General features: G+C 48.4%; 8 protein-coding genes across 8 annotated transcripts; 2 read left to right on the top strand and 6 right to left on the bottom strand.

The window, feature by feature from the left end:
- Positions 1–7,451: 7,451 nt before the first annotated feature.
- On the top strand, positions 7,452–8,693 carry N0V96_006218 (uncharacterized protein; the record flags this gene model as incomplete). The annotated part of the gene is made up of 1 exon (XM_053190926.2): positions 7,452–8,693. The coding sequence occupies one exon, from the start codon at positions 7,452–7,454 to the stop codon at positions 8,691–8,693; it is 1,242 nt and encodes a 413-aa protein (XP_053051844.2).
- Positions 8,694–10,553: 1,860 nt separating this feature from the next.
- N0V96_006217 (uncharacterized protein) lies at positions 10,554–11,771 on the bottom strand (the record flags this gene model as incomplete). The annotated part of the gene is made up of 3 exons (XM_065757639.1): positions 10,554–10,587; positions 10,637–11,509; positions 11,596–11,771. 3 exons carry the CDS (start codon positions 11,769–11,771, stop codon positions 10,554–10,556), a joined length of 1,083 nt encoding a protein of 360 aa, XP_065613556.1.
- A 1,002-nt stretch (positions 11,772–12,773) lies between these two features.
- Positions 12,774–13,726, bottom strand: N0V96_006216 (uncharacterized protein; the record flags this gene model as incomplete). The annotated part of the gene is made up of 2 exons (XM_053190928.1): positions 12,774–13,206; positions 13,263–13,726. The coding sequence occupies 2 exons, from the start codon at positions 13,724–13,726 to the stop codon at positions 12,774–12,776; spliced, it is 897 nt and encodes a 298-aa protein (XP_053051846.1).
- A 2,891-nt stretch (positions 13,727–16,617) lies between these two features.
- On the bottom strand, positions 16,618–17,467 carry N0V96_006215 (uncharacterized protein; the record flags this gene model as incomplete). The annotated part of the gene is made up of 3 exons (XM_065757638.1): positions 16,618–16,890; positions 16,945–17,083; positions 17,211–17,467. The coding sequence occupies 3 exons, from the start codon at positions 17,465–17,467 to the stop codon at positions 16,618–16,620; spliced, it is 669 nt and encodes a 222-aa protein (XP_065613555.1).
- Positions 17,468–18,891: 1,424 nt separating this feature from the next.
- Positions 18,892–20,353, bottom strand: N0V96_006214 (uncharacterized protein; the record flags this gene model as incomplete). The annotated part of the gene is made up of 2 exons (XM_065757637.1): positions 18,892–20,186; positions 20,350–20,353. 2 exons carry the CDS (start codon positions 20,351–20,353, stop codon positions 18,892–18,894), a joined length of 1,299 nt encoding a protein of 432 aa, XP_065613554.1.
- A 1,163-nt stretch (positions 20,354–21,516) lies between these two features.
- N0V96_006213 (uncharacterized protein) lies at positions 21,517–22,476 on the top strand (the record flags this gene model as incomplete). Its single annotated transcript, XM_053190931.2, has 1 exon — positions 21,517–22,476. One exon carries the CDS (start codon positions 21,517–21,519, stop codon positions 22,474–22,476), a length of 960 nt encoding a protein of 319 aa, XP_053051849.2.
- Positions 22,477–24,102: 1,626 nt separating this feature from the next.
- On the bottom strand, positions 24,103–26,517 carry N0V96_006212 (uncharacterized protein; the record flags this gene model as incomplete). Its single annotated transcript, XM_053190932.1, has 3 exons — positions 24,103–24,821; positions 24,885–26,342; positions 26,394–26,517. The coding sequence occupies 3 exons, from the start codon at positions 26,515–26,517 to the stop codon at positions 24,103–24,105; spliced, it is 2,301 nt and encodes a 766-aa protein (XP_053051850.1).
- A 19,634-nt stretch (positions 26,518–46,151) lies between these two features.
- On the bottom strand, positions 46,152–46,718 carry N0V96_006211 (uncharacterized protein; the record flags this gene model as incomplete). The annotated part of the gene is made up of 1 exon (XM_065757636.1): positions 46,152–46,718. One exon carries the CDS (start codon positions 46,716–46,718, stop codon positions 46,152–46,154), a length of 567 nt encoding a protein of 188 aa, XP_065613553.1.
- Positions 46,719–54,868: the final 8,150 nt, after the last annotated feature.

Genomic DNA, 54,868 nt, shown 5'->3' with positions numbered 1-54,868 from the left:
GGTACGGTAGATTACGTGAACGTTCCATGTTTGCGAGCCGAAGCTGAACGTCATGTGCCCCTTGACTTTACATAAGCCCTCCGCAACAGGCAATTCGCAGCCGGAACCGGCCGTGAGCACCCGGAGCTGGGACTTGGCCTGCGGCTGCCAGGCAGAGAAGTCGTTGTTTGCTTTGTTTCACATGGCCTCCCCTGCTCCCTTCAAGCACAGGACTCACTACGGTAGTGTACGACAGCACAAAGCAGGATGACGAACCCCTCCAACCTTGTTCTCAGCTCCAACACGCTCAGGTGTTTTCGTCTGACCTCCAAGAGAGACAGAGAGAGAGAAGTGCTCAACTCTATTGCGGGCGGCCCTGAACGTTGCTGCTGACACCACCAAGAGACACAGCCAGTCCCCGACTTTTCCTTTAAGCTTCGCACCCAGGAGGACCCTTCGCCCTTGAGAGACTGTCACCAGACTGTCAATCCGCGTCCGTTCGGCACCACTGGCACATACCGGATTGGCCACTGCGTCTGGGCCCATTATCTTCACTCCCAGGTTGACTCCGTTCGTGCCCGTTCCAGACAACAACGCCTTACTTACCTTACTCACTCCAAAGTACTGTAACGCGGCTCTTATAGGGCGGACACTTACTGTCCTAGGGGCTACAGGCCACTGAAAGCCACATATTCCCCTCCACAGCTACATTTACGGACGCCCGCTGCTTGATCTAAGGTTGTTAGGTATCATAGCTTGGGTTTTGCACGGTGGCAGCCGTACAGCTCCGGATACCTTATCTGGAACCTTGGCTCTGTGACACCAATCCCTCTGCGACAGGGCGCTGATGCTGTCAAGTGACACCAGATCATGGGCCTGGGGATCATGGCGGTACTTTGTGCCTGGTGCTTACCCTACACTTACAGCCGCACTCGCTTGCGGAAGCTGACGATGACATGGAGCATCGTCCGCAACCTCGAGTGAGGTAAAAGCGAGGGATCCAATGGCTGGGCTGGGCTGACCAGCTTCAGTGATCAGCATGCTCATCATCGCCCGACCCATTGATGCCTAGGCCGACTTGCGGCTTCGCCGGCGACAATCTTGTAACTAGGTATCACACAGCTTATGGCGTCGATGCGGCGAGCTCCTACTGCTCCTTCGGTGCACGACACTTATTTGCCCAAACATACGGGACATTTGGGCACTCGACGGAGACAATACCTAAATACGTACGGATACCCTGGATCTCACCGCTGTTCCATATCTTGAAATGTCTTGGAATAGGCTGTTGCTATTCGACGATCGATATAGAGGCGTTGATGTTGCATTACGGCATCTCGTTTGACGACTGAACGAATCGACCGACACTGAAGCACCGCCGCCAATCTTGCAGACCCAAATCCGAGACTGCCATGCGCATTTGCCATATCGCAGGCTGCAGCAATACCCACCGGTATCTTGAGCCATCAAGGCCCTCTTGTCTATCTAGGCACTGAGTATCTGAACCTGTCCCGGCTGCTTTCCTTGGCGGAACATTGGCAAGACAACTCGCCGCAGTAGTTCCTCCTAGCCAACTTTTTCAATCCAGTCGAGAGCTGAGGTTCAAGAATCAGAGCCGGTCTTGCCCACCTTAACCAGCTTTACCGTTCGAGGGACACTAATCGCCACCCCAAGTGCAGGCACAGCGTGGCTAGACATTTTTTTGTTCAGACGGCCCTAACCAGCCGGGCTCGTTGGGCCCAGTAGACACAATAAGCGCAATTATTGGGCGTTCCGGGTAATTCTTGTTTCTGGGCCACCGCAACGGGAGGCTTTGGTTGCGATGGCGCGAAACAAGCGCTGGAAACGAAACAAGCAGGACCTCCACATGCCATCGACTCGACATTACTGCTTCTGAGCAGCAACAGTCGGCCTGCAACGTGTCACGGCTAGGGCAGCCTCGGCGTGCATTCAGAGTTCGTCAGGTGCAGTAGGTACAAAAAGGTGCGGACGCCTATCGTGGATTCGTGGGACGGTCTGATCTAGGACTTCCACCGGCTCGAGACGTCTCACGCCCTGACTGCGACCGCGCTGAAAGGCTAACCCTTCGTCTGTGACGGCGCCCGTCTTCCGCAACCCGTCCCTACTTCTGAGTGGTGTTGTCGACCCTACGGTTCCAGGTTGGTCGCCAGCCCAAATCAACGTCTGCTAATCCTGGGTACGAGCCGAGCTTTTGTTACGGTTGATACTTGTGAGGTGCTCCGATAGAGGTATGCTTCACCCGCCACAATGAACATCCAATCCTTGAGGCAGTTGCACGGTGAAGAACCAGAAGGAGGAGAAGGATACTGCCCAATCCCCCCCACCCCCTCTAGACGCACTATTCCTACGCACAAGTAACACATACGGCTTGCGCATCTTGGGATGCCCAGTCCTGTGGCATGTGGGCATGGCATCCCCTTTCGTGGAGGGAAGATGAACCCTCGTACCCTGCCAGGTCAACTTGCAAGGGATACCCGAGTTAGCCGTCTATCCAATCCGAGCACGAATCCACCATACCTCACCCACGCGAGACTGCAGCCGGCGTGTGTCTGCTCTTAACTGGCCTAGCGCCCGATCGCAGCGACAAACCGAGCTCCAGTGATCCAGATGGTCAGTCGCGTAGAGAACATCTGACGGACACCAACAATGTGCCCTGAAAGTCGGAGCTACGGCGACCTCTCAAAGTGGTCTGACTTACGGAGTATCTGCCGCCTCTTATTTCAACGGGATTGGGAGGAGTCCGGCCTTCTTACTGTGAGACGGACGGGTGTTGGATGAACGGAGTTGGGGTCGGGAGTGTTTCTTCGCCGCCCTTCTGACCGACGCCTTGCGAATCGAAAGCAGATCGACGGTTCCCGATATGCTGGTTCGCCTGGCTTCCCTAGTCGAGTGGTTCACAGCAGCCCGCAGTTCATTTGACTGGACTCGGGATAACCCTTCCCGCGGCGGGAGGGGTGAACGAGACGCGCAACTGGTACGTGAGCCAACTGAATATAGCTGCGCTACCATGGTGGTCCCCGGTTAGCTGGATGAGAAACTAGAAGACATGGTTGTGTGTAAACACCCTTCCGGGCACCTCCCCTTCGGCAGCCGTGTTTTATAGGGAAAGTTATGTGATGAGACTGATAGGTAGTTCTTGCGGCAAGCCTCAGATGAGGAGAAACTCGAAAGGCTGAAGATTTCGAGCAACCATCCATCTCTGGAGGTCCAGCCCTTACCGGCGACACCCATCAAACACTACGTAAACACAAACACAGTTTGCTGTCTGTCATCATCTGTGCAACACAGATGCAAGAGGACTGCTCTCTGGATACGATATTTCAGCAAAGAAGCAAGATAGGTCTCTAGACAAACGCACAGAAGGACCTGATACGCAGAGAGAGGCTTGTGGCCATCAGCACTGGTCTGGAGCTGGCCCCTCCTCCGTCAGGGAGCTCGTCATCACCGACGGTCAGCGAAGATGCTGTGCCAAGGGCAGACTGCAAATAGGTAGGTTGGGGCTGCGAAAGGCCAGTACTCTTTCTCGTTCAGAGACGGTCGGAGAGGGAACCCCGTCCCGTCCGATCTAGAATCTCGCAGGTCGCCGACGAGCCGATACAGGGACGATGTGGAGGCGGCATTCGGTACCTTGTCAGTGTCGTGGGGCCTTTTTTTTTTCTTTCTTTCCTTGCCAGTTTTTGTGTACTAGTTTGGGCAAGCCAGGCTGAAGTTACAGCACAGAATAGCACAGCACATTCCGCAGAAGACTGGACCAGGCGACGCCACATCGAAACGGCCGGGCTAGATGTGAAAGTAGAGCAAAGCCACCATGCCAGGCTGGGCTGGTGAATGTGTTGACTACCTACGCAAAGCAATACCTAATTACGCGTCGACGAGAGAGGCAGCTAAACAGGGTGCTTTAGTATGATGCAGAGGAGAGGGACCAGAGGGGGGGAGGGGCCTTTTCGGTTCGTACTAGGTACGGCACGGGTTTGGCTAAATGGCCGTCGTCACCACGTTGGCGGGCGCTCCATTATTCGCGGTCGTTCGATGGACGGGGCCTTGTAGTGTGATATGGAGATGGGCGGGCTATATGAGAGAGAGAGAGAGAGAGAGAGAGAGAGAGAGAGGGAGTCCGAAGAAGCGGACAAATTTCATGGCTTCATTCGATGCTTCTTGGCTTGATAGGGACTTTCGATTGTCAGCCGAACTCTCAAGTGCCAACTTGAAGTCGTCACACGAGGGGTCACGAGGCTGTGAGTCTGAACGGAGTAACACAGTAGGTAGTTTGGAAGAGTGTTTGCCGAAGTCAGCGAGGATTTACGAATTACATTCCTGGTCTTCCACGATGCTTCCCCTGAATTTCCGCTTTGAGGGGCTTTGCGAAAGTAGGTACGTATTTGCGAGTAGTGTACATTTCCAAGCGGACACGGCGGGACCACAGGACGTGCCCGACCCCCAAGAGTCAGAAGAGACTTCTGGAGCACTGGCAGCGCATATGTCAGACTTACCTCACTGACAGTGCCGGGTTGCAGTACTTAGGCTACTTAGGTACAGCATCCAATTTGCACAGGTTGAGGTGGCTGCACAAGTTCAATTCACAACAGAGACAGCCGGAATTCGCCTCCCCAGTGCCCCCTCTCGCCCAGGGCTGGTGGCTCAGTAAGGTAAGTACCTGTATCCAGAGGTATCCGTGTCGAGCAGTACGGTAATAGCACCGCTCTTGCCCATAATTCGATTTGGGTCCTTAAGGTTCCTTCCCCCCATTTCCCCCTGCTTGCGCTCCTTCTGGGCAGCCCAGGTTCATTTGGACATCGTCACTTCCTCCTTGGAATTGGATGCAAACCGAAGAAAAGGTACGTATTTGATACATATCTCCGCTGCGGCCTTTCTACCTAGCAATACGTACCCCATACCTTATCGTACCTTGCAACTCCCGTTCCCTTTCCCATTCCATTCCAAGTCCACCTCTTCAACTTCGTCTTCTTCTTCTGCTCTCGTCGGGTCTTGGTTTTTCTCTTCCTCTTCTCTTTCGCACATTTTCCATCCCCGTTTCTCTCTCGGCGCCCAACCTCTCAACTTTCTTTCCCCCCGTCTTTCCCGTCCTTCTTCTCTTCTCCGACGGCAGGCCGGTTCGCCCTGTTATTGCCCCAGAGGCAACACACATCCTTTCTCTCTTCTCATCTCTTCTCCTCTCCTCTTCTCTAACATCGACCCTCGCACCTGGTAGTGTGTACGTACCCCGACTCTACTGTGAACGGATACTTTACGTAGTCCGCCGAACTAGAAACCAAACCAAACGGCGACCATTCCACCTCCAATTCCAGGTTCCCGCTGCGTCTGCGATCGCTTCTTCTCAAAGAAAGACAGGGACTCCCCTCTCTTCTGCCTCGACCTTTCTCCCGTCTCTTCCCTTCGGCCACCACAAAAGACGGCACTCGCACGCCCACACCCACTCTTCCACACTAAACACCTACCAATCCATCAGCACTCACCCTCCTGAAGTACTCCCCCTCCACAGCGCTTCCGACACTCGCTGGGGACCTGAGAGAGAAAGCCAAAAGTGAAGAGCCCTGATATCATCCTTTCCGGCTCCGTCCCTCCATCTCCCCACCTCGCAAACCGGCTCCAACACAACACTTGACATCCTCGCCTCGCCTCGCCTTTGTCAAGTACCTACTGTACCCCCAGTAAAGGTACTTCGCATTCCGGCACACACGAACGGGGTTCACACCTTACCGTCTTTTCCATTCTGCTCTTCGGATACCTTAGCGTGCCTCCCCGAGCTACCCTTCAACCCTTGCCTCGGGCTACCCTGCTCTTGCATCCGCCTTTCCGTCAACTTACATCTATACATCTGGACCCTGGTGGCCATCTACTCCTCCTTGACCTCTCTTTCCAACCACTCTCCTGCATCTAGGACCCTCTTGCCAAACTCCTTCCGCATATCTCGCCAGCCTTTTCAGTCTCCTTCCTACTCAACTAGGTATATTCAACGTACCTACACTACGAATTCCACGAGAGACAAACGACATTACGCGGCAGCCTTCTTCTTCTTCAACGACCCGAAATTCCTCTTCCATCAACTTTGGAAAGTCAGACGTCACGCAGTAAACGAATTCCATCCTGTTTAGCCCAGGCTCTGCCAGCTTGACCAGTTGTCGATTTCCCCTCTCTTCTACAAGGCACGACGTACGGATTTCCATCACCGCTCCTTCATCTCGGGATACGCCGCTCGGGTCAACCAAGAACCTGTCCCGCCATCACACGATCTCATTGGACACCGAACCCTACTTTTCAAGCATCTTGTAAGTCTCTCGTCTTTCTCTTTGCTCTCGTCACCTCAGCTCAGCCCATCCCGCGCCCACGGACACACAAGGCCAACTGGGTCCTCGGGCCACTGACCGCTCACGAGTCAAGCCACTCAAGCCATTCAAAAGCCTTCTGTTCTGCAGCCCCGCCAAATACAGCATAGCTCCCTGAGCCTCATCAGAGAAGGTGTTTCTGGGCTGACGCTAGATGATGTACTTGTAGGCCGCGCATTCCCCCCCATAACCTGCTCTCCAGCATCGTCGTCCCCTATTTCTCTCTATTCTTTGTTCTGTTGCTGCCTCGCTCAACGCCTCTGCCGCAATCATTCACATTTGTCGCCGTGTCGACCAGACTTGCCAGTCACTGTAGCGATCGATCACACGTAGAGCACACTTCGAGACCAGTGTAACGCACCTTGCGGTATTAAACCACTCAGAACGGAATCCCCAGGACCCGACCTGCACTGCACCGCTACCAGCATCCGCGTCTGCATCAGCATCCACCCCCTCCTTGGCGAACTGCAAGTGGAGAGCTTGCCCGATTCATACCCCTCGCATAAGACGATCCAATCCTCATCCAGTCGGTTGATTTATCCACACCGGCTTTCCTGGCTGCATTTCCACTTGGAAATACTGTCCCTCGACACCGCACGTTGGCTGTAATCGGGATTATCGCCTTAATCGCGTCCATGATTCCAACAACACCGTGTCGCTGAATTCCAGACTACCATCATGTTTCTCCATTCTGGCGCAAGCCTGCATGGGCACGAATACTCCAACAAGACCGCTACCAGCGGCAACCAGCCTGCGCGCAGGCATATTCTCCTACGCTCATCATTAGGCGCATCGCCGCTTCAGCGATCATCATTTTCAACTGACGAGACCGAGACGCCAACACAACGTGTCAACCGACGCCTTTCATTACAAGAGCCCGCCTCCGCTGCCCGCCCCGTGCGGAGAATCCGACCGGTATCTGATTTCGTCCAAAGAAAGGACCTCGTCGTACGTTTCGAGGAAGAACCTACCGTTGTAGGTGACGAAACACATGGCCTGGATGGCGTGAGCGAAGACGAAGGCAGCCTAGTATCGGAGATTAGCGATACAAGTACTGTAAAAAGATCCAAAAGAACAAGGCGAGCTGCCAGGCAATGTACCAACTACATGCTGGCTTATCCTCCCCCAAAGCTTCGTACGAAACAGAGACGCTTCGTTTCCATCCGGCCGCGACTTCTCCTACAGCTGCAGCAACTATCGAACGACAAGCGGCCCATGCCCGCCATCGATGTCGTCCCCTCGAGCATGATTGCTGGGACAGTGATCCTTCCCCGCCTCGCACGACGTTTCCCCAAGATGTTCAGGGTCAAGGGACAGCTGGGCATGAATGGCCTCATCTTGGCCAAGAGTGAGGATTACGACAATAACGCTGACGACTCGGACTCGGACGAGAAAGATCTCGATAAGCGCGACTTGGTGGCCGTCATCTCGCCGGTCTCATCTCGGAAAGAGGGCGAGCGGAGGGATTCTGGTGAACAGACAGAGATTGTTTTGGCGGACGGTTCAGTCTGGACGGCCACTCAGACAAGCAATGGGTCGTACGATTTCGTCCACGTTGATGAAACTGGCCAAACGACAATTGCGAGATGGGCCAGACGAAGTGCCCGCCCTCTGTCCACGGCTACATGCAGCGCGGCATCGATCACCGCTCCCTCGGAGTACAAATTTACTTTCAGCATCCTCGATCCACAGCTTCGTCGACACCCCGTCATGGCAACTTTGACGCCGGCTAACCTCGAAATCTTGGATAACTACACCACCGTATCACAATCCTCCGGGCGTTATCCTCCTACACGACCTTTCAGCATGGACTTGAGCGGCGATAAGGGTATTCCATCGCCGCCATCAGCATCCCACGGCGCGACACAACGAGAGACTCACCCTGTGGACGAAGCAACTCGAATCCTTATCACCGTAACTTCAGTATGGGTATCCCTCCGTCATGGCCAAGGCTGGGCATCGTCGGCAGCGTCTCCTGTGCCGGGGACCATCCGACCCGCACAGTCTCGTACTGTTAGCGGCAGCAGCTGCCAGAGTCGCGCATCGACCTTTCCTGTGTCAACGATGGAAATGAATCGGATCTCCTCTCCGCCATTAGTGCAGCAACAAGTAGTGACTCAGCCCGCATCAGTTGTGCCCAAGAGGACATTCTCATCCGGCGCTGCCTTCATGCAGCGCCGTCAAACAAAGCTTGGTGGCGAGTCGGTGACCACCGACAATGCGGCCGAGTCTGATGATTTGGGCGGACTCGAAAAAGTGCCCGAGCCTGCGCCTATCAAGAGGAGTTTCTCCAAAAGGATACGGGATTGGGGCCATCGCTTCACTTCTAGGAAGACAGCAACTGCATAAAGACAGAAAGGAAAAAAGCAAAAAACACAGGAACATATCAGGAACAGGCGCAAAGACGCAAATAGGAGCCAGAGCTGCTTGACATTCAGCACACACTGTTGTAACTGTATTATTATCATTAAGCATAGGTATACCCGGAGATCGGAATCTGACAATATGCGTCGTGCGGAATGCACGTCGTGGAAAGTTGCGTACACTTGCTTGCTCTTTGATCATGGTGATTGACATTTTGCATATGAGGCGTTGTATACGAATTGAATGAGTCGGCTATAGACCTGGGGCGAGTGGTCTGTCTTGGCCTTGATGGATCCGATGGACGACAGCTGTATGATTACCTCAACCTGCAACTTTGATGCAGCCATCGACCCGAACGCTCAGGCACAGCCAGGCGCCTGAGTGTAAGGCTGAGTGGGGCATTGCCGGAGTTGGAAACGGAAACACAGCGAAAGGTCTCCGGATGCAGCGATCCGGAAACTGTGGACCCCGCACTCCGTGGACCCAGAACACAAAGCTGTGAACGGCAAGTGATCCTTGCGGGCGATCCCGATGCGCGATGCGCAGCGTTGCTCATGATCGGCGATAGGGATCCACCCCGGAGGTGGCCCGTGTGGGGTCCCTTCAGAATCGGAAGGCGAGCAGAATTCGGTTTCTCAAGTGTTGCCTTGGTGGTGTTGATGGACTGCGACAACCTTGTAAGTATCGAATCTGACCGAGGCTTACTCAAAATCATTTGTGATTTGAAGACGACCAGAGATTGAATGTGAGTTGCAGACTATGAGGCGTCTCCCATCAACTACAAGTTATTACCCACATCTAGACTTTGCAAGACTGGACTTGATACTTTTGAGGAAACGATAAATGTTAGAGACGAGAGCGACAGGAATTACTTGCGCAAGCAAAGATACGACTGAGGAATTACTACCTTATACATAACTCAATTATGACGATGGTGATTCAGAACAAGATAGCCTGCTGTTTTCAGTGGCGGAATAACTTGAGTAAAGGCCAACGGTCATGATTCAGCGATACAGATCAACAGCCTATCCACTTCAGCATAAAGCTAATGAAGGCCGCTGATAATTCTGCATTCACGGCATTGCGGTTCTAATTCCATTATACCATCCCATAAGACTCCAAGCCAGACAACAAAACTACATTGTCGTTGAACCAGAGGCCACCACAGTCATGGGCGAGTGGAAGCTGGGCTGCATTACACTAATCCTTCCGGAACGGAAAGACCGATATCAACCAGTAGAAAGCGTCGACCAATTTCCAAACAGGCCAGTCTTAGTTCCCATGCAACATCGGCGGTCCAGAAATGGCATGCCGAATCAGTTTGCGATGTATTTGGCCCCTGGGCAGACGGTACCCACGACCTTGGCTCCTGCGTCATTTGGAGAGACATGGACATCTTTCGGCTCAACAGGGCCGCCACTCGGGCACATCATCGAGGTACACCCAAATCCGGCCTCAAGAAACCTTGGGAAGCCTCTAGAGACTGTATTTTATGATCTGAAAAGGGCTTTCACGGTAGGATACTCCAGAAGGCGGCAGTACGGGGTGTAGTTGGTCCAGAGGTTAGAGAATCAGACTACAAGACAAAGGCCTGCTCTACGAAACACGAACAAATCGGTCAGTGGAATCTGAAAGCTCTTCAGTTCTTGTGTTATATCTCACTCTTCCCAAAATAGTTCAACAACGTGTTCGCCTGCCCTGGCTTCTGCCCCTTTTTCGGGGATTCTCTTTCAACTATTTTGCCAATTTCCAAGACAGCCATCAACTCCTCAAACTCATCTTTTGGAACAATCCCGCCGCTAGCTTCTTTATGACCCCTCGCAAACGAGTCGCCCAACCGCTCCCTCAAAGTCGTATCCTCGGCGCGAGCAGCGACATTCTGCAAAACCTCAATGATATTCACTGGCGGCTCCTTGGCTCGAGCACACCGAGGGACACGGCATGAAAAGTTGACCATGTCGGGCAAATAGCCTTCGTTGGCAACCAACACAACCTCAAGCTTGGATGATGATAGATGGCCCGCCCAGCGTGTGGCGATGACGGGGTGGACTTGGGCTTTTGAGTTGATGCGGAAGACGGCGATACGGCCGTCGGCAGAAAATTTGGGTGGCGTGTGGGTGCAGCGTTCGACCTCGGCGTTAACCTCTGCTCTGGCGGCCAGCAGGGACCTGTTGCTCAGCAGCTCTTTTGGAGAATTTGATGCACGGAGGGCTTTCCAAGCCGAAGGAACGTCATACGAGGCAGTTCGTCTCGGGGCATTGATGAGTGACACGGCGTCGTTGAGAGCCTTTTTGGTGTACGTTTTGAACGTGAACTTCATGTCGGGAAACGGAGGCTCCCATTTTAAGGTATTTCCCAAGTCTCCATGAGTTCCCATGACGCAAAGCCAGTCACATGCTTCTCGCACGCTCTTGTGGAGGCCTAGACAGATGAGGTACGTGAGTAGAGAGGTTGTCGCCACGGGAGGGGAGTCGCAGGCTGTTATATGCAACGCGTCTTTTGGATGGTCGTTTATCAGCGCGTGATGATGGTCAATGACTATACCGCGATGGGGGTCGTCGATGAGAGGTGGTGAAGAACGAGAGCCTTGGTCTAGGATGAAGATGTAGGTGGGCTTGAGAGAAGTCATCTCTGCCCGGCTCGCTTCGTCGTGGATGTTATGGCCCTTTGGGGGCAAGTACGCAGTGATGAGAGATGGATCTAGGCCAAGAAGAACAAGAGTTCGCTCCAAGATAACCCCAGATGTGAGGCCGTCGGCGTCCTTGTCCGGGACAATCAACGTAGGCTTTCCGGCAGAAACACTAGTAAAATGTCAGTGTGAGAGGAAACCACCCCTCGACAATATTTACGAGTCCAGCAGTCTAGCCCGTTGATTTCTCAAACTTACCATTCGCGAATGAAGGATCTCGCCGCCTCCATCTTTCTCTCTGGCGCGGGCCACACGATTTCGCCATCGTCATTCCTGACCGAGGGTGTCAAATGATATTCGAGTACTGCCGGTCGTGGTTTCTTGACATTCTTGCTCCCACCAGAAAGGTTTGCAGCTATCGCAGTGCGTTTCATACTAAAGAGATTAATGGGCACAAAGTGATTGCTGATTGGCCTCATGCGATTAATATAGAAAGAGAATATGGCTTTCGATCGTGGCCTACATTTACTTAAGTGCATTGCTATGACCAGGTAGTGGTGTCGAGGCAAGGACGGGTCGTCAGAAGAAAGCTGTTGCTACTAGTCAGTTCAATCCGTGGTCACAGTGCAAGCTGGAGCATGTCGTCATAGAACAGCCGCGGTCCCTGGATCGACACTTCTCACCACAGTGTATGTCTTATGCTCGTGGACACACCGCACACCGTCCTGCAACGGTCAGAGTCGCACGTCATTGCGGCAACGGTGCGTCCATGTGAGGAGGACGATAGATACAAGGGCTTAGATAAGCCAGTGTTCAAGTGAACATATGCCAAATTGGAAAGAAAAGGATGGGTAGTAATTGGATGTAGTAAGAGTTTTAGTAAGCTCAACAATCCACGCGTCATCGGAGTGACTTTTCATGACTGCGCGAGCAGAATTTACTGAGGGCCACAATGGAGGAGGGTATAACACATCCCGCAGCATGACTTTCTTATCTCGGCCTCCTTCCTACCAGCCAGCATCTGTCATAATAAAAGACACTTCTCTCCACGAACAGGAGCCTGCGCAAGCTGTGACCCACTGTCTAGAAATACGCCGGCTACAAGACCACCATAATTGCTTATGATAAATGGACAAAAGCGACTGAAGTAACTATGTTGTAGATCGACATTGTTTTTGGAGACAGAACTCCGTATTCCACTAGCGACGCGAGTTGCCCCATAAGTGCTCATTCGCTGGGTGGGATAGTCATCGACTATCAACTCATGTCGTGGCCTAGAGAAGAGCTCGAGAAGGACAAGGCTATGATCTGGTAATAGTCAAGTAAAACGCTAGAATGATATCTATTGTGGTATCCTGAACTCTACAATCAAACAAACCCCAAATCTATCTAGAATCCTGAAGTGAATTGTAAAGCAGTCTATGCTTGAACAATAATCAAGTGTGATAGACAGCAACATATTCAACCTCGTACGTCCCGCCAGACAAAGTGGTACTGATAGGTGTCTTCTTCCCGTAAATGGCATCGGGGAAAGATCCACCAATAGCCATGTTCAATAAAATGAAGTGAGGCTTCTGTACAGTCCCCTTCCAGGTGGCGGCCGGCATTTGTGACTGAAGAACCTGGTGAAACTGGACGCCATCGACATACCAGCGAAGCGCTTCTACAGACTTTGATCTGTCGACTTCTACGGTGAAGGTGTGGAAGTTACCAGCGCAGGACTTTCCAGGGCAAGAACGAAACCCGCTGAGGCCAGATGGCTCATTGCAAGCGCCACCAGGCTGGGTGCCGCAGTGCAAGACGGCATAAGCGCGGTCAAGATTGTTGATATTTTCCATGATATCGATCTCACCAACTGCCGGCCAGTTCCTAGACAAGATGGGTTAGACTAAAGGTTTAGGGCAGGCCGGGGTTAAGAAGCCTACCAGTAATTGCCACGATATTCAGCGCCCAGGGTCCAGAACGCTGGCCAGTAGCCAATACCGGCGTTGGCTCCTAGATTAGGGATCTTCAGACTAGCCTGGATCCGCATGGTTTTCCCCGGCTGCGCCATGAAATTGGCTCTGCGAGTCTCAATCCTCCCGGAAGTCCATGCTCCCGTGGAAGGGTTCTTGATGGCGGTAATCTGAAGATTCCCAGCGCCATTTACTCGGATATTGTTGGGGCTGTTGGTGTATGACTGTATTTCCGATGTGCCCCAGTTTGCTGGACCGCCGGGATAACTGGTCCCAGTGTCGATAATCCAGTTATTCTGGTCTGGAACTGTGTTGGCCTTGCCGCTGAAATCGTCATACCACACCAAATTGAAGCCGCTGACTTTTGGTATTTGTGCCTGAGATGTTGACAGCAGAGCCAGCAAAGTTACGGCGGTGCCAATGGGTCTCAACATGATTGGGGAAGTGGGCCGGGTCCTGGGTGGAATGTCGACCGAATTGCGGGTTAAAAGTTACTCTTGTGAGTGTAAGGATAGACAAAATATGCTGCTGCGGAAAGCAAACCGCTAATGCGACAGTATCACAACTGAAGGAGTGTCGTGAAGAGGGTTCCGGCGAGTGTTACACGATGCTTCGAAGAGGTGACCAACGTGGGTGTAATATACTCGATGGTGGTGGGGTCAAGGCCAGCTCACGAGATGGTCTAGATGTAGCTTCATCAGCTTCTCTTCGGGATGCAGCACCGGCTCGCTGCGTTCCTATGGGAGATTTGTTGACAGGGGGGTCCAGAAGCGAAGCCAGACGAGTCCAGCCTCCGATCCCAAGCCCATGGTTCCAAGCTAGGTACACTTCTCGGCCAACCCACCTTGCCGACGAAGAATACTGGTGTGGGCTCGCATGGTATGTGAAAGAAATGAGACTAGATCAGCTAGACGCAAAGCGGTAGCACTGAGACATATGGTCGAGATCAGATAAGACGCTGTTACCAATGCGGCTGTCAGCTACGGAAAGACTGGCTTGGCTGGCCAATAACTCTGCACATCCTGGCAGCCTAGCACTCGGGCTATGCAAGACGAAAGAATCTCATGTTCAGCCGCGCTTGCTCAATGTCGAGTTTGGAAATAATCATTGCGGTGGCAATTCCCTCCCTGTTTAGATGTGGTTCGCCATCAACCATTGGGACACCAATCATGCTCGAATATTCGTGCCCTTCATCTATTTAAACTATGATCGAGATGGGAATCTGAAAAAAGTTTTTTCAAATCGGCAAGATTCTCAAACATACTAGATTATGGGAGCAGCAAACATGGCTGAGGATAATGACGTCGCAAGATATATGCGGCGCCCTCGTACGTCAGTTAGATCGCGGACGTGTGTCGATGCAGTTGGCCTATGAAGGCCGCTTTGCGTAATTAAAGAAGGCATTGAATATAGCTTGGAGCTACTCTATCAAGCAAAGTCTACAGGGCCATGTTGGAAAGTCGCTAAAGTCTGCCAAACCTACCAAAGCCTCGGAATCGAAACGCTGATGGCTTGAACCACCGTCGCGCCTGCTCGTCTGAGATCACAGCGTCTTTGGTTAAACTCCAGCCGCTGTTCCATTCCCGACAAATCTAACAATGAAAGTGCATGTCCAAAGCCGAGCTTTTCCCTTCGTTTCCTTTCGGATCAAATTTTCCGACGACGTCCTGATCCTTGCTGGCATATTGAGGTACACGTATTACTACCACGTGGGCATCGGGGCCTGGCACAAAGATGGATGGGAAAACCAATCAAAACATCCACGACCTTAGCGGCAAGACCCCACATTAAAGAACACTCTTATTGGTCTTGAGCATCTCAGGCTGATTGTGAGGTTCGTCCGGAAGAGGGAAAGCCTTGTAAGCCCATTGCAGGAGCTCCACTTCCAGAGGATGAAGGAACTAGACAATCCCTTGACACATCCTTGGCAGTTGGCAGGATCCAACAGCAACTTCGTCTGAGATTCCATCAACGTGCTTCACTCAAACTCATCGTCTATCTGCACAGATCATTTTGATCAAGAGTTGTAACTTCCGTTTGGTTGAAGTACGCTTACTAGAGAATCTGACGCGTCAGCCGCTCCATACTTCTCAAGTTCCGCAATGCACGCTTTGGAAAGGGGGTCACAAATGATTGTCTCGGCACCCATGCTTCATTCCTCGGAAGCACTGCGCCGGGACGATGACTGGACTGGTCTTCGTGATCGAGCGGAAAGACGGAAGAGGCAGAATCGCCTCAATGTCAGAGCCTACAGTATGAGGCGCCCCAACCAGGCTCAGTACTACCGAGACAATGCTGACGCGGCTCACAGGAAAGCGAAAGGCCCTTGAATTGTATCAAAATGAGCAGACGAAAACATCAACGGCCGATGTGCCATATGGTACTTCTCACAAAGAGTCACGGCCTATTTTGAGCTCGGGAACAAGTCTAGATTTCGTACATTGGACTCCACCGACGCAGCCTGCAGCTGGATCGCACCGCTGTCTAAAGCCTCGTTCTGAAAGAGACGAGAGCCGAACTCACCTGCGTGTCGCTGCGAAGGGTTTTGTGATGTGTGCACAGAGACAGCGACCTACACATCACCATCATAATGGCAAATATAGTTCGGCAAAGTGTGTGCCGCCGTACTTCCGGAATCCCACTACATGGTTCCCTCTGTATAAGGATCACCTCATCCCGTTGGTCTTCTACAATGTCTTTAGGGCAACCATTACCAACATTCACATTCTATCTCTCACCTCTCTGCTCACAAGCCCATGCACACCAGACCTTCACACAACACCACTATTTCCGACACCTTGTCAAGTGCCAGAGACTTTGATGCCTACTCCCACTCAAAGCTCGACACCCCACGAATGTTGGATTGACATTTTCCCATCGGGTGGCATGCGCGATAACGCTATCAAGTTCCGTGATCAGTACAGCCAGCATGAACTTTGCGCTGATTTAGTGGGCTGTCAAGAAGGCGATGCCTGTCTTAATCAACCGGGTATCATTGCTTGGTCAGACCCTTGGCATCCTGATGGTTGGGAGGTCACAGAAAGGTTTGTCGAGAAATGGAGCTTTTTGCTCAAGGGTTGCGAGGATGTCATGAGAGCGACCAACAAATGGCGCGCAATGAGGGACGAGGAACCGCTTGTATGGGAGCTGGAGTAATCTGTCTTGTCGGTGAACTCTTCATTGCCGCAGATGTTGCACCGAGTCTGCACATGGTGCTTTTTCTATGAACTCGTTGACCATCAATTGATTTTGGTAATCAAACAATGATTTGCGGAACAACCAGCAGTTTCTGTACCACATCTACCTCTGGATATATGACGCATGCTCAGTAGACATATCTGAACTGGGGAATTTCCTTGTCCGTTTTATCCAGTAGGTTCAGAGACACGTCATTTTCAACGCCCGTGTCAAGCTCCTCCCCAATGCTGTCACGTCGCTTATTTTCCCATACCAAATAGTAACGAAGGACGAAGCACATCAAGACTCCAAGACTGTAGCATATCAACATAGCCAAGAAGCCGGAGCTGTAGGACGGTGCTTCCCACTCGAAGAATAGTTGCGGACCGATAATGTTACCAGCACAGTAGGCGATGAAAATCTATCAAACTCAAATCAGTCTCAGATCCACTGATAATGGCAATGTCATACGTACCATCGCATTCACTGTAGTCTTTTTGGTGAATCCGCCAAAGTTGCCAGAGGACATGGACAGGATCACAGGGGAAATTGGCACTGTAGGCGATTGTGAGGCAGTACCCCATAAACCGTGCCCACTTGAGTTCTGATCGTATCTGGCGAACCATGGCAGCACCAGCGATAGAGATCGCGAGGTTCAGTGCCATCCAATAGGTGCGACTATTGCGGAAGTAGGTGCTTCCTCCAGTGGCCATCAAGACAAATATGAGCTGAAAGACCGACCCCAACATCTGCACAAGGAGGGTGTTGAGAGTGCTGAAGCCCATGCCTTTGATAACGATGGAGCCGAACCCATGGACGCCACCATTGGCAATCTGGGCGCTGATCTGGATGCCGAAGAGCAGCCAAGCCTTGATGTCAGTCAAGGTCTCCACGCACTGATACCACTTGAACATGTCACTTTTGATCCCCGTCAGGTTTTCCGCAACGCGCTCAATGGCCTTGATCCGATCAGCTTCGCTGAGAAATCGAGCCTTCATTGGCGTGTCAGGTAAGAGAAAAGATAGCAAAGGACCAGGCTGTAGTGATTCCGCCAAAAATAAGAAAGACGGCCTGTACTCGCAGGAATCAGCAACTTATTCGCTGGCGGATTGTAGAAGAAGTAAGCACCTTCCATGGAGCTATGCTATCGACGTGGCCGATAGCGTAGGCAACAACCCCACCAAAGATGCCAGCAACAGTATTGCCAAGGAACCAGGCGCCATGTCGTAGAGGCTGTTCTGAGCGTTTGTACCACATGGAGATGACGATACTAAGGCCTGGCGCGATGGCGGCCTCGGAAACACCCAGCATGATTCGGTTTCCCAGTAAACCACCAGCATTGGAGCAAAGCGCAGTGAACATGAGAACGACTCCCCAAACAAGACTTTGCCGGTTAGTGGTGCGTCCTACCTTCGTTGGCCAGGGGAAAGTGCTTACACCGAGACCGCAATCATCTTACCGACAGGGAGTCGGACCATCATGACTCCTGCAGGGTACGAAGCAATGAGGTAACCAAAGTAGTAGATGCTACTTGCCCAAGAGTACTCGGAACCATTTAGATGCAAGTCATCCCGCAAGCCCATGATAGCCGTATAGCTAAGAGCAGATTTGTCAAGAAATTGGAAAAGGTACGACATGGCCATTACTGGTAAAAGACTGTGGCTCGACATTAGTATATGTCTCGCCATGGTAGAGGCTGATTCCGGACTCCGTATTTACCATAAATCGATCCTTCGTAGGATTCTCTTGTCTTCGCTGTGAGCCAGACCTCGGACCGAGATAGTGCCTTCAGCAACATCTTTCAATGTCTCATCGGCTGGACTCAGGCCTAGATGAGGCTTGCCATCTTTCTCTGACATGTTGAAAGGTAAGGATCACCAATCGCGGGCGCAGAAAGAAACAACACAATTTGGCAAGAAGATTTACGATGAGAGCCTCCGTGAACTTTAGCGAGACTGCAAGTTCGATTAGCGGACAAGTTCATGCTATTTATGCGCCGTCCTCTGAAAGCTCGTTGTTCCAAGCAGTTCAAGCTTGAACGGAATTGGTGCAACCTTGCTCGCTTCGATGGGAGTCCGGCCTCGGTCAAAACCTCACGAAAGTGTCGGAATTGGCCACTTGCGAAGATATTGTGGGGTTGATAGTAAAGCCATCGCGGAACCAACAGCTCTCTCACCGGAAGTCGTGTTCCAATACGATGCTTCTGACAAGTGGCTGGTCAACTTGTCACTGATAGCCGACACAGCTCTGCGGGCATAGAGATTAGCCGATCCACATGTCCGCCGTGCCGGCCCATGTCATCTTCTAACAATGCGGGGAAATATGCCGGACTTTAGTTCTGAAGGATCATGGTTATCGCAGCGGAGACGCTACTCCAGCCTGCTTCAGGGAACCGGACAAACACCGAACTAATACTGGTGGCTCAGATAACGAAGAGGCCCACTTCGCCGGATTGGAACCGTTCGCGGACGTCTACCCGTCTCGCAAGACTGTTCTGCATCTCTATGATGTCCTTGAGAAAGATATGGGCCCGGTCGAGGTTCTTACTGAATCGACTCATGGCCTGAAAGCGGCTGATAACCCACTCGCGGTGCAGTAAGTCGTCTGTCTCCAGAGCAACCATGAAGAGTGGCCACGCAATACGTGTCATGGCCTCATCGCCTTCATGCTTGAAGGCCTGGAAAGCCAGATTCATGATTTCTCGCAAAGCGTTCCGTTGACGAGCTGAGAGCATTGGTGTGGCGTCAAATCGCGTCAAACGAAGGAATTCGAGAACGACGGCATGATAATGAGGTACGATGCCGCGAATGTTGGCTACTAGCCGATGTGAGTTATCCGTGCTGATGGAAAGCTCTGCTGCGACCTCCAGTAGTTCAGTGAATTTCCAACCCACTTGTTGAATGGTCACATCGACAGCCATGACGCGCTGTTGTTGCGAGGTATCATCTTCATGTATGAGATTGGCGAGCTGGGCAATCATGAAGCGCAATTGACCGCATGCTCCCAAAAGAGCGTAAACATTCCTATTCTCCACGTCGTCGAGAAGCTCAGCCTGGGGGTACGAATCAGCCCACATACTCCGGTAAAGTGGATTGGAGAAACGATGCAACCTCTCGAAGGCGTCGAGCGGTTGAAACGGGCTGGATATTCCATTGCCAACTTGGCCATCGAGGGCACCCATAATTTTGTGTAGAGCGCAGTTGAGTTGTCCGCCAAGGCCGTATGAAGCGGCAGCGGCATCGTGTAGCGCGATCCAAACAAGCATTCTTGCCGAGTACAGAGATAGCCGGGAACCGCTCGCATCTTTTCCTCGCCTCGTGAGGGCTAAGCTTTTCCGATTCGCCTCCGGCGAGGGTGCTGGTAATTGGAGTAGTAAATTCTTAAAGCGGTGTTGTAATATCAAACTCGCGCCGACGAGATGATTGGACAAGCCCTGGCACTTCCCATCTCCATACTTTTGTTCGTAGAGAAGCATGAGATACAATCCTGTACAGACTGCATCAAGATCCAGCTGACCGTTGTCCTCGCCTCCAATGGTGTCGGCCATCATTCTGAGAGCGGAAGAGTAATGCTGAATGGGCGTTTTTGGGCCTCGTGCCTCTTCTGCATTTTTGTTGCGCCGGAATTCTAGCTCTCGGCCGCCGAGGGCAAGTACCACATGCATGACCATAGGATCGGTCTGGGCGATGTCGAACATGATGGAATATAGCGAGTAGTCTGGGTTCTTGGTGTGGTTCTGTTTGGCGAAGGATGTGCGAAAGTACCGGATTGCCTCGTGATCAGCCGACGAGAGATCAAGTGAGCAAGCCCCCATCCCCGGAGCCGACGGATTGAACAAAGATAGAGCCTTGGACTGATCGAGCTGAGACATTGTCTGCACCCATGTCGGCAAGCTGTGTGACGTGCCAATTCCTCCAGCCGACGAGGAAGACGACGACGCGACGGGTTGAGACGAGAAGGGCCGATCTTTGCGTGTCTTGCCCCTCTTTGTAAGCTTGACGCGAGGTGCATAGTCGCAAAGAAGTCGCAGTCGTGTGCAACGATGGCAATTTGGCCGCTGCTCATCACATTTGACCTTCTTTGTGCGGCAAGTCCAACACCCATTTCTTGAACGTGGTCCACTCCGACCCTCGCCCGTGCGCGCCGCCGTCGCCGCCGCTGCGGACGCGGTGCTACCGACAAATCTGGCGGCGTCTAGGGAGGGCCGTTCATCGGCAATAATGGGGAGACTGTCGGCTGAAACTGAGCTTGTGCTGCCGGGTGAGCTCCCATCGGCTTCAGAGGGAGAAGCGCTCATTGGTAGTCGTCTGGCCAACTGATTCGAGGTCGGCTGTATCGGCGAGTAGAGGATTTCAACTGAAGCACTTGAGTGGAGGTTGAGGGCTGGGGTGTTTCACCAAATTTCCAACTGAACAACGTACTGCGTGCGCGGGCGCGTCTGGGGAACAAAGGACAATTTGAGTGGAAACTGTGGATGATATGACTGCGATGCCTTGGGCGCGCCGCCGCTGGGTCTCATGAATGATCGAATTAGCCGACGATGAAATATGGAAGTGGAACGAGAATTCCGTAATATCAGCAGAAGAAAGGATTGATAAGAAGCTGACTGACAGATTGGAAGCAAGGTAACGAACTTTAGCCATTAGCAAAAACGTGTGGTGAGTAGCGGCCAAGTCTCATCGAATGGAAATAATCCAAAATTGCCGACCATCGGCTATCTTCCGTGCCTATCTGGAAAATGTCGCGCGACTGGAGGGTCTCCAGGTCGGCTGGCTGGAAGCACCGATTGCCGATGGGTGACACCCCGGTCTCAGGTGAGGAGCGCAAGCTCTCCACATCAGTGCGTGGGAGATGTCATGACGGGAACAAATAAATTTATTGGAGTCAGACCTTTAATTATAACATAAAAGTTAATGATTTTGAGCATCAGTATACTTTTCATTCATCAAAGAAGCTACTCCAGCTCGGACTATAACTCACCAGTCTTTGACATTTCTTGGAATCGTTTCGCTGCGAGTAAGGGATTCATCTTCCGGATCCTATCACCATGTCTATTATTCAAATCCCGGTCGCCGCTAATGGTGCTGGGGAACAACAGAGCGCTAACCCGGCCCCCGAACCAGTGCAAGGGGCTTTTGACTTTGAACAGGCCCGCAAGATCATCAACACACATCTCGACGACCTGGACTATTCTCTTCACAACGACATCAACAAACAGCTACATGCAAACCCAGAAACTGCGTATAAGGAGTTCTTTGCCCACGACATCATTACGGCTTACTTAGAAAAGCAAGGGTTCTCCGTCAAAAAGCATACTTATGGCCTCGAAACGAGCTTTGAGGCCGAAGTAGGCAGTGGCGGCCGTCAAGTCGTCGTTTGCGCTGAATACGATGCCCTACCAGACATAGGCCATGCCTGCGGGCATAACCTGATTGCAACGTCCTCAATTGCTGCTTTCTTGGGGGCTGCTCGCACACTCATTGACTTGAAGATCCCTGGCCGCCTACGCATTCTCGGAACCCCAGCCGAAGAAGGGGGAGGCGGTAAAGCGAAGCTCATTGATGCCGGTGCCTTCAACCCGCCCGAGGATATCGCAGCGGCCATCATGGCGCACCCAACCGCAGCTCATCAGGGCGGCAGTGGAGATGGCTCCTCGGGACTGGCAGGCTTTAAACTCATTGCGAGCCATAAGTTCCGCGTTGAATTCCGTGGGAAGCCCGCTCATGCAGCAGGCGAGCCATGGAAAGGGTTGAATGCGTTAGATGCGGCTGTAGCAGCCTACAGCAACGTGGCTCTCCTGAGGCAGCAAATCCAGTCAGACGAAAGAGTCCATGGCGTAATCGAAGTCGGTGGCACCGTTCCCAACGTCATCACGGATTATACCCGCATGAACTGGAATGTCCGCAGCCCAACAATCGAGCGTGCCGATGCACTGTCGACCAGGGTCAAGGCATGCTTAGAAGCAGGCGCAGCCGCGACGGGCTGTGAGATCAACTACATTGTGTAAATGCCATGACCACTGCAACTTCTATAACTCTACTGATGCGGTGTCTACAGGGCGCCGACGTACATGAATCTACGAGCTAATGATACCCTATGCAAGGCATATGTGGAAGATATGGCCGCGATCGGTCAAACGATTCAGCTTCATCAGGCAAAGCCATTCAACGCCTCAACGGATATGGGAAATGTGTCTTATCACGTGCCTAGCTTCCATGGGGCCTTCGTCATCCCAACCTCGCCAGATGTGGCTGGCCATAATCCTAAATTCGCTGCTGCTGCTGCAACTGACGAAGCTCATAAGGCGGCTCTTACATGCGCTAAGGGTATGGCAATGCTTGCCGTAAGGGTGCTCGTTGATGATACCATTGCATCTCAAGCAAGGGCGGATTTCGGAAGCCCGGATGAAGAGTGAACATAGGATTGGTAGAAGCAATGTTGAGCACTGGGAACCAGGGATGCTATAACTTTAGGTATCGTATGAAGAAGCTCGCATTCAGAATCACAATTGAAAGAAATGGCTTGCAGGATTCTTTTCATAAAACGAGTCATTAATCAAGGTAAATGCCCATCGTAGCCAGCTTCTATGAGCCTTTGGTTTGCCTCCCAAACCTCGGAAGGGATATCTTGCTCAACTTGAAAGCCCTTTGCTGGATACTCTTGGATTCTCACCAAGTCCCCGACCATGATTTCAATAACTAAGTCGCGAGGGTTCTCCTCATTCGGATACTGGGCAAACCCCAGTTCAGGGCTTGTCACAGTGAACACTGTTTTGGGGTCCGGCCATTGTTTGCTGAAGGTTGCATATGTTCTCCTTTCCATATATGGCTTTTGGACTAGCACGAAGCTCGTGGCCTCCAGCTCTAGCTCTTTCAAAAGGGCATGAGTAAACCGAACATTCTCGCCTGTGTTGCCAGAGTTCGGCTCCACGATAATCTTGTCGGCCGGAACCCCTAAATCCCTTGCAATACCTGCAAATATCTCGGCTTCTGGTTCTGAAAATCGATTTTCCGTAAGCTTGCCTGATCCGCCAGAGTAGATAAGATACTCTCCGTAGCCGGCGAGGAAAAGCTGTGCTGCGCGTGTAGCTACCCGTGTGTCGAGACTGCAAAGGCAGAAGATGGCACTAGCAGGGCTGACGGCCATGTGCATTCGATGATATTCATAGATGATCTCCGCATCTAGATTGATTTGAGATGATTTCGAAGTCATGTTGAATGGGGAGGTATTTATGTTGGTACCGGAGGGCTTTTACGGTGACTTGTCGCGATGAAAAGAAGAAAATAAGGAATGGGAGGCAGAAAAGTAAAGCAATGAATTGGCCTTAGTCAGCGCATGATGTTACCTACCTACGCTAGGTAGGACGTGGCTAAGGGCATCATTGTGTCTGCAACCCATTATGTGGCGTTGCATCGAAGATATGCAGGGGACGAGGCTTTCATGTGGCTTTCTGATCATGTCAACAACACCCTGTCTACATCTAAAAGATGAAGTCGACACATCACTAATTTCCCAACGACGCAATCACCAGACAAAAAGTGAGTAGACGATGCATGAATGAGACAAAGTACCTATATCATTGAATTATTGACAGCCTCCCTCGAGGGCTAATTACTGGATAAATTATAGTAGGCTACTGAATCTCAATAATATCCTCCAGAACCAAATTTCTGCTCGATGATCCAGACCATAGCTTGTAAGTTCCCCGGCGTAAACGCCACTGCTGAGCTTCGACATCCCAGATGCTAAGATCACGTCTGGTGAGTTCAAACGCGACAGACTGTGTCTGCCCACTAGAAAGAAAGACACGGGAGAAGCCACGAAGCTGTCGAATAGGCGTGTCGTCACCCGGAACTCCGATGTACAGCTGTGCAACCTCCGCCCCATCTATGTCACCTGTATTGGTGAGAGAGACCTTTGCAACTGCGACATTTTCCCACAGTGATGGATGGCCACCCTGCACAATCGGCACATTGGGGTCGGGATATTCTGATGTATCCGCGTCTGCCGTGAGCACAACGGACAAATCAGCAAAGCTGAAAGTGGTATATGAGAGGCCATAGCCGAACTCATAGCGAGGAGTGATGTTGTGTGCATCGAAGTAACGGTAATCGATGTACAGGCCTTCAGTGAAGTCACTGTCAGGGAAAAAGTCGTCCGTCGCACTGGAGTTGAGATGGCTTCCATAGTCCGACTCCTGCCGAGCAATAGTAAAAGGCAGCTTTCCAGAGGGATTAATGTCGCCCCATAATACGTCCACAAGACTGTGGCCGCTCTCCTGGCCAGGAAGGCCGGCAAAAAGAACGGCAGTGACATTAGGGTGTTCGATCCACGCATCAACAGTGCGAATGCCTGGGATTCATTAGCATCTAAAAAGCCCCTGCAGTAAATATGTCTCGCTGTATTTTCACTTACCTGCCGAGTGGATCACGACCACAGTATTGGAACAGTTTGCGGCTACGTTCTGTACAAGATTGTCGCTGAATTCGTCTGTGAGGCTCAGGCGATCAAAGCTCTCAGAGGCATACGCGTTGATGAAAACAAGGCAGGCTTCGGAGTTGACGTAGGGTGGAGAGGGGTTTTCAGAGTAGAAGTCCCATCGTAGAATGCCTCGGTTCTTGGAAATCCGCTCTTGGATTGCTTGGAATGGTGAAACCACGTATGGGGGAGTACTGCCGCCAGAGCCACCGCCGGTGACCAGGGTCCCGTTGAATGTTTCCCACCCGAAGTTGATTTCGTAACCGCCACCATAGCGACTCGGGTTCTGCCAAGGGATCGCCTTCACCGTTGCGTCGTAGCCATAGATGGACAAGAACTTGGGATTCTTGAGCGGGAGCGTATGATTGGTGTTCTTCACCAAGACTGTGCCGGCTGCTCCGATTTGGCGGATCAAAGAAGCGTGATCATCCTGGACATCGACGGGGTAAGCCTTTTGCATATTGGAGTGCACTGCTGGAGCAGGGAAGGCATGCTCCTGATGAAGGAAGTGATAGCCAGCGAGGATCCTCGTGGCCATGTCGGAGAGTCGATCTTCGGTTACAGAACCATTGTTGACAGCCTCGACCAGCTTATCTCCCCAGAACCCGTCATCCGGCATCACCAGGTCCAACCCGGCGTTGGCTGAGGCAACGCCGCCCATTTGGCCTTCCCAATCGCTAACAACAAAACCTTCGAAACCAAGCTCGGTCTTTAGGATACCGTTCAAAAGTTTAGAGTTTTGGCAGCCGTAAGAGTGATTGGATCTCTGGTACGAGCACATAACCGAGGCGGCACCCTCCTTGAGAGAATTCATGAAGGGCCAAACGTAAAGCTCGTGTAGTGCTCGGTCGTCTACGTTTGAACTGATCGCCTCGCCCAAGTCGGATACCCGACGGCGATACTCTTGCTCATTCAAGAGCCAATGTTTGGCTGTAGCAATGACACCGGCATTCTGGATGCCGCGAGTAATTGCGCCCATGCCAACGCCTGCAAGGTAAGGGTCACTCGACAGTCCCTCCCAGTTGCGCCCACCACGAGCAACCCGTCCAAGAGGGCCAGCGGCCGGGCCTAGAGCGACGTTGATGCCTTTTCCGTAGTACTCGTCGCCCAGCGCCTTGCCATATTTGTACAACAGGGCTTTGTCGAAGGTCGCGGCTACATGAATTCCAGCCGGGAATGCGGAAACGAATTCTTGACCGCGGATTCCGTCAGGTGCATCAGCAAAGCACAGTGCTGGAATTCCGAGTCGAGGAACCTCGCCGGAATTCCCTACGCATGTCCCAGTCCACCCTCGAGTGATGTTCGCCTTCTCTTCGACCGTCAATTGGGAGACCAGGGCTCTGGCATGGCGGTAGGCGGCGGCCCAACCAGCATTGCTCGAGCCATTGCCAATGGCTGCTTTATGTTAGACAAATCCAGGCTTAGCCGATGGGTACAAAAACCTACGAGATGGGTACACTGGCGGACTTCTTCCGTAGTATGGCACCTCAGATGGCGCAGTGCTATTTGACTGTGCCGCGGCTGAAGAGCTGGCAAGCGCAACGGCAAGAGAGAAACCTGCAATCTTCATTTTCGCGATGAACACGAAGCGAACCTGCCACGCTGAGATCTCGAAGGGCAATCATACAAAGTACTGATGAAGTGTCATGAGAAATTGGCGACGCAGTCGCTGGAAAGAACTTTAATATGTCGACTGAAAAGCAAGCAGAGATTTAGATGAGATGTTGGTCGGTGATCGCTGATTACCGACCAGCAATATTGCACTTGAAAACGTCATCGCCGGTGAAGCAGAGCCCGAGATGGGCAACGGTCAATCGGTCCTATTCTGAAGATGCGATGGGCACCTGCAGAGAGTGGATTCATGACTCGACTTTACCCGGTATGTAATAGCGGTCATTGTCAGCCAACTTTTTGTGATCGTGCTGGTGTAGGTAATAAGAAATGAACCAGTACGGCGGCGAGCCAATGGTCAAGCCGGTAGACCCTCGGCGGGGTGACCGGGGCTGCTCCGGTCTACCCCGCGCTCTCCGCATCGGTGACTGTCCGGTAATACTACACAAACCAAGCTTAAAGCCAGGGTTTGGGGGGGTTTCAGTGGATAAGTGGGCATGTTTCTCCGGGGATTTACCGGCTTTTAGTCTGGTGACATTGAACCCAGCCATACGATAATCCAAGCCGAAATGGCGCAACTTTTCCGACCTTCACATTCTGTGGAGTCCTGGATGGAGGCACATGCCCTCCACCGTGGCACTTATTGACTATGGATCAAGTTGAGTAAGATTATGATCCTACCAGATAACCACTGGACAAGGGCGAAGTTACAAGCAGCAGCAGCAGCAGCTCGAGCCTGACATTACCGCGTTCCGTATCCGTAGACAGCATTCGTGACGCGCCTTCGGGATTTGGCCCTAGCTAGCGCTTGAGGGTCACCGTTCGGCTCACTCCGCAGCATCGAACCCCGACCGCGGGTTACGCCCGCCTTTGCCGCCTCTGATCCAACTTATTGTCTGCGATATCGGCATGTGGCGACCTACTGTTGGCACTTTTTTGTTTGAGATAATCGGCAATTTTGCATCGCCGAGTCTTCAGACTCACCCCTTAGGCTTGTGGGTTTCTCAAAGCGAAAAGAGGGCTGGCTGGACGTTTTTGGCGATGCCACTTAGATCAACCTTAGGTAAAGCAGAGATCGATAAGACGGCTAAACCGACGTAAGGAAAGGCAAATCTTACAAACCGACCCAGCCATCCAGCTCATAGCTGATACGAATGCCAAGCCTGCCATCCAATATTCGTCTCAACGTTTCCTATCATTAGGCAGCCGAAATATCCCAGACGAGCTCGGATCGTTGTAAGCAATCGTGTCCTTAGCCGGAGCTAAAAGCTTGTTTGAGACTTGCTTCACATTGGAATGGCTTCATCCCTGCTGCAACGTTCATTCTTCTCACCATTCCAAAGCCCATAACTCTGGACACGAAGAAGTCTTCATTGCCAATATAAAATTCTTGCAAGTGTTGCCACCCTCTATTTTGCGACTACTGATTTCAATTCTTTCTGTTATCTCATCACCGAGGCATCGCGCTGGTCATACAGAAACTTCGAAGACCGCAGGACCGGAACCCACTCCTGAATGCTATTATCGTATCTCAATGACGAGGTGAAATTTGTTGGAGCGATGTGATATGTAATGGTAGACATGACGAGTGGTGAGAGATGTAGGCATGCAGACGAAAAGTCTGTGTTGCAAGCCCGCCGGGAGTGAAACGGTTTCCGGTTCCGTGCGAGTATCAGACATCAGCTCGAAAGATACCCTGGAGCGCAAGAACGTCCGAACCCCAATGTTCCACCTAAACAACTTTTAGGTATAAGAAATGCTTCCCCGACATCTAAACTCAAATTTTGTAGCTTATCATTCCTAATCTCATTTGCTTGCGTGCGGCGTTCACAATTCCACAGTTTATTTCAACCTGCTAAACCAACTCACGATGCACTCCCCTGTCCTTATTACATTGTGCGTTGTGGGCGCGATGGCGGCTCCAAATACTCCGCGACAAGAGCCAGGGCCGACAGTACCACTACGTATAATGGCGCTGGGCGCCTCCGTGACGTTCGGTACCGGGTCTTCAACTGGAAACAGTTATCGGAAAGACCTGCAGGACTTGCTCGTCTCTAAAGGCATGAATGCCACGTACGTAGGCACAAGAGCTAATGGCAACTTCCCCGACAATGCCGTTGAGGCAACAGGTGGCTTCAAAATCGACCAGATAGCCGCTTCTGCCGACAAGGCTGTACCTACGCTCAAACCAAACCTCGTGTTAGTTGACGCTGGCACCAACAACTGCAACAAAGGTGGAGAGGTACCAGATGCAGGAGCCAATGTCACAGCTATGATCAACAAGATATACCAACAGAGTCCTGGAGCCACTGTGATTCTTACATCAATTCTTGCCAACAAAGTCCCCGAACAAGATGCATGTCGAGTCAAAATCAACGAACAGTACACAGCCTTAGCAACACAACTTCAGCAATCCGGCGCCAAGTTCGCGATGGTTGATATGCGCAGCGCAGATGCTCCGACCCTCGACGATCTTGCTGACACGAGGCATCCTAATGACGGAGGATATGTGAAGATGGCAAATGTCTGGCTGAAAGGAATCCAGGAAGTGATCTCTAAAGGGTTTGTTACTTTGCCATCTTGAATGTGGGAACGGGGGTGGAGGACAATCGGACTGGAAGCTCAATCTCATACATTCGTCACTCCATATTACTGTGAAAGGAATCTTCTACTCATTTTGCATAAAGTTGATAAAAATAGTTCTAGAGACCATTCATACATCCACGAATGAGGATAAGTACTTGGACGATAGTAGTCATGATCTCTCGCCTTTTCCGAAAGTGGAAATGGCCTACTACTCTATAAGGTGGCTGGCACTAATTACCTACTCAAAGAAACTTTCCGTCTTGGGCGGTGTGATGTTCAAGAGCTTATAGAGGTGAAAGTCGCTGTCGAACGAGCTGGGGAACCGTAGAGTTTAGTCTTTACAACTCGGTCCATATATCCGAAATCTTGTACTAACCAAGGCCTACCTCTTCTCTCAAACGATTTAGTTGTGCAGGCACACGTAATTCGCTAGATATTTCTCTACCGTGCCTCCCATTTGTCAAATGTCATGATTAGCAGTATTGTGTTTTCCTTAGGCACTGTAGGAAGACTTGGTGTCCCAGAAACTATGACACCATGAAGCTGCCTCGGGAGAAATTTATTCTCCAGCGTGAGTAACTACCTCAGAGGTAGAATTAAATGAGAATAATCAAATAACGAAAAAGTGCATTATGATCGAAAGACAAGGCTATCGGCATGATTATTATCCTGCAAACCTCAGAAGTCGCGTCGTAGACTAGGTAAGCTAGCAGGAAAACGATTGATGCTAGATTCTCATTGTCCAAATTATCATCGCCAAGCTGAACGGAGAAACGGCCATGCGCCAGATTGATCTAGACTCTCGTTGTGATCCCGACGATCTTTCTGAGCCAAGATTGCTTCTATCTGCTTGAGGTAGGCGTGGCCATAACGGCCTATGTTGACTGTCACCTCTGCCTGGATAGGGACTGCGAAAGAGCGCGCAAGCGAAGCGTTTGGCATAATTGCCGTGGATTGCGTCGGCAGCAACGTGTTTGGCGCGACGACGTCTACGGGCAGACGGCATGATTAACCCCTTTTCGTCTCCTGATGTGGTTGATCACACGGAATTGGCTGTGGCCTCAAGAGCTGGTGTCCTACGGCGCAAGTTTAGTGCTCAATAGTGCAGAGATGCTTGGACACTAGCAACCGGCACGGCGTTTCAGAGGGACGCCATACGCCATAATCCGTTATTAGTGCATCCTTCAAAATTTCATCCACTGTTTATGTACAGAAAAATGCCCTCTTCACTTGAATAGGCACGCTGTGCCTCTCCTCCATCTGCGTTTACTTTTCAGATCCACGTTTCGCAACGTTCGCCATTCCACGTGGAATAATTCGGCGAACATGAAGCGAATGAAGCATCATCTTTTTGTGCTCTTGCTATCGCCATACTTTTCGTCCGTATGGGCCGCGGAAACTACTCTTACCAGCCTTGTATCACAAATTCCATCATGCGCAGTAAGTACAGCCAATTTGATTTCTTTTTGCATTTGAAGCTCAAATTTCGAGGCATGATACAGTTTCGAGATTTCAAAACTGACATGCTATTCATTCTCGCAGCTTCCTTGCCTTCTTACTGGTCTCCAATATGGGGGCTGTAAGCTGGATTCTGTCTCTACTATCGCCAACTGTCTGTGTATAGACATTCAACTCCAGGCAGACCTGTCGTCATGTGTTCGTCTGAAATGTTCTTTCGAGGACCAAAAGCGTAAGACTATGCGTGACGCCATTCTTGTATGGGCACAATGATGATTTGTGTTTCAATAGGTGCTGCTCAAGCTGAAACAGACCTCTGTATCACTTTCCCGAAACCGTCAAGAAGAGAAGAAGCAAGGGCAGTGGCAATATCGTTGTCTATCATTGCCTTCACCGTTGTCGGACTTCGATGCATTTCACGATACCTGGTTGACCACCGACTTTGGTGGGATGATTGGATGATCATTGCAGCAACAGTATATAACCCTAAGAGTGAAGATTGAACGACGTATGAGGATTGGATACTAACAAACCAATACCAGATCCTTCTCGCTACAATAACAGGCATTCAAATTGCGGGAACCGGTCTAGGGTTTGGCTTGCACTACTGGCATGTCGAACCTTGGGCAAGCACAAGACTCATCCAGATGTTCTATATCGGCGAGCAACTTTATATCTTGGCCCAGATTATGGCTAAGATCTCACTTCTGCTTTTCTTCTCCCGCATCTTCTTCTCTTCTCGATGGTTCTATCTTACGACCCAACTCTTCATTCTATTCTTGATTCTGCACGCGGCAATATTTCTCTTCCTTGTCATTTTCGAATGCACGCCAGTCACATCTACCTGGAATCTCGACGATCCATCTCGAAAATGCATGAATATCGTGGCAATTGGCTACTCCGGTGCAGTGTTCAGCGTCATTGAGGATATTGCTATTCTTGTCCTTCCAATTCCAGAGCTCCTTCGACTTCAGCTCAGTACCAGGAAGAAACTCTGGCTCAGTCTGATATTTGGGCTAGGGTCATTGTAGGTAGCCATTCCCTTCGTGGTAGTAGCTCGCTGACCATTCCGTCGATACGTTAGTGGATGTATCACTAGTATGGTCAGGTTGAAATTTCTGGTCCATCTTTCGTTCACATCTGATGTTACCTGGGATAACGTGGACGTCATCAATTGGTCTTTAGTAGAAGTCTCGTGTGCAATTTTGTGTGCAAGCCTTCCTGCACTTCGGCCACTACTACGATTTTTGGCTAGCAGAAAGCCAAAGAAAACGACGGATGCAACACCCTTCGAAGATTATCAACCGACTTATAGGAGAGATAAGTTCAGCAAGATCTCGGACGACCCATCAACAGAACTGTCACTGTCGCCAGTTGATACCGGGCTGGACGATATAGCGAGGGAATTTGAAATGTGGAATAGAGGAAGCTCCTCCAAAGGCAGTGTACACTCTGTGACGACCGATAGGCCTGGGAGTCCTACTTCGAAAACCGGGGCATAGGCAAGGGGGTTGATATTTATTCGTCTAATCTAAAAAGACTTTCTTTTCTCTCAAAGTGAAAAAAAAAGTTGACCATTTGATACCAGGATGACGTGCCAGGTAGATTGCAAAAGGTCTAGAAGCAGGTGGCTTGACGCACTTCCTGTCATCGAAACTTTGCGCAAGGTACGTATGCATGAACCTATCACCTAGCTTCTGGCTTTCTTCCATATAGTGCATGACTATACGGTAACCCAAGTCAGTAATGTGATTCTTTCCAGGGATATCAATGCCATGCGGGTAAGGCAATGTGGGTAATAACTTACCAAGGCTAGTATGCATGGATCCTTCGGTCCTTAAATTCTTTTCGTAGCTCGATCAAGAAGACCTCAACTTCTTGTTCCCTCCAGCCAAGGCCGCGTGTCAAAGGTGCCATGGTCCAACCCTCGATTCCAGACTTGCAGTTCTCATGGGCCCATTCCCCTAGTAGTTTATAGCGTTGCTCCTTGGGCCACGTATTGGTTGGCCAGTTCACCTTATTAATTAAGACGTTGACGAAACTTATCTCTTCCATTATATTGACGAGATCCGGGATGTCTTGCAACGATCGGTTAAGTACCGTAGCCGCTTTTTCAAGGAGATCAAAACACCGCACAATCGCAGCGTCGGATTTCAGACTACCGTCATCGGATTGGGGCATGAGATCCATCTCCGGGAGCTTAAGGTAGCCACCGGGCGTGAGATCACTTTGGTTTTGGTCAGAATTTGTGAAGGGGGTACTGGGGCGAACAGGTTAATTAAGATACGCACTCAAAAGCACTCTGAATGAGCCGTCTTCAATCGGATATGCTAGAGGTCATCATTAGACTGTGAATTTAGTCAAATGGCAAAGAGTATGTCCACGGATCTTCGACATCGTCCACCTCGAACGTGACATTGGGCGGCACTCTTTACTAAGTCAGGTATTCAAAGGTCACAGTGTTTGAATGGGGAGTCTTACTCGGCCAAAGGAGGAGAAAAGTCAATGTCAATGACCTGGCAGCATCATCAGCGGATGGATGCATTGACTTGAACTGATGTACACTACCTCTGCTTCGGGCTTGAGCTCACCGAACTCGATTGCCCAAATCCCAGTTCCAGTACCAATATCGAGAACACGCCTGACGGAGCAATCATCTTTGTCCGGCGGTGAAAGACCAAGTTTTCCATCAAAGGAAAGGAGGAATGGATGATGTTGAAGGTCTACAGGATTCATGAGCGACATTGGGCTCCAGGAAGCTGGAGCTCGAAAAGCTGACCTATCCAGTCTGTCACTTTCCCTCTCATCATTGGAATAGGGGTGTTCTTTGTGGGTCAGAGATGCTTCACATCAGTAGACAAGGTAATTGACGGCGTGAGAAGAATATCAGAAGGAACTTACTTCCATCCTTTTATCGATAATATGTGCGCCCATTCTCCATACCAAAATTGTAAATCGAGTCTGCAAGGCTAGTCGTTGAGGATGCTATGGTCTACAAACATCAATGTATTATTAGTAAGACATCTCCGAGACATAACAAGCTTAGACTAACGCTGGAGATATCTGATGTTGCGTCTTCGTCGTGCTGGGGAGATTATAGCTTATTAACTCCATAGTGCGCGTGATCGGTTCCGTTAATGCATACCTGTTCATCAATAGCGATTGGCGGCTCATTGAATGAATTCAAGCTCATTGTGATGGGTACTACAGGTGCTGCTGACATGCTGGGCCGTTTGACGGTGCTGAGATACTGGCTGAGATCAATATCCTTGGAGAAGACACAGGCTTCAAGGGAAAAGGATGTTGTGTAGGTGTAGGCGCTCAGCGTGGTAAGGCGTCTTTTATTGCTCTTGACTGCCTGAAGAACTAACCCTCTTTCACAACACTGTTCATACATATTGGTCGGCATGGTCACATTTGCCAATTAGGTTTTGCTGTGCCGCCGCCAACAACTTGGGGATGGACCAATCATAAAATTAAAGAAAAAATGAAAAAGAGGAACTTGAAAAAGACCTAATGCTGCATAGAAAGATTCAACATGACACTGGGGTAGGCTAGGTGTACGACAGCCATTCTAAAGACTGATCCTGTTTGTGCAATGAACTTTTCGCGAACTCCCTTCGGTACGTAACGTAAGGGCTCTTCGGCACTAGACGAGTACATCGACTCCGGATGTAGCACGCTAGAAAATTCGTATCGTCGTACTGGGCCGTACCTTAGTAAGTTGCAAGTCAGCCGTCTCATGGCCAAGGAGACATAGAACAGCTCAAAGCTACCCCCCATTCTGACCCTGCACGCGTACTCCGCTACAGGTTTTGGACAGCTAAAAGGGAAAAATTGGGCAAATGAAACAATAAGGAAATTGCTAGCAGGTGTTAGGCTGGTCTTGTCCGACAGCGAGGATAGATCCTAACTGAAACGCCACTTACTTTGGATACTGTAGCCAATTTGGGGAGGTCATGTTCTATTTTCAACATGCCCATTGCTGCATTCTACTTATGTGAAGAAGTAATTCCAGAGCACGCGGAGTCCCAGTTGTGCACCGTGGCCGGCTCATAGACAAAGTGTCGTAACGATAGCATGCACATAAAGCTGTATGCTTGAAGTAACATTCAAGAATGATAGATTTTTTAAGAATGAATGCGAAAGACAGCCTTATTGATAAGGACTTGACATAATCTATCAACGTGTCTTTATCAATATGGCCATCCTCGCTGGGCTGAGTACACTCAGGCGCCGTACACTCGCGAAGCGGGTTGGTTAAGAACTCTTGTTGAGAATCTCTTGAAAGAAGGTCCGGAGACTTTTGCCCTTCTGAGATGTCGGGAATAACTTCCAGAAGTCAATTCCTCCGAGATACTCGACATACCCAGGCGTGTTATCCCCCCTTAGACACCAGGAGATGCGGTACTGTCCCATGTTGTAATTGGCAGTGTGCATAATGTTGCTCGGGTGGTGTGCTGTCTCGGAGGTCGCGTTTAGCTTCTGCTTGCAAGTCGTGACGATCTCATTGAGTTTCGTCTCAGAGACCTGTGAAGAACGCGTTTGTAAGAACGAGAAGTCATTATATGTTTTGAAGAGTTTTCATAAGGCAATACGGTTGACTTACGTTCCCTCTCTCTGGGGTCTCCCCACTAGCCTGAGCCATAGTATCCCAGATCTCATTCATGCTTAAGATCTCGGAGTAGGCAAGCACATGCTTATTCAGCGTCCTAGGATCTGAAATTATCCGAGCAACATATATTCCGATATCGTTTAAATCGCTGATGGCAAACCGCTTGTCGCCGTCTCCGACAATTCGGTGATCAATGTATTTGGAGTGCGCATGATCGGATCGACCAGAAGGAACCTAAGGAACAAAGACTTGGAAATAGCAGCCTACATCGATAATGGTGTAAGGCAAATGGGCTCGTTGGATCGCGCCAAGGATTTCGAGTTTCTGTATGGCGAGTGAGTTTAGTTACATACGCGTTCGACGGCCTCGACACCATTCATCTGATTATACCTTATCTTTGATGTCGACAACTCCACGAGGCGCGGGACCGACCCATTCAGAGGGCACAAAACGTTTCACTCCAGCTTCTTTTGCGGCTAAGATCCATGGAATCTGATCTTCTAGGTGTTCCCAGGTGATACAGGAGATAAGAACGTCGATGCCGCGCAGCAGGCTCGTCAGATGCCCCTTGGGACCCTGTAGGTCATAACTCAAAATTTTGACGCCTTTCTCTCGGAGCACTTTGTTGGCCGGGCTGTCGATCGATACTACCCTAGTCAAGAATGTGACGTCCTGACTACTGCATAAATGCATGCCAGGGTAGGAGGGTATGAAGAAAAAGCACTAGGGGAAAATTGGACCTTCGACGTACAAAGGGAGTTTCGGAGAGAATCAATCCGGTGACCACGGATCGGCCAGTCTGGCCAGTGGCGCCAATAATGCCAACAGCGATACGTTCTTGCATATTGAGGGATTGCATGTTGTGTCGGTGTACTTAAAGATAACAAGATTAGAAAATACTGTCAAGACAATTAAATATTGATTTCTGCAAACCCGCTCGGACATAAACAGATTTTGACAATGACGAGTCCAGCACCCAGCTCGATGAATATCAAATGACTCATAGTGAATCACTGGTATGGTCCATTTTATTACCCGATTAATAACTTGGCGTCTAATTCGGACAAAACAGGAACAGAAACTTTCAAGCCTCATGGCGTATATTTAGCAAATAGTCATTATCACTGAAACGATTAACATCGTGCAAAATGCCAACCCAGAGAGTGCAAGCTCCCTTCCGGTGCCGTATTGGGTGGGCCTCTTGATCAACTCGGTTTTCCCTCTGCCCCCAATAATGTTGTTTGGTGCATAGGGATACCAACCGACACCCATCCGACTTCATGCCAATCTTGCGCTTGCATCATGCTCTTGCCTGTCTCCTCAACTCTTGTCACGACTTACGGCACGCAGAAATGGCCATATACAGTGTGGTGAAAGTGGCTTGTATCACGCAACTGGAAATAGGCAAAAGAAGGTCTACGGAAGAAGTATGTAACAACGTGATCACGCCCGTGATAGATAGTTCGCAGATTGCCGACTACCTTATATCCTTGGTTCGTGACTGAAACCAACCATCTGATAAATGTAACTTAGACGGACTGGGGTTCAAATAGGAGTTGAGAAGTAGAGCATAGTAATTACGAGGAAGCGCCCACCACTTCGCCCTGCCAATCAACAGAGAGTCTACTTCCGCAGTGGAAGCTATCTCTGCCACTGGACATTTCGCACCAGCTTTCCCTATCCTTGTCAACTCTATTCCTATAACCAGATGGTATGGTATTGTGAAGGGCACCCCGATAGCGTTTCTCTCTATGGTGGAGAACGTCGGTGTGGGTTCAAATCCTCTCTCTCGTAGAAGTCCGTACAGTAGGTAGGGGTGAACCTCGATGCTATATCATGTACCATCTAGTTCATTATAGCAATGCAATCTTAATAGGCATCTACTGAGAGGTGTACAGCAGGGGATAGATCACATACACGCTCATCTCTTAAGGCGCATATTCGCTCTGACTACACAGCCTTGCCCATGGAGTGTCCAAAATGGGCTATGAGCGGGTTGGAGGACGTAATTCACAAGCATCCCAGGCGATCTTGTCTGTTCCTGACTGCCGCCAACCAGAACAATGCTGATCTTCGTGGTTTAGCTCTGGTGATCCCTGATTGTACCTGATGGTTCCTGATGCAGGTTCCTGCGCAACCTCGATGACGCCGTGGAGTAGTGAGGGTCTAACCGGATTATTTAGCTGGAAGTAGCTTCTCAGCCCTGGCCAAGAGATCACAGACGATGACAGACTCCACTGATGCATCAGGCTTCGAGGCCACCAGCCCATGGCTCGTTGTGATGTCCCAACTACCTTACCATCCGTCTCTGCTACTGCCACTACTATAAGACGGACGAGTCCCTCCTGAACCGCACTACTCGGCAATTTCGAGCCAGTGCTCGTAATAACCCTTTATGAACATAAAGGCTGGCTGCGCGCGGCGACTAACAACCAGGCACATATTATCAATACTACGGACCGTGCTTAGAGACCGCTAGACAGTCTACCGTACTAGATAGCTACTACCTAAGTATACTACCTAAGTATAGGTTTCTTAACAAGAAATACGACCCAGCGGTTTACTATATAAAGACTTGATATAGGTATTTTTATACTAAATACGACCCGGGGCCGTAGTAAGGTCTATCTATCTCTAGCCCTGGCCGGTACGTCCGGGCATAGGGCTATGTTAGTTACTAATGCTAATATCCCTTGTTATACGCGACTAGGTAGGCTTAGGAAATCTACGCTATACTATAAACTCACAGCAAGACTGCTCTCGATCTCTTACAGTAAAACTATGCCATCCACAGCGGTGGAACTTAGCGACCACGTTTATAATCGCATGCTTCTCTCCTTTACCAATGCTATCTACTTTTTCGCTCGCGATGTCGGCGGCGTAGAGGTCGTTATCTAGCGGCTAGCGTCGTAACTAGACCTTAGCACACCATCTACGTCGTCGGTGCGGCACTAGTTGGTGGTGGTAACGAATGGCGGCGACGAGAACTCTACACGGAAGTGCGAGTTGAGCGGACTTGTTCATCTCAAACCTGACTGGCTCATACTGACAGACCTGAGAATGGTTTTAGAATATGTCACAAGCGTTTTCCCAGACAGAACGGATGATTGTCATTTCAGAGTAAGGTAGGGGACTATTGCACATCGCCGACCATCTTGATGAGTCGCTAGCCGAGGCCTGCGGCATTAGACGTACATCTGGTTTTTCAAATCTGACCAAGGAACAGTAGAGGAACCCCTGGCAGCTAGCCAAACATAATCTCTTCTTGCAGAGTTGCACATATACATGATCACTCCATTTCGGGAGAGGTATGAGATGTTCCTCCAGGTGCAAATATTTGGCGGACGAGCAAAGGAGTCGAGTCTCCTCCATCAGCCCTGTGCGGTCTGTCTTCGCATAGTCGAAGGCACACAAGTTGTACAGAGCGCATTTAATTTCGATTAAGTGCGACTTACTTAATACTGCCACATGGCGGCACAATGGAGACACGCCGCCATCGAACATTCGACGGTAATGCAAACCAGGAGACCCACCCGGGTCGGTTGTCATGCTCCCCCGGCAGGCTTGGCCCAGATGACTAGCGCACTTTCCAGCATGCGTAGTGTGCGAAGGTCAATAGTTAACGGTCTTGTCGTCACCTTAATGGGTTCTAGACTTCTTAAGAGATTTTCGTAAATCGCTGCATGCATTTCAAAGCCGGCCTGTAAGTCCGAATACAAGCTCAGCAATTTCTTCGAGTCGCCCTATAGCTACCAAGGTCCAGGGGGCAAACGTGGCGTCTTTGATCCACTACTCGTGCCGCTCCTATCTAGTGGATGATGAGAGTCGAATGCCCATTAAAGTGGGGGCGGGCACGAGTAGTAGGATCTAATTGTAAATTTTCATGCGTCGTCAGACGTACGTCGCTCATTGAATGATAATCCGCCCGGGGCAGAACCTTCGTAGCTTCTTCTGTGGAAACCCGGTGCATCGGAAGACATTGGTGCTGTAGAAGGCCTATCACGGCGGTGGGAACCATCCTATCCTTTCCATCGGCCATCGAATCCAGAGTCGTGATGCTGGGACCAAAGCGTAGTAGATCCCAGTGATTAAATGGTCAGGCCAGCCTTTGACCATCCAGACGCCATCAACCTGCTTGATTAACTCCGCAAAATGTGCAAAGAAAACCAACGTCATCCCTCGCCTGGAGTCTCCCGACGAAGTTCTCCGAGACGTGGTAAAGCCAGGCAAAAACCTCCTGTGAGTTTGCTCCTCCGATCGTATCGCCGTCCCCAAACACGGCTGTGAAGCCAGCGCTTAGGCGGTGCAGAGCGACTTGATACACTGCCCTCTCTTCGTCGCCGGAAACCTCATCAATCATGATCTGACGGAGATTTCTCAATGCCGCCCCCCAGGCTGTCATAGGCTCTTCAGGCGGAGGCTGGGTGTTGAGGTCTAGCTTGGCTATTTTGTACATGAAAGCCAGCGGCCTGGCAGGCTCCGTCATGCCAAACAGCACAGATGCCTCGGCGACCGTTTGTAACCCACGAAAGAAGATGGGCCATTCCATCTCAGCGTCGTCGGTGAATAGTAGAAAGTTACCCGGCTGGGGGCCTAACGCGAATGTCTGGAGACATGAGAGCATGGTAAAGATGAACAGCAGATCGCAGGATTCTGCGTCTATAGCAGCAAGCCTTGGGGTTGCAAGTCGGACGGCAGCTTGCCAATGAACTGTGGCTTTTGTCTTGTACCACCCCATGCACTCGTCGCCGTTTGGCCTGAGGTGATTCATGTGCAAGCCACCGATCGCAAGGATCGCTCGCAGTAGGAAGGGTTGGGAGAAAGACATCTGGGCCACCGTGATACTCCAAAACTGCTGGACGAATGGAGTCGGGCCGAAGGTCGTAGACGTGATAGAGCAGAAGTGGTGGAACAGCTGAAGGTCCTGAACGTCGAGAGCGAAAGCAAGTTCATTGCGGTCCTGCATAGTTTGACTGGCGGGAAGAGGCTGAGCCAGAATAACTTGAGCTGTGTTCTCTGATATTGACGTCCGCGAAGGACTAGTGTTCAGGCTGCACCATAGTGACCTCTTGACGCAGTTGGTGCAGCTCGGTTTTCTTTCATCGCACTACGATTCAGTCAGCTATCATCAGATCTCATCATGAAGAGGTATTCCATGCAAATATGCCGGCTTACCTTGATTCTACGTCGCTTACAAAAGCTGCAGCCGCCTCGCAATTTCTGATGAGACCTTCGGATGCCTTTGCTCCCCATGACCGCGGCATCGTCGTTATTTTGCGCACGGGTCACGTTGGAAATCTAGCTATACGTCGCTTGGGTCGTCCCTGAAGGTTTCGAGCGCGCAACGGTCGGACGAAGATTCAGGTATTGGTGCGGGTCCATGAATCTTCATGGTGCATTTGTTGATGAAGTCCTTCAGGGGTACGTCGAGTTCTCGTAGGCTCTCAACGCAAATTTCACACTGACAAATTTGCCTTGCCAAGGCACTAATTGCTGGCAAGTCGGGCAAAGAATCTGCGTTAGTGGGAATTGAACAAGGATTTGATAGTGGCTGAGCAGCCCCCTTAGAATTACATTCAACCTCGCCAAGTAAGAAAGGACCTGTTTACGAGTATTAAATCTTGTTGCCCCTTTTTCTTCTTGTTTTTGGGAGGGGGGGGACAGATTCCATAAAAAAAGTTAAAGACTATAGGTATCAACATCGTGCCATGATATTCCGCCGCGAGTAATCCCTTGGTATTCACAGCTGTCTCCACATCAGGCTCGATGACTGTTTGTGAAACTCGTTCAGCTGGCAGTAACTGTCAACGGCTAGCCGAATTGGATGGTTTTCTTCATCTTGTAAGGATGACACCAATTGAACCATAGCAACACCAGCAAAATTGGGATAGCATCGAAGAGATACAGCAAGTGTTCATGCTCCAACAAAAAAGAGTCCTTGCCGCCGGAGTGCTCAATCATCCGGAATATGTTGCGAACAGTGATCAGGGTCATGACACTATAGAGCTTCGCCAGCCACCCTATCTCCTGCCAGACACCCGCAGCTAGAAGAGCCCTACAGATGCGGCGGTGGAACACTCCCGCGACAATGGTAAAGAGCACGCCAGAGGCAACTTGCACTACCAGCCCGGCAAGGACAACGTGCTGGCCCGCTTTCTTGGACGGCTCCGTTGCGGTTGGATTTGACATCATGCTTCCTCCTTCACGACTTAAAATTAGTACATTCATCATGTATTGAATTCGCGCCAGGAATTCCACTGACCGTAAGATTGTACCAGAATGGACGCCACATCGCCAGCCACGAAGATCCGGGTTATCCAGCGCGGGGACATGGTGGAGTACGAGTCGCCGTCGGAAAGTTGAATGACTTTCTCAAGCAGCATGAAAACCGAAGCGGCAATGACGGCTGGCGCAACGAGAACAAGGGCCGAGTGAATGATAAACGGTGGCAGACTCTAACAGCCGAAATCCTCGCTCGCGGAGAGACATCGTATGATGTGGCCTACTGTCTCGACTACAAAGCTCCAGTCAGTATGATCCAATTCATGCTTACACATATAAACGAGCAACTTACAAAGAGCCCCGACGACCAGTGGCATCATATACCACGTTCTGAAGTACATAGCTTGACTAAGGTGAAGAAGGGCAGACAAACTAAATGCGGAAGTGAAGAAAGCAGCTGCAGCCACTGACGGCGCGTACGAAAAAAGAGAGTGGTATTGATAGTCTGACATGGTAATTGTTAACCTGGACCGTATCTTTCTGCAGTAGGTGAGATAAAATATATTTGAATGAGATGGTGAACCAAGTCTTCTAGAGTATTTATCATCATGCCTAGAGCCTTTTGCCGCGTCCAATACGCCATTTCTACTCGAATACGCCCTCTGGTGTCTCAGTACTTGTTTCTGCCTCTCGCCAAGAAACGAATTTCTATTTGAAGGCTCCGCCAAGTCGGCCCCGCTGGCAGAGTAATCGACCTTCTGTAAGTTTTGCGTTCTTGTAATAGGCATTAGTTCAGAGAAAACCCTTGAATACCATGGAATGACAAGATCAATCACTCTGACATTAGAAGCTGAAAGCACTAACCAACGGTTGTTTTAGATGGCACCGGTTTACTGCCTAGAATAGGGTTATGTCCGTTCTCCGCCCTTGAAATTGGGCTGAGTTGACATCTTTCACATGGAATAAAGTAGGGGCAAGGTATTTTTATTTGCTTGAATACGCTGTTGAATACGCTCCCTACAATCGCCATAAGGAGGTAGGTCGTCAAATACGCGCTGGATACGCCCTGTGGGCCGGGTTACGCGTCAAGGAATCCATGCCCATGGAGCTGCAGGTTCGTGAGATCTGATTAGCAACCTCATGAAGTAGCAGCTAAAGATTTTCGCACACAAGGAGGGCAAACGGCTAAGCAAGTTCCGCCTGAGTGGCAATTGGTTTTAATCGAACATGCCTGGCTCTGAACTGAAAGTATATAAGACTCCAAATTATCGCAACTTGTTTTCGACCTGCTCTGAATAACCTACGATCAGATAGATCATTATCTTTCGCAACCAACCTATCTTTTTTGCGATAATGCTCTTTTCATCACTCATTTGTGGCTTTCTCGCCGCTCTGCCTACGCCATCCCATGCGTCTGGTAGCCTTCTGACTGTTGACCTCTGGTATGAAGTTCACCAGGCTATCTCTCTCAACGTACGGCTTGTTAAATACCTCACTGAATCAATTCTTTACTGGCGTAACTCTACTGAAACTAATTTAGGAAACAACTGGCATCCTCAACTTCCCCAATATCCGCTACGCTCAGGCTCCTGTAGGGTCTCTCCGCCGGGTTCGCCCCCCACAGCCTCCGAGCGAACGAAACCCCGAAGTCCAAATCGGCGACACAGGACGTATTTGCACCCAGGCGATGCCTGAGTGGGTTGATATCACCCTGCAATTTGTGGCGGCATATGCCGCAGGCAACCAGTCAACTTTCAACTACAGTAATGCCGAAGAAATCGCCCGTACTGTCCGGGAGCAGAGGGGAATGGCCCGCTCCTTGGGCTAACCCAAACAGCCACACGACCGAGGATTGCTCTTCCTCGATGTTGTTGTTCCGAAGAGGGTTTTTGAGAACGCCGCAAACAATACGTCCGAAAACGGATGCAAAGGGGTGCCTGTTTTGGTGTGGTGAGTATACTCAGGTGATTGGAACTAACTGAGCAACACAACTGATAAACGCTTGCAGGATCCACGGGCGCATACGTTGTCGGAAACAAGATCTACAACAACAGTGCTGACCCCAGCGGTCTATTCGAGCTAGTCAGGCAGATGGAAGTGCCGGCGTCGTCTACGTGAGCATCAACTACCGACTAGGAGCGCTTGGGTGGCTTGCCGGGCCATCGCTACAAGTGTCTGGTGGGGTATCAAATGCTGGTCTCCTGGACCAGCGGCTGGCATTGGAATGGGTTCAAGAACACATACACTCGTTCGGAGGAGATCCCGAGCAGGTAACAATTATGGGAGGTTCGTGACTTTATCAACAGCAACTGCTAAGAGAATCCATTTATATCCTAACCGTGAACTACAGGATCTGCTGGAGGCGGAAGCATTGTGCATTACATCACGGCTTACGGTGGCTTGAAACCTGCCCCTTTTGCTAGGGCACTTCCTATGTCGGCTGGTTGGATTCCTGTCACGTCCCAATATGAACAAGAGAACTCGGCAAACACTTTTCTACAATTTCTCAACGTCAGCAACATTCAACAAGCACAGAATGCATCAACGGAGGAAATTTTTTTAGCCAACGCAAAGGCAGTGGGCTCATCGAAGTGGATCACAACAACCTACGGTCCCGTCGTGGACGGAGGTCTCGTGCCGGCGCAACCTGGAATCTCCTTGCTCAAGGGTGAGTTTAACCACAACGTCTCAATTATGACAGGTCACGCGGCCAACGAGGAGGCGAATTTCTCTCCGCCTTTTGTCAAAACCAATGACCAAATGGCCGCGATGCTTCGCGATGCATGGTCCACTATACAAGAGCCTGTCATCAGCTACATTCTCGACGAACGCTACCCAGAGCCCGGCATTGATCGCACCATGGTCTACGTTGCTGAGCTTGGCTTCACGTGCAACGTAGACTACCTGGCTCGAGCATTCGGAAACAGCACTTACAACTACGAGTTCCAAGTACACCCAGGTGTCCATGGTTCTGACTTTCCATACGCATTTTACAATGGTCCAGATAAGACTGTGTCGTATAGTCACAATAGGGGCATCGACGTTAGATGTAGAGAACGGTTGTCTATTAGAAGTATGAAATGTACACGAGGCTCGCCCTGAAATGGAGGGTGTAAGCGAGTGTGGACCTCGGTGATTATGTAACCGAGGTCACGTGACGTACGGTGAGGCCACGGATGGTTGAAGCCATCACGACAGACTGAAAGAGGTGTTTACGTTGGCAGCCTTGGGCCTGTCAATGTTGATGTCGCTCGTACGTTGCAAGGATACATTGTTAACTTCGTTAAGTCCGGCAATCCCAACGGACTTGGTTTCCCGGACTTCCCAGTTTCGGGCGCTAACGCCAATATCTTGGCGTTTAATAGTAGCGGCATAAGTGTGATTAATGACACCATACCAAATAAGAGGTGTCGGTGGCTTCAGAAAGCACTCTACTCTTGAAGATAGATACACCTTAACATTTATTAAGACGGCTTAAGGCTGTGTGCGTTTTAGTATCAGCAAGTCCCTATGCTATATTTTAGAATGTTTATTTTATTCTGGTTGTATTTTCACCAGGTAGTTTACATAGACTTAGCTGTTGGCGTTCTCAAAGAACGAGCACGTCAACTAGAACGAGGACAAGGCTTTCGAAGATGGCAACAAGGGCAATGAATTCCTCCTGCGGAGCTTCAAGGCCATTGGTTGTTCGCGTCCAGAAAGAGGGGCGGGAGGCGACAACAGCAGGTCGAATTCTTTACTAGCACATCTAAATCAAAACGAATGCGATCGTTGAGCGGAATAGTAACGTTCGAATTAGTTAAATAGAGGGCATGAGCCGCGAGATTACCTCGACAGGAATAGACGCAACCGACTGGCCGCCACTTTGTCGTTCAGGTGCAATCAGAATACCCGGGGCCCTTAGGTCGCGAGACTAAGGTGACTGGGTGGGCCGGGTGTACAAGGCATCTTTGCGAGTTGTGGAAATTCGAAATCCGGATTCCGTTAACAACAGCATGTGTCCCGCTCTCTGGTTTGGCTAGATGTACGCATGTGTCAGGTTCTCGTATTCTCAGCAAATGAGAACTTGCGCCAAGAGAGGCTATTCTGCCCAAGGCGGTTTGTAAGCGCCGATACTCTGCTGATGAACCAATAGGAAACCAGCGGTTGATCAGCTAGAAACTCCATATCCCTCTAATTATTCTCAATCTACTGCATATAAGCGACAGACACCATTCCTTTATCATTTTGCTCTTCCTAGTAAACCCTTACTATGAGATGACCTGGATATGACGGCGAGTAAGGATGGCTTTTACTATAGTTTAGTAGCACTCAATGGGATAAGCATATGGCACATCCTATAGCTACAGCAGTCACACTTGGCTTGACAAAGAGACCTGAGAAATCGATTATAGGGCGCAGTGGCCGGTGAGTGGATAGCTCGCAGTAACGAACGTCTTGTCTTCAACTAAGGTACTCAGGCACCTAAGGTTAATCTACCCGAATTTCCAAAAGTAGTGTTTCTTTATGCTTGGACGAGCCGAGCATGTGAGGAAGGAGAAAAGTGCTACCCCGTAACAAATATGATCGGATTACAGGACAAAAGAGGTATGAAACGGCTCAATCCTAAGCACTGGGCCGCATCGTAAACTGGAAAACAGCTCGAGCACTCGCCATAAGGCGTGGAGAGGGCATGATAGCGGGCGACCGCGTCACTAGGTCGCGTCTGACGTTTACAGAACGAGCTTCTCGTCAAGCTTGAATGCTTCAAAGCTAGGGATATCGTCGGCCGATGCGCCAGCCTCGACAAGCGAGACAAGCTCCTCGGTGGCCTGGCCAGTCTCGGCAATGGCGGTGTAGTTGTACTGGGTGCCATCGGCGAGGTATAGGACGTTGGGCTGGGCGCACCCTTCAGTCTCCTCGCCATTGCGGGCATCCAGGGACGCACCGCGGATCATCTTTCTGTTGTTGAAACCGTAGCCCAGCCCGCCAAAGGGCCCGTTTCCCAGGCAGACATAGTCGCGGCCGGCGCTGTCCTGCTGCTCGCGGATGGAGCCGCAGTTGGGCCCGGCGTGGCCACGCGCCTGGATGTTCCAATTGCGCGGGATGGCCCGGAAAGAGCCGCTGGCGAAATAGGTACCCGCATTCACGCTGCAGCAAGTATTGGGGTTCCAGCCCTGGCAGATGTACCCGCCGCCGCTGGTGCTGCAACCGCCCGCAAACTCGAGGTGCAGGTCAATGGCCGAGGCGGCGGTGGCGAAGAGGCCCGAGATAAGGCTAACGGCGACGATGAACTTCATTTTGCTTGGTAAAGACGGAGAAATAATCTCGAGAGTGAAACTGTGCAGGCTGCTTGATGTAGGAGTGATTTCTTTGCTGAGAGGCCAAAGATGTTGAGGTGAATGGGGATGGGTTCAATAGCTTCCAGACAGAGACATGTGCGGGCCTTTTATACATTTCTGGAAGACTTTCATCACAGAGTTTTTGATATCTCGTCGCCGCGTCTCGTGTTCCCACCTAGTCTCGTCTGCTACTACTCTCCTCTGTTGACTTCTCGTGTCATTCATTATTTCCGAGGCTTCAGGGATTGAAAGCAAGAGTGAATGTGTGTACCAGCCTTCTTTGAATGTGCAGGATGAGGCATGATGTTGCAATATCATAAGCGCAATGTTGCAATACCGTAAACGATGTTACGATACCGTAAGCATGATGTTGCAATGGGTTCCTTTGCTTGGGTTACTAAGGTGGATTGCATTCATCGACTCTTGGCAAAAGAAGACAAATGTTAAGCTATCGTGGGCGCGGCCCTTGGCGCAGGATCGTATTACGGCGTACGTCTCGGACTCATGCACTCAAAAAACCCTCTCCATGGAGAGGAGTCGACGCTTTCCTCAAATCGTTTAGGCTAATTGGATTCAAACTCATTATAGTCCTCTCTCTTTCCCTATGTAGCACTAGGCTCTAATATACATTATGCAGAGTCCTCTTTAACTTGGGTTGCCGAGGCTGACTGCATTTATCGGCTCTCCGCGAAGGAAGAAATAGTAAAATCGTTGTCGGCGCGGTCCTTCGTGCATAGCTGTTAGGAGCGATGTAACACTATTAAGAGGCTCTGCGCCGTATGCTAATGCAGCTTGTCTAGGAGAATATCCACCTGGTCGCCCGAGTGCGCTGTGTAGGTATATAATAGCGCGATATACTTGGGAGTGGATACGAGGTGCTGCATAGTATTATACATAACATAAGTTAGACAGAGTTAGAACTAAAAGACAACGGTTCTAGGGTTCAACCCGGTTGACCACCAAGTCATTTGCTATTCGCAAATGCATCGGACTCGACAGTAAGCGAGGTGGGAGTAGCCGATTGGCTAAGACTTTTCCGGGGAAGGGGGGGGCTGTGTCCCACTCTTACTGTGTTAGTCTGGTTAATGAGATGGCAGAGATCATTCTAAACGCTTTGCCAAGTGAAAACCCGACTAGAGGCCGTTATAATACATATCCTCGAACTTTGTATACTCAGCCGTGGGGAAAGAAACATGTTTTTACTACAGTGGCTCGATGGTAGAAGTAACTAAGAACTGCGTGGGAATATCCTTGATGATGGTTTCATCCGATCAACAGTGAACGTCTGTTCTTCTTCCAGAACAACTGCTGATGGCATACTTCGCTGCTGAGCAGTGACATCCACAACCTCTGGCACCGAGGCCGGCGAGTGTGGGGTTTGGGATTTCCCAGGAAAGGAGACTGGCTCAAGAGTGTGTTCCACAATGATGTCATTCTCCTCATTGTCCGCTTGCGATTGGACATCGTCCACCTTGTACTCATTTCTCTCGCTGATGCTGCCACCGGCAGACCTTGCCGTGTACAGGATAATTCGAATCTCCCACGACCATGCTACTTCTCCTGCAAGTGATCTCAGTCTTTGACCAAGCACTTCTGGGTCGAGATCAGAAGACTCGGAAGAAAGACTGGGTGTTTGTGTAAAGCCATCTAAGTTGCCCGTCCGCTCTGTAGATGTTTCGTGCGAAGTGGGAAACTCAGTGCAAGAATCCATAGATTCGTCCAAAGAAACTACAACTCAGCTTGTCGAAAGGAAAGGTGGCTATCCTCATCATTTCGAGGTCCATGTGTTAAATCAGGAATCAACCAATTGGGACACAGGCCTGTATGGTCCCTCTCTGCTCCATTGTGCGGAAGTCCCATGCTCGAGCTGAGTTTACAGCCTGCATCAGTCGCCCCAGGGCTTCCGTTTCTTTTTCGCTTCTAACGTTACAACTTGACTTCGATGCGGGGCTTGTTTGTCAAACGACTCTTCAAAGCCTCCTCGTCGGGCGGAGTGTCGGAACACGGGGAACAAAATGCGTGATAGCTCTAAGTCAGCTCGTTCAATTTGATGTGTAGAACTGGGCTGGCGTCTCGCGTCCAGGAGCGGAAGGTCCTTCTTTTTTTTCGGACATAACGCCAACCATCAAATGCGGCTCACTCGTGATAACTGTTCTCCCTTCTCAAACCATTCAACACTGGTATAGCAGAACTCAAGTTGTCACTGAATGCTTGGGTGCCTTTCTGGTCTCCCTGTCTTAGATCTCGGACATGGTAGAGCAAACGACAATGGGCCGACGGCACATCAAGTAGTATCGAAGCAGATTAATTCAACGACAAGAATGTGCGTGTGCCATGAAGTTAGTTCAAGGCGGCATCAGGCCATTCGCGTTAGGCGGCAGTCCCGCAATTCTTAGAAGCACCCGAAATGACCATTGCTTGAATGTGATTGGCAGCCCAGTTCCCAACTTGGATGGTTTGACCGATGTGAGGTGTGGATATGATTGGCAGTCTGTACCCCATTATATTTGGGGTGTTCACGTTAGGCTGATAATTCTCCATGGATGCTTAATGCAATGTCCGGGCTTAAGAAGCGGCTTGCCTTGCTGTGCCTAAGCCTGATAATTCTCAAAGTGCTTGATTTATAATCAATCTGCTGTCTGGCCATAACGTCAAACGGGACGAGATTTAGGAACTAATCAAGTATCCTCTTACCTTGGGAAATTTTGCTCCACCAGGTTTCTCGAAGTTGCTTTGATACGTAAAGCATTTAGACCCAAGCCTTTCGGGGGTTCTTCTTGCAGCCTCTCCATTGGATGCGACAGTTGCCCATCAGGTAATGGATTCACAAATGGGTTCCCAGGTCCAGCCAACTCACTGGGGAAGGGGGCAGCAAGCCATGGTTCGTGTGAGTTGACCCGAAGAGTAAACATCATGTCGTCTCCCTCAACACTACAATATAAGGCCTGTGACATGTGCCGCAAGAAAAAGATCCACTGTGAATCAACCGCGCAAGGATGCGCTCAGTGTACCAAATATCGCACAAGGTGTCACTTTACGCCAATTACAATGAAGAGGAAGCCTCGCAGACCAGCTGGGTTGGTCTCCAACTCTACTCCATGAAGCTTGCACCTGTTTAACTTTCCACAGCTTTAAATACATCGCACAGCTTGAAGAAAGGCTCTCAGCACTAGAGAACATGAACTCTCAAGGGAAAAAGTCTACTGTGCCAGGCGACAATCTGCGTGAAGAGCAAACCAATCCCGCAGTATCACTCAACACAGCGGCACTGATCAAATTTACGAGGGAAAGTGATTCATGGATTCCAATGAGCGGGCCACATATTCCGTCACCAAAACACACCGGTAGTCCAGGAGTTGATCTTGACGTTGCATTGTGCGCAAACAACTGCGGCCAACCCGATTTTTCCGCGGTCTGTGGCTTTGTAATTGACCCCATAGCTGGCAGCCCTTGGTCTCATCTTTCCCTAGAGTCACGATTAGTTTCTCTACCAAGGCATGGGCAGCTTCCCTTAAAGGCAGTCGCTCTGGAGCTAGTCACGGAGACTTTCAACAACTACAACAGGTTCCTTCCACTTTTAACGAAGAGGACTTCTTGAAAGAGTTCCACCTTAAGTACTCGACCTCTAACCCCGAAGATGCCAGTTGGTGGGCGTGTCTCAATGTAGTTTTGTCGATAGCTCATCGCCTTCGTGGCCTGCGCACAATAGACCCAACGCATAAGAACAACCTAGCTGATGTTTACACAAGAAACGCTCTAGGCGTCGTCTCCGAACTAAACGTCGCTAGCATCTCTACTGTCCAAGCTCTAGTTAGTATGGCTTATATTGTCCAGGGGACCCGAATCCGGAGCCGGCGTTAATACTCGTCGCCGCCGCCCTACGACTACCACAGGCTATAAATTTACACAAAGAGGCTTCTAACCCAACCCTTACGGAAAAACAAGCCGAAATACGGAGACGAGTATTTTGGAAAGTATATATTCTTAATAAGGATATTAGTCTACGTACTTGTCGACCCTTTAGCTAAAATAATAATAATATAGATGTCTAACTATTATTAAATATAAACTTAACGTAGCAAACACGACGAACTATAATAGAATTAGTAGAAAATACTAAATAAAATAAATATAAGGTATAAAAATAAGGGAGTAAAGTTAATAAAAATTATATAAGGTAAAGTTAATAGATATTATCTAGAGTAAACTAACTAAAAAATAAGATATATTAATTTATTTTAATTCGTTTATAATACTTATAATTTTATAATTATCTAATTTTTAAATTATTATTATAAAATAGTAATTAAAATTTTAATAACTTTATAATAAAATATAAGTTAGACTAATTATAAGCTAAATAGTGCTTATTATTATACTTAAAGAAAAAAATAGTTCTAACGTTTAATATAACGCTATAATAAAAATAATTACTTACTTAATAATATTTTAATTTAATTATAATTAATATAGCTTATTACTCTTTAAAACTTTTACTACTTATTATACCTTTACTATAGTAGCTATTTAATATAATAAATAAATTACTTTTTTTTTAGCTATTATTTTATAATTAAAAGATTTATTATTATAAAACATAACTTATTATTACGGCTAGCTAGTTATAATAAGTATATTAGTAAAAATTAAAGCTACGAATACTAAATAAATAATATCGTAGTTATAAATAGCTTTTTTAAAAAGCTATATTTATAAATCGTAAGTAAATAAGGCTTTGGTAATTAATTATAGTCTTATTAAAAGGATTTTTTAATAAAAAATAACTAATATTATGTAGGCGATAGTTGTATGTTAAAGCCGTTATAGCCACTACTAGAATTAAAAGTAGGGCCACGGAGAGGGGGGTTAAAGCCAGTACGTAGAAGAGGTATAAAGCCATAAAAATTCCTAATAATAAAATAAATAAAAAATAGTATATAATTAAAGTTATAAACTAAGTTATTATAGGAATCTAGTTTTTAATATTATTTTCCGTATTTTAAGTTTAAAAAATAGGGAATAGGATAGTAAATATTTTTATAATATTATCCTAGTCCCCGTATTAACTAACTAATTATATAATAGGGCTACTAGCTAAGCTAAAAAACTTAACTAAGCGATAAAACGTAAGTAAGGAATAAAATAAATAAAGAAAAAAAGTATATAAAATTAAAAAAATAAAAAGGTAAAATTATAAAAAGAGGATAAGAAGAATTAGTTATAAATAATAAATAGAAAAAAAGTAATTAATATATATAGCTAAAAAATAGAGCTATTCGTTTATATTATATAGTATTTTATTTTAATATATACGTTATATTAATATATAGTTATAACTAACGAAATTATAGTATATTTATATAATTACTATCGGTTAATTACTACTAAGGCTAGAATAAAAGTTACTAAATTAGTTAGTAATATAACTAATATTATTTATAGCTAAACCGAATTAAAATCGTTCTCATACCCTAATACTATAATTAAACCTATTACTTATATCGTACTACCCTAAGCTAATAAATTATATTACTATTTATATTATTATATATATTACTACGTGCGGAATATATAAGAGTATTACTAAGTAAAGTATAAATAGTAAAATAATTAGTAAAAGGGGGGTAATATATAAAAGAGGGCTATAATAATAAAGGATTTATTATAAATAATAGGGGTACCGTACTAGCGGTTTTTCTTATTACGCGCTAAGAGCTAATAATTCGAGGTTAGGTAGGGGTTAGGAGTAGCTATTAAAAGCGAGCTATTAGGGCTAGGGACAGATAATATAGTATAGTTCGTTACGTTATATAAGAACTAAAAGAAGTAGTTCGAGGTTAATATATATAAAAAGGTTAATATAATAAATAAAAAATTAAAGCTAAACGGGTAGTTATATCGTATTAAGTAGACAGGGATTTAAAAAGGTTAAATAAGATATAATTATAAAAGGCTACGTAACTAATTAAAAATAGTAAGGAGATATTACGGATCGTATAGGCCGTATTTAATAATATTATTAATAAGGTATATATAATAATAATACTATATAAGGTTAAGTACGACGTATTATTTAAAATAAAGTAAAAAAAGATTAGGTAAAAGCTAGTGCGGCCGTTTAATAATTATATAGAGGATAATACGTAGTAATAATATAAAGAGGTTTAATATAAAATAATAAGTATATAGTTTTATATAAACAAATAGCCAGAGTATAAGCGGCCGCTATATTAGTTTATTATATATTAAAAGTTATTATAAAATATATTTATTAGCTGCGTTAAAGCGGACGTTAATAATAAGTAACTAGCGCTAATAGAAGAGGTTAAGAAGATATATTTAGATATTATTATTATTATTATTAAGGACCTATATAAATAAAGCTAAAAAGAGAATGCGATAATTAGTACGTTAGTAATATTAAATATTTACGAGGACGGTAAGTAGTACTAAGTAATAGAGTATATAATAAATTATTTAGCTATAATTAAAGTAGCTAAAATATTAGTTATATACTAGGCGTAGTTAGAGTAATAAAACGAGGTAATAATATTAATAATAACTTAAGGGGCCGAGGCAGCGTACAAAGAGGCTAGTAGCATATTTTATTTAGTATATAATAAAGTACGGTAATTTATAATACGGATACTTAGCTAGTTAAATAATAAGCTTAGGGTAATAAATTAGATTTATAATGCGCGTATATACGGGATATATATTTAGTTTAATATAATAGTACTAGGGATAGTAAATTAGAGCGGCGATTAAATATTATTTTAATAAGTATAAGTACGGGTATATAAATTAGCTAAAATATTATATAGGGTAGCGTAAGAGGTATAGTTATTATTAATACTATTAGTAATAGTAAATAAGTATAGGGATAAGGATAATAATCCTAAGAGGGATAGGTATAATAATAAGTATAGAAGCTAATTAGCATTAGTAATAGCGTTACCTACTATTAAGTAAAATAATATATATAATAACTATAGCTAAGACCGGCTAGGGTATTTATTTTTATATAATAACCGTAACGAAATATAGGTAAGTAAGGGGAAGGGGTAGATTATATAATATATTATAAAGTTAGAAGTACGATAGTAGGCGTAGTTAAACCTAATATAAGGGGGGGTAGTAATAGTAGTAATAATAATAATAGTAATAAGAGAGGCGAAAGAGGCTATATCTAATTATAATAATAATTACTACCTATACTACAAGAGGATAGTATAAATATATTAATAAGTATTAGAATTGTTCTAGGAGCGGTTATAGATATTAATATATATAGTAATAGGGTAACTAGCGCGAGTACCCGAGTTAGTAAGTATTAAATATAATAATATAACTAATGGTAGGGTTAAGAACGTATTTATATATAATAATATAATATATTTCGTTATATCGTACTATAAAAATTATTATTAAATAGGGACGGCTAAGGTAATATATTAGTATTTATTATACGAGGTAGGTAAGTTAGTCGTATAGTATTTATAATTAATATTACTATTTTAGTAATAAATAAGAGGTATTATTTATTAAACGGATTAAAAGAGCGCATTTTATAAGTAAATAACGTAGTTATAAGGGGCAGGGCAGTAAGTAACGAGGCCCGTAATAATAGCGAGGATAATAAGGCCTATAATAATACTATTATAAACGAAAGTACTCCTAGCACCCCTAGCTAGGCACTATAAATAGATAAAAGGGTATAAATATTAAATAAAATAAAGCGAATTATATAATAATATAGCGAGCGGTTAGTAAGTAATAAAATTAATATTAGCGGGTAACAGTATATAGCTATTACTATTATTAACTAGTATTTAAAAGAGGCGTTTAGGTAAGTAAACAATAATAATAATAATAACGACGATAATAATAACAATATAGGGGTCGAGGATAGTATATTAAATTTATAAACTAGGCACAGTATATACGTAGTAGGGATAATATATAGGTAGTTATATTAAGAAGTACTATTTGGTACGGTAGCGTTACGGGATAAGTTCTAGGCTACTAGCTAGTAATAGTATTAGTTATTAGGGTTCGGGGTAAAGGACCGGGGCGGCGGGGTACTAACTAAGTAGCGGTAAATAATA

The sequence above is a fragment of the Colletotrichum fioriniae genome, assembly GCF_027942845.1.
Source record: "Colletotrichum fioriniae strain IMI 355084 chromosome Unknown scaffold_7, whole genome shotgun sequence".
Classification (NCBI taxonomy): domain Eukaryota; kingdom Fungi; phylum Ascomycota; class Sordariomycetes; order Glomerellales; family Glomerellaceae; genus Colletotrichum; species Colletotrichum fioriniae.
Note: the sequence above shows the minus strand (reverse complement) of the source record. Positions and strands in the feature narration are given on the sequence as shown.